Genomic DNA, 63,316 nt, shown 5'->3' on the forward strand with positions numbered 1-63,316 from the left:
AAAGAGAGGAAAACATCATACCACACAGCTCCTCTGGAGTTTTAAGGAGAAATGGCAGTAGAAGCCAGGATGATGCACGGTAGCAACTTGCCACCAACTCCTCCAGAACAAGTGTGCTTACTTGACGAGGCGAAGATGAACATTCTGGAAGCTGAGTCGCTGGCTTTGCTGATGCAGTCTTTGAAGCAGGCAGTGCTGGTGAAGACATTCGTGTAGGCAACACATCTGTGGTCCAGTCCCCACGTTTCTAGTCTGACAAGGGTCCAGCACTTGCTTGTGGTAGATGAGTACCCTCACCACCAATGGCCCTAAGGAAATTGCTAGTATATGATCAGAAATTCTGGGTGCCTGATTCAGGGTCCCCACACAGCTGGCTCATATCTCAAGACTAGGGTAGTGAGATTGAGTAGTAAGAAGGCCCTGAGCTCAATTCCCAGATGAGGGGGTTATGCTAGTCTATGAAGACATGTCCTCCTCCCTTGTGTGGTCTTGACTGATATCTTCAAGGCGCAACTTGAACCCTTGAACTCTTGAACACGGACCCTTGAACAAGTTGGGCCAGTTGACATCTATGGAAACCCTAGCTGAAACCTCTAAACTTCAGCAAGACACCCCTTCAATCTCCTGCCTTTTGGTCCTGTGGGTAACAAATATTTTCTCAAACAACAGATTAGGCGTCTTTAGAAAACAGCCATTGGCAGATACGAAGGATCAGACATATATCTCCCTGCATCTAGCTGGGGTTCTCAGAACACTGCTGACAGTGGAGTGGGGAAACACAGTCACGCAGATCACCCAAGGGGGGAACCAGTTCAAGGTAGAGACTATGCCAGCCCATTAACCTGAACCCTAAAGAGGTAACAATGGTACTACAGGCAAAACACAAGGGCATTAGTTGTGCCACACTTATTCTGGATAACCGTTTTCTTGTTCTGGGCCTCAGCTCCCACCTAAGACACACACAGTCCATATGTACTACAGTGAACTTTATATGTCATATCAAGAGCTCTCATAAAAAGCATGAAAAAGAAATAAAACCTGCAGAGATACTTTAAAGAAGATAGCTGATGATAAAGAACAAACTCAAGAGCAAGAAGTACAGTGAGGGGACCATCTTGAGTGAAAGTAGTAAAGGGGGTATTCATGTAAAAACCTTTATCAAACCACACACACACACACACACACACACACAAAAGTGCATTCACAAACAGTGGTCAAAGTGAGAAAAGATAGAATGTGCTAATCGGTGGTGACTATCACACCTTTCATCTGGTGCATTAGGATCGACAACTTCATTGATGAAGAGAAACACTTCCACTATAATTACTAATGCAAAGAAACTCCACACATCCTAGAGACTTATAAGCAGAGAATAAGAGCAGAGCAAATACCAAGACAGAGACAACTTCTGGATATAGGCAAACTCCAAGCATGCTATTCATCACCTGATATCTCACGGAACATCTGGAGAAATCTAGAATTCCAAGACAAAGATCCCACAGTCCACCTACTCCCTTGTCTGCTTACACCTCTACATATTCACCACTAACATTTAGAACAAAAGAAGGCGATAATTACAAGGAGTGAATTTTTAAAGGATATTAAAGGTTAACAGAATTCTTGGCAAAAAAACAAAAACAAAAAAACAAAGAGAAACACACACACACACACACACACACACACACACACACAAGCACACAAACATCCTACCAAAACCTCTCTCAAAAGACCATGAAAAGAGAGGGAAGCAACGTTGCAGAGAAATACCATAGAAGGCTCCAAACGCAGCAGGAAGACGGCAGAATAAGTCCATGTGGGAAGGTTCTTCATGCTGCACACACCCACCAAAATATCTAAAATGAGAAGTGATGGAGTCTGACAAATGTAGGTGAGGCTCGTATCTCTGATCCAGTGTGTGAGGGTGTACCTCTGCTACTGTACCGGAGAGAGAGAGAGAGAGAGAGAGAGAGAGAGAGAGAGAGAAGAGAGAGGAGATGGAGAGAGACATACTGAATGTCTCTCAGCAGCTGTACCCCTGAGCTTCTATGATGCAGAACATGAAAAACAAGCTGTTCATTGGTGCTTCAGAGACCAATCAAAGTCTTTGCTAAGCGAAGCTTCTCACACATCCCCAACTAGGAAACCACTCAAATACCCACCAGGTAAGCCACTGATGTTCTAGTTCATACCAACCAACACTGATGTAAGTTAATGCACACCACAGGGTGGAAAAATCCAAACAAAGATGCAGTCTAGAAAGATGGGTCAGAACGTACAATCATGAGTTCCTGAATTCAGAGCCCTCGTAGCCACTTAGAAAGCTACTCATGGTGGCTTGAATCTTTATCCCTAGGATAAACCATAAATAGGTTTCTTCAGGTTGAATTGGGACGAATAATACCTTGGAATGGGCCAAAAATTTTTTTGGAGAAAATGGTTAAGCAAGGCAGGGAATGTCTTTGTGGTCCAGTTTCTAAATGTTGAGAGATTCCAGGTTTAGTAGGAGATTGAAATGGTGGTTCAAATTGGACCAGAAGTTTTCTATAATGTTGTCTGGGAAGCTGTCCAAATCTGATGGGTAACAGACCAGAAAGCCAAAGATGATGCTCCAACATTATAGAGAGTGTTTGGTGACTGTTCAGGCAGTAAACTAAGTCAATGTGTACATCCTGGAAGCTGCTAACCTGCACTGCTGGTTCACTCAGGAATTTAAGTTTTATTCCTTCTCAAGTCTCTAAGGGGCTTAGACCAAGTAGTATAGTTTTAGAATCAACTTTAGTTGATTAGGGGATAAGATGGTTTTAGATCAAGATAAAGAAGTTAAGTTATTAGAGTTGAGATAGGATAGATATTAAATTTCATTCAGAAATTTAGACCCAACAAGACAGGAAAGACATTTACTTCAAGCTGGACAAATACAAATAGCCAAACCACTATGAATGTAACATTTATAGAACTCATCGTTCTCATAACTGTCACATGGTTCTCCCTGCTGTATGTAGCTTGTTTTACACATGTGTAATAAAACAAATGTATTTTTAAAAATGGAAAGAAAGACCATAAATACATTCTGCCAGCCCGTATATCTAAAAGGATATGTTCCAGGTCCCTGTGATGGTTTGAATGAAAACTGTACCTACAGGCTCATAGGCTGTGGCATTATTAGGATTTGTGGCCTTGCTGGAGGAAGTGTGTCACTAGGGGTAGGATTTGAGGTTTCAGATGCTCAAGCTAGGCCCAGTGTCACACACACTTCCTGCTGCCTGAAAATCCAGATGTGAAACACTCTACCTCTCATGGTCCTTCTCCATGCTCCTTCTCCAGCACCATGTCTGCCTGCACGCCGCCACGCTTCCCACTGTGAAGATAATGGACTGAGCCTCTGAACTGTAAGCCAGCCCCAATGAAATGCTTTCCCTTATAAGAGTTGCTCTGGTCATAGTTTCTCTTCACAGCAATAGAACTTGACTAACCCTAAGACAGTCTCTCTCTCAAAAGTTAGTTGAAAACTGGTGGAGGAGGATCCAGGGCTTGTGGCTGGGGGAGGGAAAACCATTATCAGAATGTATTGTATGAAAAAAACTATTTTCAGTAAATAAAAAAGTGTTCCAGGTTCACGCACAATCATGATGTGTTACATTGCATCACAATACTACATTTGAGACAATTATTTGTCTCTGATCTTATAGTTTTAAAGAAAGATGAAATAAGTTTGGGAGAATCCTTGTTAAATGATTAGCTTGTTTATCATAGGGTGAACAAGTAGCTCACAAAGATTAAAGTCAATAACCAACACATGATTCTTCTCTGGAGAACTATTAAACCCTAAGGAGGAATAAACATCTAAAAAGTAAACAATTTCAAAGTATCTCTATTTTTTGAGCTTATGATATAATTACATAATTTCCCCCCTCCACACCTCCCAACATACCCGTTCTTGCTCTATCAGAAATTGATGGTCATCTATGATTAATGGTACATACATACATACATCATACATACACATATGTGTGTATCCTTCTTTGTCCCCCCAAGACATGGTTTCTTTGTATAGCTGTGGCTGACCTGGAGCTCTCTCTGTAGACCAGGCTGGACTCAAACACAGAGATCGGTTCTCCAGGCATGCCCTGGTGCTAGGAGTATCTGAAGAAGCAGCTGCTCTTGGGGACACTTATGGGAGATGAGACCCAGGAGAACACAAAGAGGAAAGAAAACAGAATCTGTTCAGCTCACCACATAGAAGTAGAAGCCAACACAGACAACCCTGTAGAAGCTGAGGCTGAGAGAGTGTGCAAGGGACGAGCACACGGCAGACTTATTGGAAGGTGGGCTTTACTGTGGAGAAACTCTCCCACTTGAAAAAGTCTGCATGCATACGGTCCCTACCTCCACCAGGTCCTGAAGGCATTACAGAGCATGTTCTCATAGGGACACAACTGGCCTGGGAAGGGTGGTAAGAGTTACGACTGTGTAAAGAAGGAGTAGGTTGGTGGTGGGCACTGTGGCTTAACTAAGGAAGCCCAGGCTGCTGAGCTGACCCCCACTACAGCACACTCTGCTTCACTGTCCTCCCCACCCTCCCTTGCCTCTCTTGTTCCCTCCTCCCTCCCTCCCTCCCTGTCTGCCTTATCCCTCCATCAATCCTTCCTTTGCCCCTCCTTTACTTCTATCAGCCCTGTGCTTCTCATCCGCCTTTCCCTAGCCCCATGTCCAGTTGCTCACCAAATCCCCACAGTGCTCGTCCTCTGGGTCTGTGCTAGGTATCCTGTAGACAGCAATGACAGAAGGGAAGTCTTCAGAGGGAGACCTAGAGTAAATAGCTTCCTGGTGACACGCCACGTTCAGCAACCCAAACCACAACGTAAGGCGCTCTGCTCTAGAAATAACAGCTCTCCATTACGCCTTTTTACACTTGTATTTCCTGAACAATTGGTATTAGGATGTCCAAAGGTTATGTAATGTTTGCATCAAGTTTCTTCAGCTTGCATCATTTCTAACGTTGGGTCATCTTATGACACTTAGCACATTTCTCTTCTACTTTATATTTCTATTTGAATCTTCATTACATACCTCAGTAAATTTGTGAAAAATAGCCAAGCTGCAGCCCGATTGTTCGAGATTTGCTCTACCAAAGGATTAAGTTCACCAAGTGACTTTAGTTCATTACTTTTGAATTCAGTCCAGTTAAAATGTCAGGACATGAACCGAAAGAACTCAGATTTTTTTTTCTAATAATATATTATGAATGGTCCAAGAAAATCTTTATTCCCCTTTGAAGCCTCCATATACAGGATTCTACTGTCTACAGCTCTGTCATAATAACCCATTATATTCTGTCCACGTCAATCAAGTACTTCTCTACTCACAGGTCAAACTGTCACACACCAATTACCCATAACCCAGGTCGTCAAAGGAAGTCATGACTTCTCAGTACCAAGTTCTGTATTTTGTACTTTCCTTCTTGGTGTGGCCAATTATCTGACTAAACCAACCAAAGGCAAGACATCTTTATTTTGGCTCATGAATTGAGTGGGCTGTGGTGGGGAAGCATGGTGGCATGACTGTGAGATGAGTGGTTGTCAAAGTAACTTTTCTATTGCTATAAAGAGACACTGTGAGCGAAGAAAATTATAAAAGAAAGCATTTAACTGGTGGTTTGCTTACAAATTCTAAAGGTAAGCCTGTGACTATCGTGGTAGAGAGCACCGTGGCAGACAGGCAGGCATGCCACTGAAGCAATGGCTGAGAGCTTATATCTGATCCACAAGTTGGAGACAGCAAGAGAGAGACTTGGCCTGGTATGGGCTTTTTAAACATCAAAACCCACTCCCAGTGACACACCTTCTAAGCAGGGCCATGCCTACTAACACTTTCCAAAACAGTTCAATTAACTGGGAACCAAGCAATGAGGTAAATGAGCTCTTGGAACTCACTCTCATTCAAATCACCACACTGGTCACAGAGTATCTTTGATGAGGAAGCAGAAAGAAGATTCTGTTGCACACCCGGCTCTTCCTCCTTTTCTATTTTATTCAGCCTGGCTCCCCATTTCTTATGATTGCACCACCCACTTCAGGATGGGTCTTCTCTAATTCATTCCATTGGAAAATGTACTCACAGAGATATCTAGATGAATATCTCTCAGACCTTTTTAAACTTAGACAATTTGACAATGAATGTTGACCATCACAACACCCAATGACATGAACAAATAAAGCAGTTCAAAACGTTAGTTTAGCTGCTGCCTTTACTGACATTCTTGTTCTTTGATTTCTTCTCCTGGCCGGTATGGCCCAGGAAAGCCAATGTTATACAAAATCTTACCTAAGATGAAATTTATTTACTTGTACTGGTACACAGAAAATGAAGGAAAAACATGAAAATAAAATTTTTTTCTCAGACAAAGTCTCATGTAGGCCAGGGTGTACTCAAAGTCCCTATATACTCATGGCCTTGAATTTCTGGTCTCTGGCTGTAGCTTCCCAAGTTGGGTCCATGAAAGCAAGTGCCCTCTTATTTTATATGTATGAATGTTTTGTCTGAATGCACGTGTATGCACTACATGCTTGCCTGTTAGGTCCCCTGAAACTGGGGTTATGAAAAGCCATAAGATACCATGCAGATACTGGCTCTTGAACCTGAGTTCTCTCCAAGAGCAACAAGCACTCTTTTCCACTCAGCCATCTCTTCTTCACAAGAACAATTTCTGATGCTCTTAAAGCTCCTCCCATCTGAAATGGCCTCCCTCTCCGTGCCTTTGGGCTCTCAATAGTTTGTCTTTTCAACTCACTTCATTCCTCACAACAAGTTTTGGTAAATTATGCATGTTTCAAAAGAAAAGATTATATATGTTTTAAAACTCAGCAATAGACTGCCAGGTAAGATGGGAGTTTAGAAGCTGTGTCCATAGGTGAAAAGCATACCTGAGAGCTGTAGAACAAAGAGAAAACAATCACACCCAATGGAGTAGTCAGGAAGAAACAAACTATGGAATTGAATCCATTAAAAAACAAAACAAACAGGGGCTGAAAAGATGACTCAGTGGTTAAGATCACTATCTGCTCTTCCAGAGGTCCTGAGTTCAATTCCCAGCACCCACATGGTGGCTCACCATCACCTATAATGTGATCTGATGCCCTCTGCTGGCATGCAGGTGCACATGCAGATTCAACACCCATATACAAATTAACTAACTAAAAGACAAACAAAACAGTACAAAGAATCAAAAAATAAAGCTGGTTCTTTGAGAAATTTAGAAAGATTGACAAACCCTTATCAAATTAGCTAAAAGGCAGAGAGAGAGAATATCCAAATTAATAAAATTAGAAATGGAAATGGGAGGGGGACTGTCCAGCCTTTCCCCTGCCTGCCAGGGGCCATAGCCAGCAGAGGAACAGCCAGGTTAGAGCCTGTCCAAGTTTTCTCCTGCCTGCCTATGGAAACAGCCAGCAGAGCTCCATAACCTTCCCTCTGGTGGAGGCCTGATGGCCCCAGGATCATCCAGGCCTCCAGGTGCCCGGAACACCCACCATGTAAAAGTAACAAGCCTGCTATCCCCTGAGATCCACTACCAGTCTCAAGGCTTTGTCTGCCTCCCTGAGGAATCCTATCAGCATCAGGAACACCCAGCCAACACCAGGGACAACCAGATGGCTAAAGGTCAGCAGAAAAACAGAATCAACAAGACCGAGGTCAATATGGCATCACCAGACTGAATCTCAGGATAAAGGGAGGAGTTGGACATAAAAATCCATCCTTAGCTGAGGGGCTATTGGTAACTAATAGTTTCCTGACTGGAGGGAATTTGTTTTCTTTTATGATGTGTACCCTGGTCATTTTGCTATGATTCAGTGGATGCCCATGTATGCCAAAGAGTACACAGGCAGCACAAATCAGACACAACGGGACACAAATCTGCATGGTTTTGGAGTGGGCAGTGGATCAAGGAGGAGTTGGAGGAGGAGATAAATATGATCAAAAATATGTGGTGCTGTCCTCAAAGAATTTTTTGTCATTGTTTTTGTTTCATTTTCTTACAAAGAAGGTAATTTGACAATCTGATCATTTAGTGAAATACCAGTATGGCCTATGGTCTTCCTGGTCCTGGACATTTAACCAGATTTATGATACCAGACATGAAATTCATCCTGTGGGGTGGCCCTAAAATATAATCACAAAGCAGCTGGTTATCTTCCAAGCCATCATGCCATGATTTCACAGTGAGCATAACTTGCCTGACAGGTTGCTATTGTAGCATACATAGTCTAGTGCCAGGTAAGGCCGTTGGTGTTTTTCTCCCCCAGAAGCCTCCATCGCATCTTCCAAGCACTGTGAAACCTAGCCAGAAAGGAGTTTTCTGGTCAGTTTTAGAATGACTTCTTGGTGTTCTCCATCCAATGCTGGTAATGTCTTCAGCAATAAGGTCTTACCACGCAGTTATGGTGGGCAAACAAGAACAAGTCTGGATTATTTTGTTTGCTCTTGCACTTTGAGGGAGAATGCCCCACCCTCCATAGATTCATGTATTTGAATACTCAGCTGTTGTAACTATTTGAGAAGTATTAGGAAGTGTGGCTTTGTTGGAAAAGGTGTATTACTCGGGCTGGGCTTTGGAGTTTCAAAAGACTTGTGCCGTTCCCCATGTATGGCTCTCTTCCTCTACCTCTACTTTGTGGATCAAGATGTGAACTCTCAACTGTTCCTGGTGCTGTACTTTTCCATTCCACTGTAAAACTGAGGAAAAATTTTTTCTGAAGGATCAGAGAAGCAAGAAAGTAGGAATAGAGTCACTTGTGCTGTCTACTGGGAATGAGGATTGAGAAGAGGTAATGATTTTCCAACCTCAGAGTACCTTAAAGGAGAAAACTGGATTTTGAATGCTTCAAGGAACCTCTGATAACTTTACATTTCGTAAGGTCATGCCACATGGCTTCCAGAACCCACGATCTAAAACAACTAAACGCCCGCCTTAGCCCATGTGTAACTTGAGATACTCCATGGCTATAATTGGGTGATAGTTCAATTGCTTGAAGGCCTACACCTGAAAGTTGACAACCTGAAACACCTGATGAGTGAATGCCCTCTCACCTACAAAAAGGCAGCACCGGAATCAATACTCCCCACTCGTGGCTACTGTTCCATCCTCTAGTTCACATTTAGGCCAGGCTTAACTGAAGGAAAACATCAAGAATTTTCTTTTTAAGGTCTAGGTCAGTCTAAGGGTGCCCTGTTACCACTTTATAAGATGACAACAACAACAACAACAATCTATGGAATATCTTCCATCTCTTCTTTGCTTTCCTCTGTAGGGAGTCCCCTGGGATTTTTCCCTTATCTTGCCTTCATCCCAGTGGGAGCAACTATGAGGAGAGGGAAGGCCGGTTGGACTCTCTGACAGAACCCTTGAATCCCTGTAGCCTGTCCCCTCACTAGTGAGCACAAGGGAGAGCCCCTATCAGACACTAGTCACTCTTACCTGCCCACACTATCACCTTGATGAATTCTTTCCATCTGCCTTCTCCTTTGTATACAGCCATGGACTCCAATCCATGGAACGCCGACACCCACATTTACTGTGGATCTCCCTGGCTCAGCTAGTCTAATCTAGACATATCTCTCACAGCCATGCCTAGAGGCTTGTCTCCTAGATGATTCTAGACCCTTTGAAATCGACAATATTAACAATAGCAAGAAGCATCTCAGCCAATAAATTCATTTTTATTTTTATTTATTTGGGGGGGGGTTCGAGACAGGGTTTCTCTGTGTAGCCTTGGCCATCCTGGACTCACTTTGTAGACCAGGCTGGCTTCGAACTCACAGCGATCCGCCTGCCTCTGCCTCCCGAGTGCTGGGATTAAAGGCGTGCGCCACCACGCCCGGCCCAATAAATTCATTTTTATAAGTACACAGTCTATGAAAAATGCCAGCATTTTTCAACCCATGATAAATTAATGGATCCGGTATTGATTCTCAATTCATAAAGCAACACATTTCTGAACATCTTACAGAATGAAGTCACATATAAATTATCTGTTTCACATAGACCACACACACACACACACACACACACACACACACACACACAAAATTAAAAATCTCTTACAAATTAGGAAACAGCACTCAGGGAAGCAGAGGCAGGCGGATCGCTGTGAGTTCGAGGCCAGCCTGTTCTACAAAGCAAGTCCAGGACAGCTAAGGCTACACAGAGAAACCCTGTCTCATAAAACAAAACAAACAAACATCCCCGGCCCCCTCAAAAAAAAAAAAAAATTAGGAAACAAGGTGATAAACTGAACATGTGGGTTCAAAGGCAATGCCAGAAGATTCAGTGTGCTTTGGGCTCAGGCCAGAGGACCTGCGCACAGGGAACTTCCTCCGGGACGCCAAGGAGGAAGCGGAAGTGCCGCTCCGCGTAGCCTTGGAGACGCGGGGGAGGCGTAGCCGCCCCTTACACGGCCTTTGACCCGCGACGTCAGAGGCACAGCTGCTGGAACTCCTGAAGAGGTGGCTGTGGCCGTGGGTCGCAGCCGCGATGGAGGTAATGGTGGGCCTCCCGCCGCCCTGCTGCCCTTCGGTGCCACTCGAGGAGTGGGAGGGCATGGCCAGCACCCTGTCCCCGCCTCCGCGGCCGGACCCCTGCCGCCGCGCTGGGCGTAGAGCCCGGGGCTGGCGCTTGCCACGGCCATGGCCCCCACCCCCTCTCCCCCGGCCCCTACTCCTGAGGGGCTCTAACTCACTGCAAGGTTTTCGGCCCCGCGTCGCACTTCGAATTGGGATGAGCTCTTGTGACGATTTTGTTTTGCAGGATCCTGTTCAAGATGGGGTGGCTGCAGCACCCCCCGGAACCGGGAAATCCAAGGTGAGGGGACCACTGCCGCCAAGTTCCCCGTAGCGCGGAAGGGAATGAATTGGAAAACTTTGACATGGGGGAGCAAGACTTCTTATTTTAAAGAAATAACCTATCCTCGGGGAGTTTTACCGTAATTTACAACCACTTAATTGATTTCCTGTTCTTTTTTTAATGTCCTGGTGTGCAAGCAGTTTACTTCCTGCTCCTTGTTAGCACTATGCTGAGCTCCTGCCATATTTCAAACATTTAACTAGTGTATTTTATGAAAGTTTACACACACAGTGACACAATGAAGACGGGATTAGGTAAGGGGAAGAATCAAGGAGCTATATCCTGTTGGCTCCAGATCCATAGTCAAACGATGGAGGGTTGAACAACGCCGTTCTTACAGCTCTGACAATGTTTAATGCTCAATGATTCGGGAAGGTAGTGGTTTATTACCGAAGTATATTGCTTGCATACTGAGTTCCAGGCATTTGCCTAAGTACCCGATTCCTTCATTTTAGCTTCACGAGATAAGTACCTTCTTTATTCTCATTCTGCAGATGAGAAAACCGAGAGCACAAAGATGAAATCCTTTTCAGTTGGTAAACCCTAGCATTTCAGTCAAAGCCTAAATGGTACCTGATGTTCACGTGTGTCTGTAGTTATGCTTATGTTTTCATGTGCACGTGACTTTTCAGCTTACAACAGAATGAATTTTAGAGCTCTCAACATCTTTAGTTCTAACCCTCACTTGTTGTACGGTGTAAGAGAACTTAATGGTATCAGTAGGAGTTTTATTTTGCGGGTTTTGTTTAATATTTTGATTCATCCAATTATATTTGTTGAAGTTATATTTGTTAATTTAAGAAATGTGATTGGCTTGACTGTTTAGAATGATTGTGTTTTTAGGCAGGCGTCGTATTTCTTTAGGGGGACTTACTAGAAACATGGGCTATAAAACTCAATAATATGATTATATCTTTCAGCTGGAAACATTGCCCAGAGAAGATCTCATCAAGTTTGCCAAGAAGCAAATGATGTTGCTACAGAAAGCTAAAGCAAGATGCACAGGTACTGGGTTTGAAATTACAGGGCATATTTTTTCATCACACCGCCATGCCCAATATTTTTTATGTGTATTGGTGGTTTTGCCTGCATGTATGTCAGTGTTAGGACATTGGATCCCCCTGGAACTAGAGTTACAGACAGTTGTGAGCTGCCTATGTCGGTGCTGGGAATTGAACCCGGGTCCTCTGGAAGAGCAGCCAGCGCTTTTAACCACTGAGCCATCTTTTCAGCCCAGAGGAATGTTTTCATGTGGGGTGGTAATGGCTCATATCTTTAATTCCAGTACTCCGGAAGGCTAGCCTAGTGTACAGAGTTCCAGGACAGCCAAGGCTACACAGAGAAACCTTGTCTGGCAAACAAACAAACAAACCTAAAGCCAAAAAGGAATATTTTCTTTCTTTCTTTTTTCTTGAGTGGGGTAAGGGGCTCTGGATAGGGTTTCTCTGTGTAGCCTTGACTGTCCTAGACTCACTTTGTAGACCAGGCTGGCCTCCAACTCACAGAAGTCCGCCTACCTCTTCCTCCCTAAATGCTGAGATTACAGGCATGCACTACTGCACCCAGCGAGGAATATTTTCTTAATGTTACACCCCTTTGCATGTCACGTGAATTGTTAAATTCTAAATTAGCTTATGTCTTTTAGAGAAGTCAGTTGAAATATTAAAGGCACAAAGTGTAACCCCAAAGTCATTCTCGGAACTTTGAAGTATATGTGCATGCTGAAGTTGGTTGATTCCCTATTTGATGTCTTTTCTTATTCCAAAAGAAAGAATTATATTGGCATCCTTTGTATGGTTGGGGGAACTCTTGAATTCCTGATAACTTAAGATTTTTCATTGCCAAGGTTTATTTTTCAACCAGAACAGATCAAATTTATTTTTAGAAATTGGACCAGTTTGTAATCAAGAAAGAAATGACCTAAGCTCTGGAACTAGATGTGCATTGACGAAATATTCAGATTGATATATATGTTTGATATGGCTTTAGCTATTGCTTTAAGAGTCTATAGTAAATATTTACAATAAAAATAATAGAATGTGTGGGACATGTTTCCAAATTATCAGGGTAATTAGTCACAGTGCTACATACCCCTAGTCTCTGTGACTCTAGAGGCTAGGGCAGAAGCATCAGGTGAGCCCAGCATTTCAAGACCAGCTTGGGCAACATAGCAAGCCCTCTACATCTATGTGGATGAATAAAAAAAGACAGGAAGGGAAGAAGTGAATACAGTTTCAGATGAAACACAGTTGTTCATGTGCACTAAAGCAGAGTGGTGGATATTTAGACCACTATTCCAAATGAAAATTTTCATATTAAGATGGGGGAAAAAGACTGCTATTATTTGGATGGAGTTAGTGATTCTCCAAGTACTGACTTCTTAAATTCATTCTAATTTATAGGCTTGGGATTCTTAGAATGTACTTTTCAGTTTATTAGTAATTGTTTTCTTAATTTTAAACTAGAATCTTTTTAATTATTTAGAATTAGACAAAGAAATTGAAGAACTCAAATCAAAACCTGTTGATGGAGGAAATGATGATATTATTAAGGTAATAAAATAGTTTCTGTTTACTTATAGCAAATGTCTAGTAATAGATAAGTTTTCCTTGAGGACCGTCTGCCTGCTAGAGACAATCTTGCTTGTTTTTCAATCACTTCATTACGGGCCTTGGTTTAGCTTTTTAGTTCTTTAAGTCATGGCTATGGGGAGATGGCAGAGAGGGATGTTGTCTCATTTCAGACAAAAAAAAATAAAATAAATAAAATAAATAGCCTCCCTCATGGTTATTTCTTCCATATCTTTCCTGCTCTGGTCTCAAAACTTGGCCATGTGTAGCACTTCAGTGATGTGCAGATAGACCCAGATTTGATAGCTGCCTCGGGGCGTGGGGGATCTCAACACATTTCCCTTGTAATCTCAATTTGCCAGATCCCTGTCACTTGGTGTGTTAGTCACATGTTTTCTTTTTGTTGAATGGCGAGATCTATCTTCCTTCTTTCTTTCTTTTGATAAACAAGGCTTCTCTGTGTAGGCTTGGCTGTCTTAGAACTCTCTAGTAGACCAGGCTGTCCTCTAACTCAGAGATCCACTTGCCTGCTCCTCCCATGTGCTGGGATTAAAGGTGTATGCCACCACACTAGGTGTCAAAATTCTGCTTAATTTCGCATAAGAAGTACAGAACTAGGAAGTCTTAAAGAGCCTTTGTTCTCCCAGTGATATCAAGACAAACTGTCTCTGTTTCTTTCTCCTCGTTTTGCCAACCTGGGATGTCAGGAGATTAATTTTAGCTTTTCAATATCAAAAAAAGGGTGAAAAAGAATGGTTGATTATAAAGATTAGAAGAGATAGTATACAGAGTGCCACAAAACAATTTTGGAATACTCATCAATAATTTTATTTTGGGACTGGAGATGGTTCCACAGTTAAGAGTACTTGCTGTTTTTTCTTGCAGAGGACCCAAGGTGGGTTCTCAAGGCCCACATGCTGGCCTACAATCCTTGTAACTCCAGTTCCAGAGGACCCAGTGCCTGGCCTCCGTAGGCACCAGCCACACACATGGTGCATGTACATGCATTCAGGCAAACGCTCATACACTTGAAATAAAAATAATAATTTTTTGTTGCACTTTGTAAACTTTTTAAAAATGCTTCACTCAATATATTTTGATCACATTCTTTCCCCTGTCCCAACATCTTGGGGGTTTGTTGTTGGTTGATTGGTTCTGTCAAGGAAAAAAGCAAAATCATAACAAAACATACAAATGAAAAAACTGCATTTTCATGTTGGTCAGCTACTCCTGAATACGAGGCTGCCTGTGGCTGATACACATCATGTCACTCTATTAGATAAAGCTGATTACCCCACTACCAGCAGGCACCATTTACAAGTATTTTATTGAGAATTTTTGCATCTATGTTCATAAAGACTATTGGTCTGTTTTTGTTTTTTGGATCTTTCTGTGGTTTATGTATATTTATAGCAATCTCAAAAACAAACATCCCTTTGGTTTACATTTTGTGGAATAATTTGAACATCATTGGCATTAATTCTCTGAAGGTCTGCTTAAAGTTTGCTTTCACTCTGGCTCTGGGCTTTTTTGATTGGGAGACTTAATTACTGCTTCTATCTCATTTCACTAGGGGTTAAGGGTTTATTTAAATTGGTCATTTGAACTTAGTTTAACTTTGGTAAGTCATGTGCATTCTAATGGGCCTCCCTTTATAAGTGACTTGGTCTTTTTCCCTTGTGGGACTTAATACTCTTTCTTTGTTCAGTACAGTTAGTGGTTTGATTATTATGTGTCTTGGGGAATTTCTTTTCTGGTCCTGTCTATTTGGTGTGCATGATAGTCACCTCTTTCTTTAGATTAGAGATATTTTCCTCTATGGTTTTGTTAAAAATATTCCCATGCCTTTGACCTGGGTTTCTTCTCCTTCTATCCTTATTATTTGTAGATTTGGTCTTTTCTGTATGCTTGGTTTGTTCCAGATTTCACATTTTCTTTAACTGAGGTATCCATTTCTTCTACATTTTCTTTAGTGCCTGAGATTCTCTCTTCTATGTCTTATACTCTCTCTGTGAGGTTTACCTCTGAGGTTTTTTGTTTGACATCCTAAACTTTTCATTTCTAATTTTATTTCAGTTTGCATTTTCTTTAGTAAATCTACTTTCATGTCTTGAATCATTTTCATTATTTCACCCACCTGTTTCTTCATTAAGAGGTTTATTTGTAGGGTGGGAGAGATGGCTCAGTGGTTAAAGAACACTGACTGTTCTTCTAGAGGTGCTGAGTTCAACTCCTAGCACCTACATGGCTGGCAGCTCACTACAGTCTGTAACAATAGGCCCGCGGAATCTGCCCTCTTCTGGTATGCAAGTGTACATGCAGAAAAAAACCACACACACATATATACACACATGTATATACATACATACATACATACATACATACATACATATATATATATATATAATCTTTTTAAAACGAGAGGCTTATTCAAATCTTCTTTGAGATCCTTGTATATGTTCATAATTGCTATTTTGGAGACTGATTTATGTTTCAGCTGTATTGCATTTCTCAGGGCCCACTGTAGTAGCGTTACTGGGTTCTGTTTGAGGCATATTGTCTTATCTGTTTTGTGTTGATGATTCTGTGCTGTGGTCTAGGCATCTGGAGTTACTAAGTTTGAGATATGTGTTGATGTTAGTATCTGGTCTTGTCTTTGTCAGTGTGTGTTCTGCTCTTTGGTTGCCATGGCCCTCTCTGGATCCTAAGCCAATGTGGTGGCTGTGGGGTCTCTGCAGATCCTATAGCAGCAGAAAGGAATGGAGATGGGCTAAGAGGAAAGGCTTAGGGGGCCTTCGGGAAAGAGCTAGGGGAATTGGGTTTACATCAAGAGGTGGAGTCTCCAAAGAGTGGATGGGTGGGGGAGGAAGGGTTCTTGCTAGTAGGCAGCAGTAGGACAAAGAAAAAGTCCAGAGAAACAAAGATAAAAGGGTCTGCAAGCAGGCTGCTACTGGACAGAGGGCAATGGAAGACAGGAAGGATGAGAAACCACCTACCCGAGGCCCAGTGGTCACTGCAGTCCCTAATAGAAAGTGTGTTTGAGGGTTGGCAGCTGACAACGGAATGGAGATGGCTTACAAGGGAGGGCTGAGAAGGATCCATGGGAGAGCGATAAGCTGTGTCTGCTGGATTGTGTTTTTCAATTGCTTGCTCCTGGTATCCAAAACAGAACTGCTTTACATGTCAATCTTATATGTAGCTACTTCTGTGACATTCTTAGCAGTTCCTAAGTACCTATAGGTCCTGTTTGTTTCTTTCTTTATTTCTGTAAGTGCTCATAAACTCTGTAAACAAGTTTTTCTTTTATGCCTTTCATAAGCTATCGTTCAACTTATCCAGCAATAACTTTGCCTTTTATTTTTCCATTATTATATTAAAATTTCTGTTTGGCTCACTGTATGCATTGTCCTTGATTGGTGCAGTAGTTTGTGCAGGCACCCCTGGGTCCAGATCCCCTGGCCTTGATGGTCAGATCTAGCCAATGGACAGCTCATTCTCCACAGTTGTGGGGGGAGTGGGGACTGCCTGTGACATGAACTCTGGTGCCCACCGATAAGATCACTTCCCCTTGAAGGTGAGGCCCTGTGGGCACACAGAGGAAGGGGACACAGGCTATCCAGATGAGACCTAATAGGCTGTGCCTGTATGGTAGAGAAGGAGGGCCCCTTCTCTCAGAGGTCCAGAGGAGGGAAATAGGGCAGAAGAGGCAGGGAGCGTGGGTCAGAACAGGAAGATACAAGCGAGAGGATAACAATTGGGATGTAATATGAATAAATTATAATAAATTTAATTTTTTCTGTTTGGCAGTTACAGTTTTTTATATACATATATGGAATGAAGGGGACTGGGAACTCACCATTTTGCCCAGGCCAGCCTTGAATTCCTGGCTCAAGAATTATTCCTGTCACAGTGACCAAACTAGATGTAATCCTGATTAGAAACATCTAGACTTGCGGAAAATGGACGTTTGATTTTCACTTTTTATAACTTACTTCAGTTGTTTTTTGCATTTTGCTGATTTTATAAAATATCTTGCAAATTATTCTTTGCTTTTTTTTTTTCTGGACAAGTTCATATGACACTGAGATAATTCTCTGTTCCTTGAAATCTTATCTTGCGTTCATTTCCTTTACCCCACAGTTTTCATTAGTAAGCAGTAGTATGTATGCTTCATAATGTTTCTTGAGTAAGTAAAGTTTCAATATTATTGGTAGTGTAATATCTCTAACTCTTTAGGCTCTGATTTATATAGAGATATTCTTTTTATAGTTACATTGTGACCTCTGTGTTCTCTCCGTTTGCCTGGTTAGATCTGTCTTAATTTTTTTTTTTTTCTTTTTTTTAAATAGAACTGACTTGGCTGGTTGATCTAGTTTTCACTTCATTGACTTGCCTTCCCACACATTTTCTAAAAAGGATAAGTCTGTCTAAAGATGTTTTAGTAAAAATACAGGGTTTCTCTGTGTTGCCTTGGCATTCCTGGCACTCACTCTGTACATCAGGCTGGCCTCAAACTCAGAAATCTACCTACCTATGCTTACCAAGTACTGGCATTAAACATACCCGCCATCATCGGTGCCGTCAATCTGCTTTCTAAGAGGAGAAACAATGCTATTCCCTGCCTGTTCTTTTAACTATGCCCTGTTCACATTGTCAGCCAGGTTCCTATTTGTTTGTTTGTTACAGGGTGTTTCTTTGTAACCAGTTCTCAACCTGTTGGTCACAAGGCCTTTGGGGTTGAATGACCCGTTGACAGAGGTCACCTACCAGATATCCTACATATCAGATGTTTGCATTACGATTCATAATAGCAGCAAAATTACAGTTATGAGGTAGCAACAAAAATAATTTCATGATTGGGCTCACCATAGCATGAGGAACTGTATTAAGGGGTCACAGCAGTAGGAAGGTTGAGAATTACTGCTCTCTAAAAATTTGTGTGTGTGTGTGTGTGTGTGTGTGTGTGTGTGTGTGTGTGTGTGTGTGTGTGTGAGAGAGAGAGAGAGAGAGAGAGAGAGAGAGAGAGAGAGAGAGAGAGAGAGAGAGAGAGAGAATATGTAGGTGCCCAGAGAGGCCAACAGAGTGTGTTAGATCCCCTGGAGCTGGAGTTATGGATGGTTGTGAGCCTTTCAACATGGGTGCTGGGGAGCCTAGCTGGGGTTGTCTGCAAGAGCAGTATGTGCTCTTAATCTCTGAGCCTACACAGACACCAATCCTCAATCTTTAAAACCCACGCATTACACTTCCATTGACAATACCTGTTATTTCTAATTGGTTGGGTGTTTAGTTTGTTTGTTGTTTGTTTCCATAATGCTGGAAATTGAGTCCAGGCCTCACTCATGCTAAGCAAGGACTCTACGACGGATCTATCTCTTAGGCCCTGGAATAGCCAGTCTGGAGATTGCATTTCTCTCGACTCTTTGCCAGCTTCTAACACGGACCTCCCTCCACAGGCCCTTCTTGTAGAGCACTCTCTTTCTGATTTAGCTTATCTTCTTTCACATTGTTTTCCAAAAGCATGTTGAAAATTTCTATGTCCTTAACATTGTTTTTTTTTTCTATTATTTTTGTTTTGGTTTGTTCTTTTTGTTTTGTTTTGTTTTGATTTGATTTTTTCCAAGACAAGGTTTCTCTGTGTAACAGCTGTGGCTGTCCTGGAACTCGCTTTGTAGACCAGGCTTAGCCTCAAAACCACAGAGATCCACCTGCCTCTGCCTCCCAAGTGCCGGGATTAAAAGCATGGGACACTACCACCCAGCTTTTTCCTTTGTTCCTAGTAGTTTTAGCTTTCTTAATCTTTCGTTTTCACTTTAGCATAGCTTGGAAAAGGTAGAAAGATAATTAAACAAGTAGTCAAGACACTATTTTGTTGTTGTTGATAAACCATAGATTTATTCTTCACAGTTGTGAGAACTGAGGCTTGTTTCTTTGGTTGTTTTGTTTTGAGTTTTCTTTTATTGAAATAAATTATTTTCTCATACAATATATACTGATTATAGTTTCCCCTTTCTCCACTCCTCCCAGCTCCTACCCACCTCTTCTCCCCTCTGGATCCACTTCCTTTCTGTCTCTCACTAGAAAAGAACAGGCTTCTAAGAGGTAAAGGCCAAACATGACAAAATAAAATATGATAAGATAAAACAAAAATTATTATATGAAAGTTGGATACAGCAGCCTAACAGGAGGAAAAGAGTCCCAAGAACAGGTACAAGAGTCAGACCCACTTATTCTCACAGTCAAGAGTCCCATAAAAATCTAAGCTAATAGCTACACTATATGCCCAAAGAACCTGGTACAGACCCACGTAGGCTCTCTGCTTGCTGCTTCAGTCTCTGTGAGCTCATATGTACCTTGTTTAGTTGATTCAGAGGTCTGTATTCTCCTGGTGCCCTCCATCCCCTCTGCCTCTTACAATCTTTCTGCCTCTTTGTGGGATTCCCTGAGCTTTCAGGGGAGGGATTTGAGGGAAACCTCTCTACATAATGTCTGACTGTGGGTTGCTGCATCTTTGATGATGACTGGATAAGGTACTGATCTGTGGAATAACCAGAATATCATTATGAGTTATTTTATCAATATTTTAAAAACCAGTAGTGTTTGGTTTCCCTGAGGTATCCAGTCTCTGGTTCTTGGTTACCCAAGAAGTGTTGGGTATAGTTTCCTTCTTGTGGAGTGGACCTTAAGTCACATCAGGCATTGGCTGGCTAATCCCACAAGTTCTGTGCCACCATTGCCCTAGCATTTGTAGGAATCAAAGGTTTTGAGGCTCAGTTGGTGTCCACATCTCTCTTTAGTACCTTGTGGAGTACCTTTCTGCATCATAGGGATGAAGGCTTTTTGTAGGCATCAGCTTGACCTTTCCATGTTCAGTGAATCGTGTGGGTGTTGTCCTCAGCAATGGGCCCCCACTGTCAGTTTGTTGAAAAGCACCCCTTTGTCTTGGCAACAGCCTGGACTCTTTGCAGATTCCCAAGGGACCGCTTGCCAACAACTCAATTGAATGCAACCAAGTCCCACTACCAGAAGCCTTGCCTGGCTACTAGAGATGGCCAGCGATGTTCTGTATCCCCCATTGCTAGGATAACTCATTAGGATCACCTTCATAGATTCCAGGGAGTTTCCACTGCACTAGGTTTCCACACCAACCCCGAAATGCTCCCAAATTCCAATTGTCTCCCCTACATATTCTTCCTCCACCCCAACTCCCCCTCCCAACCTGATCCCTCTCCCCAACATCTACTCCTATCTCCAGCTGCCCCCAGTTCCTGTAAAATCTGTGTTGTTACCCGGTTCCAGGGAGATCCAAGCATTCCCTCTTACACTACCTCCTCTTTAACCTCCCTGGGTCTACAACTTGTAGCTTGATTATCATTTACTTCATGGCTAATATCTACTTATAAATTAATACATACCAAATTTGTCTTTCTGGGTCTGGGTTACCTCAGTCAGGATAATTTTTTCTAGTTACATGCATTTGCCTACAAATTTCATTATGTCATTTCTTCTTAACTGCAGAGTAATACTCCATTGTGTAAATGTATCATTTTTTTCATCCATTCTTCAGTTGAGAGGCATCTGGGTTGCTTCCAGTTTCTAGTTATTATGAATAAAGCTAACATGAAAATAGTTGAGCAAGTGTCCTATGGTAGAGCATCCTTTGGGTATGTGCCAAGGAGTGGTATAGCTGGATCTTGAGATAGATTGAGTTCCAATTTTCTGAGAAACTGCTATACTGATTTACAAAGCGGCTGTATAAGTGTGCAGTCCCACAAGCAATGGACAAAAGTTCCCCTTGTTCCACATCCTCACCAGCATGAGCTGTCATGTGTGTTATTGATCTTAGCCATTCTGACAGGTGTGAGATAGAATCTCAAAGTTGTTTTGATTTGCATCCTGATGGCTAAGGATGTTGAACAGTTCTTTAAGTATTTCTTAACCATTTGACTTCTACTGAAAATTCTTTGTTTAGATCTGTGCCACAATTTTAGTTGGATTATTTGTCTTCTTGGTGTCTGGTTTCTTGAGTTCTTTATGCACTTTGGATACTAGCCCTCTGTTGGATATAGGGCTGATAAAGAAATCTTTTCCCATTTTGTAGGCTGCCATTTTGTCCTATTGATGGTGTCCTCTGCCTTACAAAAGCTTTTCAGTTTTGTGAGGTCCCATTTATTTATTTTGATCTTAGTGTCTGAGTCGTTGGTGTCCTGTTGAAGAAGGTGTCTCCTGTGCCAGTGGGTTTAAAGTTATTCCTCAATTTCTCTTCTGTCAGGTTCAGTGTGTCTGGTTTTTATGTTGAAGTCTTTGATTCACTTAGACTTGAATTTTATGCAGAGTGATAGATATGGATTAATTGCATTATTTTACATGCTGACATTCAGTTAGGCCAGCACCATTTGTTGAATATGCTTTCTTTTTTCCATTGTGTATTTATGGCTTCTTTATCAAAACTCAGGTGTCCATAAATGTGTGGACTTACATCTGGGTCTTCAATTCAATTCCATCGATCAACATGTCTGTTTTTAGCCAGTACCTTACAGCTGTTTTGATTACTATAGTTCTGTCATACAACTTAAAAATCAGGGATGGTAGTACGTCCAGAAGTTCTTTTATTGTTCAGGATTGCTTTAACTATCCTGGGTTTTTGTTTCTTCATATGAAGTTGAGAATTGTCCTTTTTTTCAAGGTCTGTAAAGAATTGTCTTGTAATTCTGATTGGGATTCCGTTGAATCTGTAGGTTACTTTTGGTAGAATGGCCGTTTTTACTGTGTTAATCCTCCTGATCTATGAGCATGGGAGATCTTTCCATCTGATATCTTCTTCAAGTCTTTCTCAAAAATTTGAAGTTCTTGTCATACTTCTTGTCTCATTTGTTTGGTGAGAGTTGCCTCAAGATATTTTATAATATTTGAGCTATTGTGAAAAATGTTGTTTCCCTGATTTCTTTCTAAGTCCCTTTGTCATTTGACATAGGAGGGTTACTGATGTTTTTAAAGTTAATCTTGTATCCAGATATTTTTCTGAAAGTATTTATCATCCATTGGAGTTCCCTAGTAGAATTTTTAGGGTGGCTTATATATACTACTTCCTCCTTTCTAATTTGTATACCCTTGATCTCATTCAGTTGTCTTATTGTTCTAACAAAAACATCTAAGTACTATATTGAAAAACACATGGAGAGAGTGGACAACCTTTTCTTATTCCTGATTTTAGTAGAATTCCTGTAAAAATAATTTTTGTTGGTCTGTTTCAGTTGTTGTCTGGGAGGCTTACTACCTCTCTCTGCTAACCTAGGCCTACTGCTGGAAGCTTCTAGGCTCCATACAATCTAACCTAGGTCTAGAATGTTTTCAGCTTCTGAGACCTACTGCTTAATAAGCTCACCCTTTCTTGTTCTTTCTGAGCTCTGGGATGGCTGGTTTGATGGTTTGACTCTGCTATTCTGGCTCAAACTCCCTTCCCAGCTGACTTACTCAATCTGGCTTCTCTCTCAGCCCAGCATTACTCTGCTTGGCCTCAAACTAACTCCTGCAATCTTTTCTAATCTTCTGGCTCCTCATTCTCTCTCTGGCTTATTCTGTCATCACCTGTGTCTAGCCTGTTCTCTCCTTCAACCTCTCTCTCTAAAACTCTCTTGGTAAAACTGCCTCCTGCGTTGCTCCTTAAGTACTTTCCCTTTCCTTTCTGTTCTCCTGAGAGTTGGTATATCCTATTCTGTCCGATCTTTCTCTGATTTGACACTTTTTTTCTGACAGTCAATTAAACATCACTTTCAAACATGAGTGTTTTTTTCTACCAACTGATTTTACCTTCATTGTTTGGGATTAAAGGCACATACCACCATGCCGAGACCTAAGCTTTTCTTTACCTGAAACTTGTTCTATACCAGGCTGGCCTTGAACTCAGATCTATTTGCCTCTGTCCCTTGGATTAAAGGCATGCTTGTATTCCAGCCAGATCACACAGATCACACAGACCTAGAAGGTCTTTGGATGTGATCTTTATTATGTTTGTGTATGCCTCTTGTATCCCAGATCTCTCCAGAACATGAAGGGGTGTTGGATTTTGTCAAAGGCCTTTACTGAATCTAATGAGATGATCATGTGGCTTTTTTCTTTCAGTTTGTTTATTTGATGAATTACATTTACTGGTTTTCATGTGCTGAGCCGTCCCTGTATTTCTGGAATGACTCCTACTTTATCATGGTGGATGATCTTTTTGATGTGTTCTTAGATTCAGTTTGCAAATATTTTATTGAGTATTTTTGCGTCTATGTTTATGAGAGAGGTTAGTCCATTATTTTGTTTGTCTATCTTGTTGATTTTCTCAACCAACTCTTTATTGTTTTTCTATTAAGTTGCTAGTATGACATCATTCCAAATTTTTTTTGTATGCACTTAGAGCTATGAACTTTTTTCTTAGCTCTTCTTTCATTGTGTCCCATAAGTTTGGGTGTGTTGTGTATTCATTTTCATTGAATTCCAAACACTCTTTAATTTTCAGATTTCTGTCTGGACCGAGTATTCATTCAGTAGAGAGTTGTTTAGTTTCCTTGAATTTGTAAGCTTTCTGTTGTTTCTGTTGTTGTTGGTATCTAGCTTTAATAGCATCTCCTTCTTTAGGTTAGACATTTTTTCTGCTATGATTTTGTTGAAAACCTTTCTGGTCCTTTGAGCTGGGTTTCTTTTCCTTCCTCTATACCTAATTATTCTTAGGTTTGATCTTTTATTATTTTTTTAACTTAATATATCCATTTCTTCTATCATATCTTCAATGTCTGAGAATCTATCTTCCATTTCTTGTATTCTGTTAGTTAAGCTTGTGTCTGTAGTTCTTTTTTGAATTCCTAATTTTTTTTATTTCCAGAATTCTGTCAGTTTGGGATTTCTTTATTGATTCTATTTCCAATTTCAAGTCTTGAGCAGTTTATTCATTTCTTCCCCTGTTTGATTGTGTTTTGAAGGATATCTTTAAGAGATTTATTCATTTCCACTTTAAGACCCTCTATCATTTCTATAAAGGCTGTTTTAAGGTCTTTTTCTTGTGCTTCAGCTATGCTTCAGAGCTTGTTGTGGTAGGATAGCTGGGCTTTAGTGGAGACATATTGCCCTGGCTGTTAGAGATTGTGTTCTTATGCTGGCATCTAGGCATCTGGTCTTGGGATAATTATATGTCTGAGTGTTGAGTTCTGGATCTATTTTTGTTGGTTGGGTGCTATGTTCCTTGGTTTCTGCTTCCTTTCTGGATTTTCAGAGAGTGTGGTGGCTGTGTATTGTCTGTTTTCCTGATCTGCTCAGCTGCTGTGTTCACAGGGAATGCCTGCTGGTGTTGGAGGCTGGAATACTGGGATGAATTAGGGGAAGGAAGGTTGGAGGAGAATGGGGTCAGAGAAGAGAGACCACAGCACGTTGTCTGCGATGGAGCTTGGGATAAGACTAGGCATTGGATCCCAGAAGGAGTTGGAAAGGTGTGATCTGCCTTTTGCCCTGGGAGGAGCAGCCCTTCGGTTAGCAGAGGTGCCTGCTGGAGCTAGAATCTGAGACAGAGCAACAGGTGGAGGGAAAAGGTTATAAGGAAGAGATCTTTGGGATTCATGGAGAAGAAGGGCCAGGGAAGGCTACCATGGGTGCTCAGCTTTAGAGCTGGGGATGAGACTGGGAGATTGGATCTGGGGAAACAGAGAGCAAGACACTTTTTTTGTTTTAACCTGTCAGACAAATCATGTCATTCCAAAACAGGTACTAACTGAACGGTTGGATGCTCTTCTTCTGGAAAAAGCAGAAACTGAACAACAGTGTCTATGTCTGAAAAAGGAAAATATTAAAGTGAAGCAAGAAGTTGAGGTAAGTCAGCATTAATGTTCTTGTGTTTATTTTCTTTCTTTCTTTTTTTTTCTTTTCAGTTTTTCAAGACAGAGTTTCTCTGTGTAGCCTTAGCTGTCCTGGAGTCGTTTTATAGGCTGGTTTCAAACTCACAGACATCCTCATATAGTTATGCAGAGATAGACTAACATTTTATTTTTGCATAGTTTAATGTTTTTATAGCAATATCATTCTTTAATAAACGTCTTAAGATTTGGAGTTTTCACAACTCTAAATACTATAATCTGTTCAGCTTTAGGACATTTAGTAGCACATTGTTACTTTTTTGTCTGTGAAATTTTACCTTATTTTTTTCTAAATTGTCTTTCTAATCTGTTCAGGAGATACAAATTGACGCTTTTAAACTTACATGATTTATTACTTTTAAAGGATAGTTAAATACAGAAGTTTCCTAGTTGTTAGTTACTTTACATAATAGATTTTTGTATTGATGATAATAGTTGTACTTAGTGAGGCAAAACTTAAACAAAACTGTTGAAATCTAGATGTTATAATTCTCTAGGTATGTTTTGTTCATCTCTTTTTCCATTTAGTTAACCCTTTAGTGAACATAGAGATTTCCTTCATCTTCAATCATTGATTTGTGCTTCTATTTTTATAATAGGATTCTGTAACTAAGCTGGAAGATATGAAGAAAGAGTTTGAGCAATCACACAGAAACTATGAAAAAGGACTTGAAAGCTTTAAAAATGAATTGATGGCAGTGCAGTCAGAGCACAGTAAAGAAAAAGCCATCTTACAACGAGAGCTGGAAGATGCAGGAAATAAACAATTAGAGCTGTTAGAACAGCTTAAATCTCAGAGTGACTCTGAAGACAATGTTAAAAAACTACAAGAAGAGATTCAGAACATTACGGCGGTATTTGAAGAACAAATGTTATATCTAAAAAAGCAGGTAGAAGCTACCAACAAGGAAAAAAATGAAGAGATTATTCATCTCCAAAAAGTCATTGAGGACAATGCTGAGCACTACCAAAAAGATATTAATACTCTTCAAGAAGAGATTTTGCAGCTGCACGCTACACACAAAGACAAAGTTAATGAACTGATGTCTCAAATGGAAATATCAGCTAAAGAACATGAGGCAGAAATAAATAAGCTAAAAGAGAATAAAGTGCTACAGGGTGGGGCAAGTGAGACCATTCAGGAGAAACTTCAATGTGAGTCGGAAACCTTAAATGAATGCAGCTCAGAGGCAAGCCAGGAAAGTCAGAATTGCTCTGTGCCCTTACAGGAAGACCCTTGTGCAGAACAAACAGTATATGATAAGGTCAGACAACTGGAAGATTCCTTAAAAGAACTGGAATCTCAACACAGTATCTTAAAAGATGAGGTGACTTACATGAATAATCTCAAGTTAAAACTTGAAATGGATGCCCAACATATAAAGGATGAGTTTTTCCATGAGCGAGAAGACTTGGAGTTTAAAATTAATGAGCTTCTGCTGGCTAAAGAAGAACAGGGCTATGTAGTAGAAAAATTAAAATACGAGCGAGAAGACTTAAACAGACAGCTTTGCTGTGCTGTGGAACAACATAACAAGGAAATACAGTGTCTTCAGGAGAACCATCAGAAAGAAATGTCTGAACTAAGTGAGACACTTATGTCAGACTCAGAAAAAGAGAAGTTAGCATTAATGTTTGAAATACAGGGTCTTAAGGAACAGTGCGAAAATCTGCAACATGAAAAGCAGGAAGCTGTCCTAAATTATGAGAGTTTACGAGAGATGATGGAAATTTTGCAAACAGAACTGGGAGAATCTGCTGGAAAAATAAGTCAAGAGTTTGAAACAATGAAGCAACAGCAAGCATCTGACGTTCATGAGCTTCAGCAGAAGCTGAGGACTGCTTTCAATGAAAAAGACGCTCTCCTTGAAACTGTGAATCGCCTCCGAGGAGAAAATGAAACGTTATTATCTCAGCAAGAATTAGTACCAGAGCTTGAAGGCGCCATAAAGAAGCTTCAGGCAGACAATAGCATGCACTTAGCCAGTCTTGGCCAAAAAGATACAATGTTACGGGAGTTAGAGGCAAAGATACATTCTCTTGCCGAAGAAAAAGATGATTTTGTAAGTAAAATAAAAATTTCCCATGAAGAGATAAATGGTCTCCATCAGAAATGGGAACAGGAGCAGAGATTGACTCTAGAACTCAGGGAAGCAGCAGCGCAAACTGCCCAGCACAACAGTGAACTGAGACAAAGAGTAACTGAGTTAACAGGGAAACTAGATGAAATAGTAAGAGAAAAGAGTCAAAATGATCAAAGCATTATGGTTCAAATGAAAACTATGACTGAAGACCAAGAAGCATTGTCATCTAAAATCAGGTCTCTTTCTGAGGAAAATGATAGACTACATTCTGAAAAGGTACAGTTGAGCAGAGATTTGGAAGCTCTTCAGTCCCAAAAAGATTTTGCCCTGAAAGAGCATGTTAGTGAGTTAGAAAAGAAATTCCAGTTGGTGGCTGAAGAGCGAGATGATTTACGTAAACTGTTTGAGAATGAGCAAGCTCAGAAGTCCTTTGTCAGAGCTCAGTTGTGTGAGTATCTTAAAGAAATGAGGCCAAGCATTTTAGAAGAAAAGGAAGAGGAAGATGTTGTAAACGTTCTACAAGCTGTGGGTGAATCTTTAGCAAAAATAAAAGAAGAGAAGCATAACTTGGTCTTTGAATATGATGAGAGGATGTTAGAGTTAGAAAGGAAGATGGAGTGCCTTCGAGAGGAGAGTGTAGTTCAGTGTGAAGAACTCAGGGCTTTACTGAGCAACTCTGAGCAAGAGAAAATTCTCATAAAGAAAGAATTAGAAGAAGCTATGTCAACAAAAGAGGCCCTGCAACTTGATCTTCTAGAAACGAAGAATGCCAATGAAAAAACAAGCCTGGAACGTCAGACTCTTTCAGCTCAAGTTGAAGACTTCTCTCAGCCGCCACACAGCAAAAATGAAGTCCACAATGCAAAGGTTCTTGTAATGGAGCATGATAACCTGAGGTCATTGCTGGAACAAAGAGAGTCTGAACTACAAGACGTGAGAACAGAGTTGGCACTGCTGAAGGTACTGCTTTGTGAGTTTTAGTGTTTGAATAAGTCCTTAGCTCTGGTCCTCGGCTGTAGAAAATACATGCATTAACATTTTTACACTCTGAAATGAGAAGGTTTTAGCGTTTAGGCTCAAGCAACCAGTTTCTGGCAAATGAATTAAGAGCTTTGATATTGTGCGGCTAGTCATCAACAGAAACCAATCAAGGAAACTCAGAACTGCCCTCAGGACACAGGCAGTGCTTTTCTTTTTAAAGAACACTTGATCAAGAAAATGAGCTATAGTGGTGTTCTGTTTTAGTTAAAAATGTAAAGTCCACTTAGAAATTGTGTTGTGAAGTTATGATAATCTATGACCATGTAGTCATTCCCATATTACATGGGTGTTTGGAGGGTGTCAGATTATTCATCTTGCCCTTTGGTACTATTTTAGTAAAGGCCATATATATAGTAGATTTATTATTGCTTGCTCTATCAATAGAAAACAAAAATAACCAAATTGCTATTTATATGGTTTTTCTTGGTAAAAATTTTCTCATGATTAAAATGACAATTTTATTGTGTGGAATGAAATGAATTCTGGTTCAGGGATCCTTTTGCTTTTTTCTCTGTAAAATCTAGGATTCCTTAGAGAAATCACCTTCCATAAAAAATGATCAGCTCTCATTGGTAAAAGAACTGGAAGAAAAAATAGGTAACTATGGTTTTATATGTGTTGTCACCATTAATTAGAGAAATATCTTATTATTACTTAAGATAAATTATTAGATGCACAGTAGTTGGCTGCCTGCCTTTTCCTCATTCCCCCATTGTCCTTCTGCCATCTTTTTGCCTTCTCTTCAAATGCCACTTTCTACCATTTAATCCAAACAAAAATGCTGTTGTAATTCCATTCATAATTGATTCTGTGCTCAGTAACAAAAAGACATTGAGTTCAGTAGTTAGGTTTGGACAGGAGGTAATGCTGACCTGTTTTAAGAAAAATATTACTTCCATTAGGTCCTGAAAAATACTGTAGGTGAAGCAGCAGCCAGTGCTTGTCTCTTGATTTTTTTTTTTTTTTTTTTTTTTTAATAACATCAGGGAGCCCAGAAGGTTCCCAAGGAGTAGCTGACTATAAATGCACTGGTGAAGTGCACAAAGAGTTAATTAAGCCTTCACACGCTTCCCTCTGTGCCTTTCAGTGGCTCTATGGACTAGCTCTTCATTATTCCTGCTGAAAGATGAAGAAATAAAGACTTAGTGTCGCATGATGTGTCCGTTGTTCCTCAGTTTAGTACCCAGTTAGACTGGGGAAAAGAGAACGGAAAAGAGTTCAGAATGACTCCCAGTTTTATGTAAGCGATGGTTGGAGTGAAGTAGGACGCTCAGTTTTGGACTAAATACATGCAGCATCACGTTGGACACTACATATCACTGGAAGTGAGATAGTTAGCATAAAGGTAGAACATGCATAGTCAAATTTTGGGAATAAGGAGCCAAAGGTTGAGATTGGGGCAGGGGATTGAGAAAAAGCAGCTAGTAGGTAGGGAATTACTGAACAAAAGTTGTTATGTGCGAGTGACAGGCTTGGGAAAACCTTTAGCCAAGGCAGTGCTGAGAGGTATCCATTAAGTTAAACAACACAGCGGACAGTTTCCTGGTGTGCTTGGGCCAAGGCTTGGTTGTAGTAGCCTTCTAGAAAAAGATGGGGAAGAGAAATTTGAGATTATATATGCAGGCAATTCTTTTAAGGATTTTGCTCTATAAAAGGAGCACTGTGGGTTTTGTTTTGTTTTTAATAGGAAAACAAGCATGTTTGCAAAAGCTTACCTCCTATTATGGTCTCTCCTTTCCCCTTTTAGATTCTTCTATTTATCCTTCATATACTGATATGTTTCATTTTATTACTACTGTATCTATATGATGTATTTGGCTGTACCTGCTCTAACATGTGTGGAAATCAGAGGTCAACGTTCAGGGGTCAGTTCTTTCCTTTCATTGTGGGTACCAGGGATAAAACCCAGGTCCTCAGGCTTGCATAGCAAGCATTTTTACCTGCTAAAGTATTTCAGTGATCTAGACAATATATCCTTGTTGCGTGTTTATAAACTGTTGGGAAATACAAATCTACCAGAAAGGAGGAATTAGCCATTCTGATGCTTGAACAAGAGCAGAGATGTGTTGGATGTATGAACAGGGAAGAGTGACAGTGACCTTTGCTGCACAGGTCTGTGCCCACACTAATAAGTATGAGCAGAACTCTTAACTGTACTTAAGATAGCAAAAGTAAGGTCCTAAACTCAAGTTTAACTAGCAGAGGTAGTGAAATAGGGTGAGGAAAGAGATGTTTACAGTTGTAGTCTAGAGGATGACTGTGCATGGCCACGTACATGTGCCTTACATCTTTCCTACTTATTCTGACTTACAAACCATCCCTAAAGTCTTCTTCTACTCAGCATTAAGAGTCTTAAGAACTCCAGCTCCTAGGTACTTAGAAAATGACCATGTAGCCAGATGTGATGGCACACACCTGGAATCCCAGCACTTAGAGGGGCAGAGGCAGGAGGAATCTCTGAGTTTGAGGCCAGTCTGACCTAAAGTGAGTCTAGGACAGGCAGAGCTACACAGAGAAGCCCCATCTTGTGGAGGAAAAAAGAAAGAATGAAAGAAAGAGAAAAGAAAGAAAGAAAACTATTAACAGAGACAAAGTTTTACATAATTTACCCCACCCGCTTGGCTAATGAATACTTAAGGTTTCTGTTTACAAAAATAAAGTCTGTCTGCTTAACTTTAATTTCAAGCTGCAAATTTTGTGTTCAAGATTAAATTTCTGGGGTTAAGATAAGTAATTTCATTATTTTTCATTTTGGCTTTATATATAGTCCTTCCATTTTCTATTTTAGAAAGTCTGGAAAAAGGATCCAAAGACAAGGATGAGAAAATAAATAAGATAAAACTAGTTGCTGTGAAAGCAAAGAAAGAACTAGATTCTAACAGGAAAGAGGTAAGCCAACAGATAGCCATAAGATTTTAGAATCCCTATGTTGTGGAAAATCAAGTGTTTCTGTATTTGCTGTATTTGAAACAGGCCCAGACACTAAAGGAAGAGCTTGAATCTGTCCGGTCAGAAAAGGACCGTTTGGCTGCTTCTATGAGGGAGTTCATTCAAGGAGCAGAAAATTATAAGGTAAAACAGTTACTTTAATAACAGGCTTTATTCATAAATAATAGTATACCAGAATTATAAAACAGGTACATAAAATACGTTGTTTTGGCTAGTGAAATTTAAAGTTCTCTGTTTTTGTTTTTTGTATAGTATACATAAAAGGTTAGTCTTTGTTGTATCTGGTTTTTGTTTGTTTGTTTGTTTGTTTTTTCACAGGGTTTCACTGTGTAGCCCTGGCTGGCCTGGAAACAGAAATCCACCTAGCTCCCAAGTGCTGGAATGAAAAGCATGTGCCACCACACCTGGCAAACTTAGCCTTTAAGTAGTGCTTTTAAATTATTGAGTTTTTTGTTTTTTAAATATTTATTTTTTTATTAGGTATATAAGAGTTCTGCCTGCATGTACACCTGAACACCAGAAGAGGACACCAGATCTCATAGATGGTTGTGAGCCACCACGTGGTTGCTGGGAATTGAACTCAGGACCTTTGGAAAAGCAGCCAGTGCTCTTAATCTCTGAGCCATCTCTCCAGCCCTAAATTATTGTTTCTTAAAAGAAAATCAATTTGGCGATTTCCTCATATAAACTGTAAAAAAATATGGCTATTGTGATTTAGTATTTTCACAGTGAAGTGAATGTACCTGAGACTTCAGCTCTAGAAGAAAAATAGGAACACAATTACTTAGAAGCAATATACTTGTTTACTTAATAACACCAGACTCAAATTTTTTTTTCAAATCTAACAAAACACTAAACAGAAAGTAAATATTACACTTTTTCATGCGTTTGGTTTATGCACCCGTGTTTGTTTACGTGGGCTGGATTCCTGGTTCTGGGCAGAGGAGTCAAGCAGCAGACTTTCCTCAACTCCTGTCCCCTTTAATTCTAGTAGCACAACAGGCACACAAAAGGGCAAGATGGATGCTGTATAGAAAGGTGACTAGAGAAAAGAGGACGGACAGGAGTCTCTGTCAAACTCAGATTAACAGAGACCCAGAGACTCCAACACGTATGAGAGGCTGTCTTCCCAACACGTTTCCTGTCTTATATATGTCGTTTTGAGGAGAACTAGTAGAAGTATCTTGTCATCATCACCAGTTTAAAAGCCTCTGAAGCACAGAGACTCATAGCTTCAAAGTCTGAAGAGACTAGTAACATTCCAGGATTGGAATCTTAGCAATTGTCCCCGTTCTGTTCATTTACCAAATTAGTTATACCACACAAATTTGCAAACAGAAATAAGGGAAGAAGGAATTTGAAATAGAATTGAAGAAAATATAATCCAGTCTTCATTACACTATGTACACCAAAATAAATTCTGTATGTATGAATCATGTTTTTTTAATATCTAAAATAGTATTCTCAACCCTTTACTAACTTCTGGTACCAAATACTTTTTCTGAACTTTAAAGCAATTTTTGAATTTACAAAGTAAAGTAATTGAAGATTAAAGTTATACCTGGCTTAATTCTGGAGAAAATTAGTAGATTATGGCATTATAAAGTATAAAAAACAAAATTCTGATGTTACTGACCCATGAAAGAGGAATAAGCTCATATTTAAATGTAAATGTGTTTTAATCGATTTATAAGATTGTATATATTAAGGCTACTACCCTTTTGTCTTATTGCCAAATGGATATAAGTATTTTAAGAATCTCAAATGTATTCTTAAGGCTCCAAGATGGCTTGATTAATATGCTCTTGCCTAGTGACTGCCTCAAAACTTAGAGTTAAATCTTGTCTTTTATTGAAGAATCTTTTGTTAGAATATGATAAGCAGTCAGAACAGCTGGACGTGGAAAAAGAACGTGCTAATAATTTTGAACATCATATAGAAGACCTTACCAAACAGTTAAGAAATTCAACTTGCCAGGTAATTTCAAATTTGATAAATTTAGATAAGCAAATTATAGTAAATACATTTTAATCTCATTTTCTCTGACATAAAGTCAAACTGTAGTCAGACGTAGAAATTCTTTCATTTTCACTTTTCTACATTAGGAGAAGAATTTGACTTAATAGTTAACAGTAGCCTGCTTTTCTGAAACCTTTCTTACCTTTGGGTTATGGGGTTGTTATAGTTGTTAATTTTAGGAGGACACCATTGGTATCCGTGAGCTTGAAGGCTTCAGCTAACCCTAGGCCATGTGGACTTCGGTTTGGGTTTTTTATTTTTGCTTTTTATTCTATGGAAGGGTTAGAATCCTGCTGGCTTGTAAGGTTTGCCAGGTCAATGTCAGCAGTAGTGAGTTTTGGGTTTCTTTTAACTTACTCTTCTGTGTGGGTGATTGTGAAGTCACTTTTCATTCTGAGCCAATGTTCTTATTAAGCATTTCACCTTCTGTGCATGTTTGCTGTGTGGTCATACTAATGCATCATTTGTACTCTAGTGTGAAAAACTAAATTCAGACAACGAAGATCTCCTGGCTCGTATTGAGACACTGCAGTCTAATGCCAGGTTATTAGAAGCACAGATCTTAGAAGTCCAAAGAGCCAAAGGAGTAGTAGAAAAAGAACTGGAAGTTGAAAAACTTCAGAAAGAACAGAAAATAAAGGTAAGAACAACCCAGAGATTGGTTTCCATACCTACAGTGGTGTTTTAATCACATATTGCTTGAATGAACAGTCTTACTGAGCCCATTTATGAGTACACTCATTTTAATTCCTTAGTGTATGCCAATTCTATATCAGAGAATCTATTCTAGTTTTGTGTCCTAGGCATTTAGTTTTTAAAGTTTTGAAACATCACCAAACATCTTATGATTTCTGTATGGTATGTATTTTATACCTAACAAATGTCTTCCCTAATGTTGGTTATATTGTGGGTTGTTTAATTTTAGGAACATGTTAGTACTGTACATGAGCTTGAAGAACTCCAACTCCAGTTTCAAAAGGAAAAGAAGCAGCTTCAGAAAACAATGCAAGAATTGGAGCTTGTTAAAAAGGTACAAAAATAGTCTCCAAAGTCAGAACTCAGTGACAGAGTACCTACCTAGCATGCCTAAAGCCCTGGCTTTGATTCCTAGCAACTCAGAAACAAAGAAGTGTTCATAGAACAACATTGCAGTTCTATACACATGAAAAATATTTTAAGTATTCCCTACAATACTGAAGTAATATTTTATAAATTAATTTTGTTTGTTTGTTTTGTTTTTCAAGACAGGGTCTCTCTGTGTTAGCCTTGACTGTCCTGGACTCACTTTGTAGACCAGGCTGGCCTCAAACTCACAGCGATCCGCCTGCCTCTGCCTCCCGAGGGCTGGGATTAAAGGCGTGCGCCACCACTGTCCGGCTTATAAATTGTTAGCAAATTAAAACTTGAACTTTATTTCTCTAAGTACTTATCTGTTCAGAAGGCTCAGGAATTTATTTCATTTTCTATGTGTGGTTGGTGTATTGTATGACACATGAAGATTTAGTATCAAAGCTTAAAATTTAAATAATTTCACTCTTTTTCAAAGAATATTTCATAAAAGATGATATAAGAGTTACCTAAAATATTACAATTTAATAAAATAAGAACTCTGTGAGGCTAGAACTGCTCCTGATTATGACTAATTGAAGTGAGTCAAGGACAAGTGAGTTCAAAAGGTTCTGTCCTGTTCTGTTTTGTTTTAAGTTTTTCAAGACAGGGTTTCTCTGTGTAACAGCCCTGGATGTCCTGAAACTCACTTTGTAGACCAGGCTAGCCTTGAACTCAAATCCATCCACCTGCCTCTGCCTCCCACCTGCTGGGATCAAAGGCATGTGCCACTACGCCTGGCTGAGTTTTGAACTGTTAGAGAACACTTGACGAAATTAGAATTACAAACTGTTGCGTTTCTCATTTCCTCATTACATTTTATCTATGCTACAGAAAAATAGAACGAAAGCTACTTATTTTTGTAGCATGATTATAGCAATTCATAGGTTAGCTGCCCTAGTAATATGTAAATCTTTTATTAAACATGCAGGATGCCCAACAGACCACATTGATGAATATGGAAATAGCAGATTATGAACGTTTGATGAAAGAACTAAATCAAAAGTTAACAAATAAAAACAGTAAGATAGAAGATTTGGAACAAGAAATAAAAATTCAAAAACAGAAACAAGAAACCCTACAAGAAGAAATGAGTGAGTAAAACAATTCACTTTACAACTCCCTCATAACATGATAGTCATTCTCACACAGCCCAGCCTGCCCTCCCCTCCCCTCCCTTCCTCCCTCTTCCCCCCTCCCCCCCACACCCCTCCGCCTTTTCTTTCTTTTTTATAGCTGAGTTTCCCTGTGTAGTCCTGCCTGGCCCAGAACTAAATTACAGTGATCTCCCTGCCTTTGGTTCCTAAGTGTTGGAATTAAAGGGATGTACCACCAGTCCCAATTCCCAGCCATTCATACAAGTCTTTAATCACCAGCAGATGTAACTCACAGTGTTGAGGGCCAGAGGCAAGTCAAACCATTTGCCATTAAGAGGTTAATTATCCGCATAGTGCTTGGTGCAAGGTACCTGTCATATTTGTTCAAAGTGTATTGGTTGTCAGCAGATTAGGAAAATTTAAGTAGCAATGAAACATTCCTCTTTAAGGTGATTGTGTTCATTTTACCCATAAAAATGTGTTCTAACCTTGTCATTAAACACTATAAATTTCCCTTTAAGTACTCCCGAATGGCTTATTTTCTTAGTTTTAAGTTTTTTCAAAAGATTTCTCTAGTGGTAGCTTTCACTCAAGTCACGTAGAAATGTGTTATTTACTTTTTAAATATTGAGAGGATTCTTTTCAAATATCCTTAGTGAGTTCCAATTTAACTCCTTTGCAGTCCTAGTACGTTGTGGTTTCTGGTCGTTTTCAATGTGTTTTGGGTCTGTGTGATGTCTGAGTGAGTTTTCTTTGTGTACTTGGTGACAGTGTTATGTAATAGTTGGTGGACATCAGTTAGTGCATGGGTTCAGCTCACCTGATTTTCAAGTCATAATGATTTTTCTCCCTTCTATTCCTACCATGTACTGAGGGAGCTGTGTTGAAATCTCAAACCATAATTTTGAATCTCTTTCTCTTTTCAGTCCTGCCATCTTTTTTGTTGTTGTTGTTTTGTTTTGTTTGTTTGTTTGTTTCATTTATTTAGAAAGTCTAGTATTGGGTGCAAGAATGTACCCAATTACATTAGAATTGTTACATATTCCTAATGATTTGCTTGCTCTTACCAGTATTTACTAATGGCTATACTGCTCCAGCCTTTTGATTGTTGTTTACATTGGCTTTTAACCTAAGTGAATGGTATGTTATCTGCTGCAGTCCCTGGAGACGAGGATTGAACTCAGAAACTGAGCTAAATCCCTAACCCTTATGTATTCTTTTATATTTTTATACAAATGTTTTGTTTTCAGTTTTCTGTCTGTCTGTCTGTCTGTAGGTATAAGCATATGAGTGCAGGCAGCTGGAGGAGTCGGATCCCCGGCAGTTGTGAATCTAACTCCAGTCCTCTGAACGAGTAGTGCTCCCCTTAAGCACTGAGCAGTGCTCCAGCTTCCACTGTCTCTTAAGTAGCATTACAAGCGGGTCTTGCTTTTCCCTCCAAACTAAGTCTTTGCTGTTGAAATGTTGAGCCACTTTTAGAGTGATTGCCTATAAAGTCTGTGCTTTTGTAATGGTACCTGTCTTGTCCTGTTTGTGTTTTCCTCCTTTTTAAAAATTATTTTTGCAATCACTTTATCTCTTTTGCTAATTTGCTATGCTTTGATTTTGGTAATTTAGAGTTTTAGTTTACATCTTGAGTTTATCATTGATTACTTTCAAGTTTCAAATTCCCATCATGGAATGGAATTTCTGGAAGCTCCTGTAACTGTCTTCATATTCACTAATCTATATTATCTAATCTGGTTTTGATTTGTTTTTGTGTTTTGTTTTTTGTTGTTTTGTCTTTCGAGACAGGGTTTCTCTGCCTTGGCACTCCTGCAGAGCATGCTGGCCTTGAATTCAGAGATCTGCCTACCTCAGCCTCCCAAGTGCTGGCATTAAAGGCGTGAGGCGCCATCATATCCCATTAATCCCAGGGAGTGGACATTTCACTTCAGATATTGAATGCCATTTTTATCTCTAGAAGTTGTCTGCTTCATTTTTTAAATTTTTCTATAATATTTTTCTCTTTAAATCTTTGTGCATATTTGATACCTATTTAGTATCTGTGCTTGCTAGTTCATCATTTCTGTAAAATACAGTCCTGTCTCTGCGCATCTCTTTCCTCCTAGTTGTACATCGTGTTCTCTTTCTGCATCCCTGTGCAGAGTGCAGGCTTCCTCACCCTGGCGGCAGCTAGTGCTCACAGCCCTACGTGAACTCTAAAGTGGTCACATTACAGCACGGCCCGCCGTCCTTTCCCTTAGGAAAGTCAGCAAGGCCACTAGCTGTTTCAGATTGCCACTCTTGCTCCATATTCTCCATGTTGCTCCCATGCACAAAGCCAGGACAGGAAGCACAGCTCACCCTCTCTGTTTACCATCTTTTAGGGATCATAGTCCTCCACTATTTATTGTTCAAGTGTCGGGGGAAAGGTATTGTTTTTATTCAGTTACTTAATTGTGTCTGACAGGAAAGTTGAAGTCTAGACCCTATTACTTTCAGAACCAGAAGCAGAATTTCCACAAAGCCCTGTGAAGCTGCTGTCATGCCATGACTTCAGATATGTAAGTAGTATAAAGGAGACACTAAGGTGGCGCCACACAGAAAATGAGATAAGAGGTCAGCACTGAGGAGCTTCCTGCATCACTTTGTTAAGTGTCTCAGAAAGCTCCACGAAGCCAGAAGAAAGACAGAAACATGGTCAGAAGCTAGGAATAATTGCCATGGCATAAGATCCTGGGGAGCCTGTGTTAAGGGGTCATGGAAAAGAAGGACGCCTCAGAAGTGGAGCTAGCAGTGCAACTACATGGGTGGCTTTCTCAGCACTCTCACATGTGAAGAGCATTTTTCTTGCATGTGATTTTCCCACAAGTCTCTATCTTGCTCCTGTGCTTCTCCCTTTCCTCTTGAACGCCCACGGGAGCCTTCTGATCCTAAGTGCTTCTTGTCCTGTGAAACTTCCCTCGTTGGTGTTCAGTTTGCGTGTCCTTTGAACATGTGGCACCATGTAGCCCTTTGTGTCTTGTTTCTAGCATGTAAATATGGGTTTGCATCATCTTGTAAAATGTCATCTCATCTCATTCTGTGTTCTGTGCCCTCAGGAACTTCATGTATCCAATATATCATAATTCCTGGAGCATTTGCAAGGCCTCCTGTGTAATCTGTGCTTTATTGAATACTTTCAGACTTGAGCAAATAGTTGTCAGGAGGCATCTGAGCAGGGTTTACTGTAGTAGGAAACAACTCCTGTCTCTGTTTACCAACTAATGAGCTGTGTTTGTCCGTGTGAGAGGGCCAACTAGTAGGTAACTGTGGCTTCAGACCACAGGCTTTGTGTCATCTCTCCCTAGCTTGGCTCCTAGTAGGCTGGAGCCTGATTTTTCCTGCTCATTCTACACAGCAAGTCCACTTACCCATACTCGACGTCTGGTTTTGTTCCTGACCTCTGTTACTTTGATTTGTTACTGAGTGAACACTCTTTCATTAGCAGTCCTCCCACAAAAAAGTTATCGCCTCTTACTTGTTATCACAAAAGCAAATCCCAGGTATATGCCTTCTGTAGTTCAAAACTGTAAATGCATAGTACCCTTTTGACGTACTTCTTATTTTGTTTTGGTTGTTTTGTTGAGACAGGGTCTCATATAGATTAGGTTGGCAGGCTGACCTTTAAACTCATGATCTTGCCTCTACCTCCTAACTGCTGGAGTTATAGGCATGCACTCCCACACCTAGCTTTTTTAATTACTCTTTTTTTTTAAAAAGTACTTTTTTTCAGATATACACTAAATATAAGTATGCCATTATTTAAGTGGAATATACTTAAATATTTACAAATGAACAAATTTGCTTTAAAATAATGCAGTAGAGTTTTGGAGTAGAGCAGAGGTTTGCACGTTTTCTATAATGAGCCAAGTAGTAAATATTTTGCCTGTATAGGCTGCACAGTCCCTGTGGTGGTTCCTCGGGACACCAGGGCAGCGTGCTAATGCAGCCATAGATTGCATGTGAATGAAGAGCCTTGCTGTGTTCTGTGTTAACTGTATCGAGAAAAACTAGCTTGTGATCTGCATTTTGATGAGCCTGTTAGGGTGCGGTAAGGTCGGCTATGGGTTGGTAAGTGTTTGAGGAGGCTGATTGGCACAGGGTAACGCATTATCAGATATGTTTGAAAAACCCTACATGAAAAGCTAATGTGAATTTCTGATAAGTTAATATGAAGAAAAAATTGCCATTTGTGTGTTGTGTTCACTAATAAAAATATTTTATCTTTTTCTTCATGGGCTAGCCTCACTACAGTCTTCACTACAGCAGTATGAAGAAAAAAACACCAAAATCAAACAGTTGCTTGTGAAAACCAAAAAGGACCTTGCAGATGCAAAGCAAGCAGTATGTTCATTTCTCAGCAGCATATTTTAGTGTTTATTCATAGTTACCGCTTTCTTTATTGTTTAATTTAATCATGGTTCTCATTCTGTAGGAAACAGATCACTTACTACTCCAGGCATCTTTAAAGGGGGAGCTGGAAGCAAGCCAGCAGCAAGTAGAAGTCTATAAAGTAAGATTTTAAATTTTTTGAAAAGCTTCTTCTGTGTAGAAGTAAGTTGGCTAGAGAGCTGGCTCAGCAGTAAGGGCACTGGCTTCCCTTGTAGGGGACCCTGGTTCAATTCCCAGAACCCACATGATGGCTCACGGCCATCCATAAACCACCCTACCACCATCCCTGGATCCCTGAGAATATGACGCCTTGTCCTGACCTCTACGGGTACCAAGCACACATGTGGTATGGAGACATACACAGAAGGTCCATACACATAAAAACTAATAGTAGTTTTTTGTTTTAAAGAAAGAAAAATGACCTTTTAGAAGCTTTCCGATGAGGTAAGCTGTTACGTTTAGGGTTGCTTAGGAAGATTGCTGAGCTCTGCAGAAACACAAGCAGTAAAGTCTAGTAATACTACACAGTTCAGGCTAAGCCTGTCGCGCATTTGAGGATTGAATAGTCTAGAATAGTGCAAATAAAATAAACATGGCCCAGAATTTCAGCTCTATCGTCTGACTGAAAAAAACAGTTGCAAGAAGCAGTATATGAGCTGGTTTTATGTTTCCTGCACTTTTTATGTATGATGTCTGGTGGTGTTTAATTAAACATTAAATATCTAGTCTTAAACTGTGTAGATGCTGGTTTAAGGGGGGAAAATTGGCCTAATAATAAGTAACTGTTCTACTCACACCTGAAAATAATACACTATTCATTGTGTTGCACCGTTTAATTTGTCTCTCCCCAGATTCAGCTGGCTGAGGTAACGTCTGAGAAACACAAAACCCATGAGCATCTGAAGACTTCTGCGGAACAGCACCAGCGCACACTGAGTGCGTACCAGCAGAGGGTGGCAGCACTGCAGGAGGAGAGCCGTGCTGCCAAGGTGTGTCCTTGAGTGCTCTTACCACTCCAGGCCACATTCCCCCAGCGGTGTTCTGCAGTTAAGAGCACTTAACAGATGCACACTCAGTTCAGCTCATCTGCTCTAAATCCAACCGCATGCCACTCTGACATCACTGGGATAGTAGTTCTTTATGTATTTGTTTATTATGTCTGTGTGCGTTGTGAGCACACATGTACCACCATGTACGCATGGAGGTCAGAGGTCAGTTTTCAGGAGATGGTTCTCCCTGTACATTGTTGAGACAGTGTCTCTTATTTGTGCTGCTGCGCTGTGTGCTTCAGGCCCACTGGCCCCATGCAGTGCTCCTGCCTCTGCCTCCTGACTTGCTGCAGAGTACAGGGATAGTCATTGCTTACCATCAGATCTGGCTTTAAAAAACAAACCAAACAAACAAAAACCATGGGTTTCAGGGCTCAAACACAGGTTTTTCAGGCCCGCACAGCAGGTACTTTTAGCCATGGAGCATCTCCCCAGCTCTCGGCAGGATTTTTTTCTAAAAGGAAAGACATGAGCACACTTACCTTACATTTATGTTTAACAGTTTGCATGTGTAAAAGTGTCACATATTTATTTTTTAAGAAACCAACTTTGGGAAAGCACTACAGTCTTTTCTGAGGTTTAAATAGTTGTGACATTCTAATAGAATGACCGTCAGCCTGCTTCCCTGGCTGCATTTAGTTAGTTACTGTGGCTTTGTTAGAAGTACCTCCCTTACCTAAGTGATTGTGACAGTAGTCGGGGAGTCTGCAGGTCACCTCAGAAACAGAACTTAGCTTTACCCCTGTGTGTTGGGTAGTGAAGTTCAAATATGTCTTTGAGAGTCAGTGTTCCCGTTTATAAGAAGAGAACATGTCATAAATGTAAAGTCACGGGATTCAACAGTGTCATAGGGTTTATGAGTTAGTCCACCGTGGTGGAAACATGAAGTCAAGGGTTTTAAAAGACATCAGGCAACAGGACCAGGTTTCTGTTTGTTAAGTCTGTGGTATTTTGGGGTTTGGTTTGTTGTTAGTTTTATGAGACAGGGACTCACTCTATATTTCATCCTGACCTGGAATTCATAGTAGAGCCTAGGCTGGCCTCGAACTCTTAGCAATCCTCCCACCTCAGCCTCCTGCCTCCTGAGATTGCAGGGATGAGCTGCCATGCCCAGCCCCAGAACTCACTTTTTTGTTTGTTGTTTGTTTGTTTTTGTTTTTGTTTTTCAAGATCAGAAAAGGTTTCTCTGTGTAATAGCCCTGGCAGCCTCCCTCTGCCTCCCTGATTGCTGAGATTAAAGGCATGCTCTACCACACCCGACTTTCACAAATTTTTTTCTTTATTTCATTAGCCTTTGAAAGGACATAGGAGGTTCGTGTCACAGTGACAGTTTTCTCTCTTTTAAATGTTATAGGCAGAACAAGCTGCTGTCACCTCTGAATTTGAGAGCTACAAAGTCCGAGTGCATAATGTTCTAAAACAACAGAAAAACAAATCTGTGTCACAGGCTGAAGCTGAGGGGGCTAAACAAGCAAGGTAAAGTCTGAGGTTTCCCCATGCAAGTACAGGTTCTTCCCAAAGTGGCTTAAAGGTCCATTTTGATTGCTTTTAACTAAAATTTTAGGTACAATTACCAGTAAGCTGAGAATTCCCTGGTGTCACCATATTTCTAGACAATTAGGGAAGTACACTGCAGGGCACTGTTGCAAACTAAAGGGTGTTAAAGCCAGGATGTTGTCTCTAAGCTATAAACTCTTGTCTTAATAAGATCTGGACATAGTAGAAATTTAGGCATTAAAATTAAATTTACATTTAACTTGTGTGTTACATATTTATGGCCACCTCCGTTTGATTGGAATAGTTAATGCTAATGTAAAATTAGCATCCAGATCCATTTTGTAAATTGTTCAAAAATATACCAGGAACAAGAGATATGCTGAGTGTGGTGATACACACCATTTAATTCATCACCTAGCAGGCAGAGGCAGGCAGCTCTCTGTGAGTTGAAGGCCAGCCTGCACTACAGAGCAAGCTCCAGGACAGCCAGGGCTACCCAGAGAGATTCTGTCTCAGAAAGAGATGGGGGACAGGAAGAGGGCTCAGACATCCTGTGGCATATACGTTTTGATTTTGTAGTAGGTTGGTTATTTATAGGTTTCTCCCTGCTTTTAGCGTTCGGAACAGGACTAATGGTCCTGTATGTAATGTTTGCATGCTTATGTTCATACTTCTGTTACTCTTTGTTTAGGACTCTATTAAGTACAGGACTATAGTCTTTTGTATGATGAGATATTTTCTCTACCTGTAGCTATCATAAAATATTGACTACTTAGTAAGTATCTCCTCAAAACTGTCATCGTTTGTTAAGAGCCGTTCTGAGCATACCTGAACATTGAGTTCAAAGCACTTGAATGCAGTGTTTTAAGTTCCTTTCAGTGTTTCATATTTTTAAAGCTATTTCTGTGAATTTTTTATTAGAGCTTCTTGCGAATGGGAATTGTCGCCTGAGAGAATGTCCATTCCTTATACATCTTCTCAGGAACTAATAGTGTGTGCATTATGGAGGAATTGTGGGTTTTAATTATTTCTACCAAGAGTTTATTCTAATTCTAAACAGTTCCCTCCCTTTTATTCAGGCATTGCCTTTCACTGTATTTTAGCTTCACATCCGTCCTCATAACAGCTACCTTAGAACTGGCTTGCCTCCTAACTAGTGATAATCCTGTAACTTACAACTTGATACCATGTGATGTCCTATTCCATTTTAGTATGGAATCCTAAACTCAGACAAACCCATCTTTGTGATCACAGCACTCAGGACAAGACAGGAGCATTACGTCAAGTTCAGAGCCAGTTTGTGGCCTGTAGCAGGTTTCAGGCCAACTAGGGCTCCATAGCAAGACTCTCCAAAACCAAATTAATAGTTAAATGACTAAACTCAAGAAGCAGTTTTTTGTAAATTGTAGTACCTGATATTTATAATCTCACCGTAACATCCTTTTAAAAATTATTTTAATTCTTGTGATTCTATTTCCTTTAGAATTGTCCACAGTAACAAACAGTTTGACACTGAAACAACAAACATATTTGAAGTCACAAAATGAGTTTACCTCTTTCATAATTGTTATTAAACTATTTCTGTTCTAGGGAACACCTGGAGATGCTGATTGACCAACTGAAAATCAAGTTACAAGATAGCCAGAATAGCTTACAATTCAGTGTGTCAGAGTTCCAGACACTGCAGTCCGAGCATGACACTCTGCTGGAGAGGCACAACCGGATGCTGCAGGAAACCGTGAGCAAGGAGGCAGAGCTTCGGGAAAAGTAAGGCTAGCAGCACTGCACATGCCACTGGGGCCAGGCAAGCAGCCTCCACTCTCCTGTGCTCCACCCTGGTATTGTAATGAGGAGTAGGAGCTTTGCCTTACCTACCACCACGCTTCCCTTCAGACTGTCTTTATCTTTAGATTTTTTTTTTTTTTTTTAGAACATCTACCATTCATGTGCTCCTGATACCTCGCCTCCCTTGCAGCCTTTATAATCAGGAAGCTTTCCAACCCAAGTGTCAAATTTTAAAAATAAAAAATAAAAGCATGTTTTTATCTCTACAAGAAAGCACTAAAGTAACTATTCACTAATTAAGCCAACCAGTTAGTGTCTGTATAACTTACAGGGCCCACCTAATGTCAACCTCCACGTCACAGCTGGGACGGAATGATAAGTGTCTGTTAGGGTGGATATTCCAATTCTGTGTGTGCAGCTTACAAGCACCTAGCTACCTAGTAAGTCCAGAAGTGTTACTGATCACACATGAAGGCTACTAAAATGTCCGTGTGGTGTGTGTGAGATACTAGGGATAGAACACAAGCAAGTACTGTGCCACTTACTGAGCTGTATCCCCAGCCCTCAGACAGTTGTTGTAACTACAAATGGTTCTCCTTTATATTCTTGTAACTATTACAGACAAAATGTTTGCAAAACACTATATATAGTGTCTTATTAGTCACTATGAACTTGGTAACTAAGATACCTTTTCTAAATCCAGGCATGGTGGCATGCACTGTAATCCTCAGCATTCAAGTTCAGGAGCTGGGCTACATAACAAGGTTAAGTCCATCCTGAACTATATGGAAAGACCCTGTCTTTAAAAAAAAAAAAGGAATCAGGATTATTTTTCTCATCACCTTTCCTTCTTTAGCCACTAAATCTGTTTTAACCTGATATGGTGTATGTGTTTATGACAGGTACTAAAAAGCATCTTACCTAATTACTCTCAGAGGTAAGACTGTTCATTCAGCCCTGGAGTCTGTCCAGAGATGGCCGGCATGAGCGTCAGGAGAGGGCAGTGTTCACTCTGTTTTTTAATTGCTTCTAATTTTCATGAGCAAATATTTCTGGAAATTTTATTAATGTTTTCTGCTTAAGCTTTGCTAAATCCAAACATAAAATAACGAAATGTTTAAAAAAAAATTGGTGCTCAGGCTGCTGAGATGGCTCAATAGCCTGGTGAACTCATGTAAAAGTGGAAGGAAAGAACTGACTACAGAAATGTCTTCTGACTACTGTCATGTGTGTGCTCCCAATAAACCCTTCATTCACTCACACACAAATACAAAGAATAAACTTAAATTAATAAAAGTAGTTGCTCCCAAATTGTAGGTCTGCTAACTGATGTCAGCCTGACTGTGTCACTCAAGTGGGGAGGTGCTGATAGATAGAATCCCCAGGCCCACTGCTACAGTGTCAGCAGCTGTAGTATGCAAACCAGCTGTTAGTGTTTTAAGAGGAAATCCAGCAAATCTGGTGTGCTATAAGAGTTGCAAGCAGCTATAAGAAGCCAGGTCTTTGTGCCTGAGTGTTTCATGCTAATTCACTCAAAATTTGATATTTTCCTTAAGACTTTATGAAAACTATTCCTTCTTACATGTTCAAGGTAATATGGAATAGGTAGATTAATCATATATGAGCAGCTCAAATAAAATGACATGAAGAAGTAAAAAAAATTTGTGTGTGTGTGTGTGTAAGTGTGTAACAGGGTTTTCCTATATGCCAGGCTAGTCTCATCTACCGATTATGTAGATGGGGGTGACTTTGAACTTCTGATCCTCCTGCCTCCACCTTCCATGTGCTGAGATTACACGCTTGCACCAGTGTACCCAGTTTATATGGTGCTGGGAACTGAACCCAGAGAGCCCAGATGGCATAGGCTGCATCTGCACGTGCAACTCAAGGTGCCCCTATGAACTAAGCTGCTTTCCCTGCAGGTTGTGTTCAGTTCAATCCGAGAATGCCCTGATGAAGTCTGAGCACACGCAGACAGTGTGCCAGCTAACATCCCAAAATGAAGCCCTCCGCAACAGCTTCCGAGACCAAGTTCGACATCTGCAGGATGAGCACAGAAAGACAGTGGAGACTCTGCAGCACCAGCTCTCCAAGGTGGAAGCTCAGCTCTTCCAGCTCAAGAGTGAGCCATCCACAAGAAGTAGGTGTATCTTTGTGGGAGGGTTGGCTTTTCCTGTTTTGGCATATTTGTATCACTTAAAAACATCATTCACGCACTCGGGAGGCAGAGGCACGTGGATTGCTGTGAGTTTGAGGCCAGCCTGGTCTACAAAGTGAGTCCAGGATGGTCAAGGCTACACAGAGAAACCCTGTCTTGAAAAACCAAAAAAAAATCATTCACACATTCACAAGTAAAATATTGGATGGATAAATGGTTAAGAGCACTGGCTGCTTTTCCAGAGGACCTGGGTTCGATCCCCAGCACCCACATGGTGATTCACATCCATCTGTAACTCCAGTCCCAGGGAATCCAATGCCCTCTGCCAGCCTCTGACTGCACTGTCTGCACACAGTACACAGACATACATGCAAACACCCCGAGACACAAGATAAAAATAATAATAGCTAAAAAATACCTAAAACTTTAAAAGAAAAATTTACTGAGTAGCAACCTGTGTCAATTTTGTGATTAATGAATTATGCATTTGCTTATTGGAAATAAATCTGAATCACTTGAACCCTTGATTATACTTAGAGTAGCCTCTGCAACTTAAAGCTACTGATTTTCATAATTGTGTTACCTTCTGTATAATGTATTTATATTTGTTTGGCTTATACATATTTATATCAGTCTCATGGCATGAGTTCTATTTCTTTTTTTTTTTACATATACATTTATATTATTACACATATATACAATAGATTACTTATAGCAAGAAGAACCGTGACATAATCAGGAATTATATAAATCTTATATTCTTAGTGTTTTGGCTATTTGTGTTTGACAGCCTTGAAGAAGACATCTTTCCTATCTTGATGTGTCTAAATTTCTGAATGTAAATCAATCTCTATCACACATTGTCATTATCAACTTAGAACACCTATCTAGACCTAAAAACATCTTAACCCCTGAACAATTAAGCTTCATTGTAAAACTAAGCTACCTGGTCTTCAACTCCCTCAGAGACTTGAGAAGGAATAAATTTGTTTATCTGAGTATGCAGGGAGTGAAGGTTAGTAGCTTTCCAAATGAAAAGATGACAGAGACAGTTTTCTACCTGAATAGTCACCCAAAACTCTCTATAACATTGGAGCATCTTCTTTAGCCTTCTGGCCCAATTTTTCTGACACATATTTTTGAGGCAGGAACTATTGAGCACTTGCTTACCCTGTCTTGGCAGAGTTTGGCCGTTGACTCTGCCTGCATCCAAGCTTGCCCTTTTTTAGGCAGAATTCTGTCTGTGGTAGAAATGAAGACCTTTTGCCCAGTGGCTAGTTTGCCACATTTGAAGCCATCTCCATTAGGACGTTCTTTGATGCTCATCATATACTCTTTGATGGTTGGGTGTGGCCAGGAGTTAACCTGTCTCATTGTCAATGAATCTTTAAAGTAGTGAAAAACATTTTAAATGCCGTATTCCGCATGTCTCTGGGGTTTTTGAAGACCTTATCTTTCTACAGAGTTATATCTATCTGCTACACCTAAGATGTATATTCTTGTGATAAAAGACTAGCAATTGACATGACCATGATTTAATCTACTAACATTTAATTTGTATAACTTACTTCTCCCAAACAGCTTGCTATAGCACTTTCAAAGCATTGGAAGTAAACCTTGTATTATAATTGAGTTACATGGGTTCAATATATATTTCTAACATCTATCACTGGCACCCAGTATTTGCCCTCAAATGCATGTGTTCTTGTTTACAAGCTTTGGGGCCAAGCGAGGGACTTACAAACTGTACTTGTCCAATCTTTGACCAGTACAGCTTCTTCCTTCAGATTTTAGCGAGGTGGAGTTGTCTGTCGTTCAGCTTCTTGTATTCAGTCTTCTATTCTGTTTCCAGAAAGAGACAAGAGAATGTCAGTTATGACAATCATGTTTTAGGCCTGTGTTCACGGTGCTTTGTTTCCCATGGAACATGATGTCATTGCAGCATTGGCAGGCATGGATCACATAACAGTGTCAAAGCTAACTTTAGGAGAATTTAACTTACCCGAAGAGTTTAAAAGGAAATTACCAGCCAAAGCAAAACAGGTTGCACAAAGAAGTTGCAATGTGGCAGTCAGCAGTGTAATAAGCAGTTGGTAAAACTATCAGAAACCTAGAGAAGTGCTCCAGAAAGGCTGCCAGAGGCCAGCTGAGCTTCAGAAGGACCGGGAGACAGTCCATAGTACTGAAAATAAATGAACTTTGAACCTTAAAAAAATCTGGATTATGCTGGGCATGGTGGTACACACCTTTAATCCCAGCACTCAGGAGGCAGAGGCAGGGGGATCTCCGTGAGTTTGAGGCCAGCCTGGTCTACAAAGTGAGTCCAGGACAGTCAAGGCTACACAGAGAAACTTTGTCTCAAAAAACAAAAACAAACAAACAAAAAATATGGATTAAGCTATGAGACTTTACATAGAGTTAATTCCTCATCAATGAAATAAAGCATTTGGAAATGTCTTATGAGCTTCATGAAAAGCAAGCAAGAAATCTTATCTTCCTTTTTTGAGAGAAAACCATACTATGAAGCCTTGGCTGGCTGGAACTCACTATGTAAACCAAATGTTAGTATTAAAGGCGTGTGCCCAAGAATTCCGTGAACTGTAATTGATTGGTTCTCTACTGTGAACTCTGGACCCTGTAATCTGAGCACTGGAGATGTAAGCAGGCAACACTAAATACCAACCAAGATGACAGTATAAGGGCAGCAATGGAGACTGTCAACACAGCGCAGCATGTAGGAAGTAGAGAGTGTTTTGTAAAATAAATATTATCTAGCTGTTCATCGGAGGCAGCAAGCACCACTCTATAGAGTTTCTATTGAATGATGGTATAGCTTGATGTAAAGTGACTAAATGTTTGTAACCACTTAGCATCTTTTCTTCAGACATTTGTTTACCTGATGTTTATTTTCTTTTTCATTTGACACTCAACGCTGTCTTTAACTTTATCGGTTATCCTTGTTAGGGTCAAATCCATTGGGTTTTAACAATTTCACTTATCCTTTAAAATATTTAATAGGCCCTGCTTCTTCCCACCAACCTTTGAAAACCCCCCGAGAGAGAAGACACACAGAGCTCCCACTTCTGGACATGCACACTGTGGCCCGAGAGGAGGGGGAAGGGATGGAGACAACTGACAGCGAGTCTGTGTCTTCGGCTGGCACACACGCTCAGTCCTTAGAGCAGCTCCTTAGTTCTCCTGACAGCAAGTTCGGTAGGTTGCTTTGTGTGAATGGTTTTTAGTTTTGGTTTTACTTACTCTGGCTGTCTTGTTTGATAAATACTACTGATTTTTTTTAAATTTTTTTATTAATTTATTCATATTATATCTCAATTACTACTCTGATTTTTATAGGGCTTTTTGGGAGGAGGTGTTTTCTTTTGTTTTGTTTTGTTTTTTGAGCAGTTCCAGGAAAAGATATTACAGTATCAAACAGATCTCTTTAAAAACTAAAAACATAGCCAGGTGGTGGTGGAACACTCCTTTAATCACAGCACTTGGGAGATAGAGGTAGGTGGCTCTCTGAGTTCGAGACCAGTCTGAGTTCTAAGACAGCCAGAGGGCTACACAGAGAAATCCTGTCTCAAAAAACAATTTTAAAAACATAAAAAACATAAGCATTGGCCTGAGCCAGAAGTGGATGATGGGAAGTCCTTTAATGTTATTAAAAAGTAAATGAAGCTCTCCCTTACCTTCCAAGAAACTAACAGTTTCAGTGTATTCCTTACAGTGAAGTGTCGATAAATTTATACCTATACGTCAATACTATAATTTTGGTATGCTCTTTGTTCTTTTTTTATATATATTTTATTAATTTAGTCATAATACATCTCAATGGTTATCCCATCCCTTGTATCCTCCCATTCCTCCCTCCCTCCCATTTTCCCCTTACTACCTTCCCCTATGACTGTTCCTGAGGGGGATTACCTCCCCCTGTATATGCTCATAGGGTATCAAGTCTCTTCTTGGCAACCTGCTATCCTTCCTCTGAGTGCCACCAGGTCTCCCCATGCATGGGACGTGGTCAAATATGAGGCATCAGAGTTCGTGTGAAAGTCATACCCCACTCTCCACCCAAGTGTGGAGAATGTCCTGTCCATTGGCTAGATCTGGGTAGGGGTTCGAAGTTTACTGCCTGTATTGTCCTTGGCTGGTGCCGTAGTTTGAGTGGGACCCCTGGGCTCTTTGTTCTTATGTGTAACAAAATGATTGTTCATAATTCAAGAGGATTCTCATCTTTCTTTTTTTGTTTGTTTGTTTGGGTTTGTTGTTTGTTTGTTTTTTTTTTTCCGAGACAGGGTTTCTCTGTGTAGCCTTGGCTGTCCTTCACTTACTTTGTAGTCCAGGCTGGCCTCGAACTCATGGAGATCCACCTGCTTCTGCCTCCCAAGTGCTGGGACTAAAGGCATGCGCCACCACCGCCTGACTGACTTTCATCTTTCTAGTACCCTAGTACCACATTCAGATACTGTGACAAAAATCCTTAAGAAAGGTTAGCCATAGCTTACAGTTCAGCCTGGGGTCACTTGGCTCTAGAATTTTGACACTGACAAGGCAGTGGTGGAGCACCTTACGGCAGCCAAGAGGTGGACAGCAGTGCACCAGGGTTCCAGCTCCCCTCAGAGGGCCCCCCCCTCCCAGTACTGCCTCACACTGGGAACCCAGTGCTCCACTGCAAAGCTGTGAGGGGCTTAGAGAGCCTATGCTTATTTGTGCTGCCTTCAACTAGAAACTTCTGAGCTGAAATATAGCCTGCAGATGAGGAACAAATGACAAACTTACATGTTGCAAAGTAAGACATTTCGTTTTTTTATTTAAAGCCCATGATCTCTAATTCTGAAAATTAATTTTTAGAACAGCATCTTACAGAGCCCTCTTTATGGCATACCGAATTTACCAAAGAAGAGTTGGCTGAGAAGCTCAGTTCCACCACCAAGAGCGCAGATCATTTAAACGGCCTGCTTCGGGAGACGGAGGCCACCAACGCCATCCTTATGGAGCAAATCAAGGTGCGCTGGAACCTGACGACCATGAGACGCTCTATCCCGGGGGCTGTTCTGACCTTTGTGTACATGTGCCTCACTTTTCAAGTTCACGGGTCATTGCTCCTCATGTACTTCAACATGAGTGTATGTCCTGCACTATTAAGGACGTGGAGCACCGATAATGCAAGGAATGCCCTCCCCCTCTCCCCTTCTTCCTCCCTCTTTTCCCTGTTCTCCTTCCCCTTCCTTCTTTCTCTGTCTCCCCTTCCTGGCTTTCTTCCTCTCCTTCTCTGCTATTTCTTGGGACAGCCCTAGGCTGGCCTTGAACTTGTTCTGTAGCCAAGGATGGCCTTGAATATGTGATCATCCTTCCTCTACCTCCCAGGTGCTAGAACTAGGAATATAGCTAGCTAGGAGTACTCAAATGAGAGATGTTCTCCCTCTAAGAATAGTGATCCTTGGGAGGCAGAGGCAGGTGGAACTCTGAAAATTTGAAGCTAGCCTGGTCTACAAAATGAGTCCAGGATAGCCAAGACTTCACAGGGAAACCGTATCTCAAACCACCACCACCCTTGCCCCAAAAATTAACCTTAATAATGACTAGAGAACCTTTAAAAAAAAAAAACTGAAATTAAGCCAGATGTAGAAACTGGAGAGATGGCTCAGAGGTTAAGAGCATTGGTTGCTCTTCCAGAGGTCCTGAGTTCAGTTCCCAGCAACCACATGGTGGCTCATAACCATCTATAATGTGACCTGATGCCCTCTTTTGGCATGCAAGCATGTGTGCAGATAGAGACATTAAATAAATAATAAATAATAAGTCTTCAAAAATCAAATAAAGAAGCACACAAACACACACCTTTAATCCCAGCACTTGGGAATCAGAGCAGGCAGATCTGATTTCTAAGGCCAGCTTGGTCTATATAACAAATTCCAAAGGTCCAGGTCAGCTGCAGCTACATAGTAAGACCTCGTCCCAAAATATAAATGAATGAATGAATAAGTTTTGGGAAGGTAGCAGAGACAGGCAGGAGGCAGCAGTAGCAGCTTATAAAAATGGTGGTGCAGAATTGAAACTTTGCAAGCAGCAAACACATGCTTCTGCTTCTGCCTCTGTTTTTTTGTGCCCTGCCTCTGTGGAGAGCTATAAGCTGTCCCTGTCAGATTGGTTTACACTGAATTATACTTATGATGACATCTAAATACTTTAACATACATCTCTATAAAACTTGTTCGCACTTTTCAAAGCACCATCAAGGCTAGCATCACTGACTAATCAGTAAGCCAAGAAGCGTATTTAAATGATACATTTCTATGGACCGTACATGTATTGCACTTATGTGATTTCTTAGACTTCTGTCACTTTTTTGAGTGATCCTGAAGTAGGCTAGGCTAACTTTTCTGTACCACAAAAATAATACTTTACTTAAAACTTGGAAATTATCCTCAAAAGTGTTAACTTTAGGGGCTGGAAAGATGGCCCAGTGGTTAAGACTATGAACTGATCCTGCAGTGACAGTTCCCAGCACCCATGTAGCTCCTATTCCGTGTAGATCTGATGCCTCCAGCCTAAGTGAGAACCTGTGCTCAGGAGCATACCCTTTCTACCCCCGACACAAACAAATATAAAAATTAATGGGTTTGGGGGTATTTTAGTTCTTAACTTTTACTACTTTTAAAATTATCTTTCTCCATTTTTCTGGTGATGTTTTATAATGTCTAGAGCTCCGTAGTATTCCTGAACTGAACTAGTTTTGGTGAAGTATTGTTTGATCTTGACATCCAGTAGCCTGCCTCTGCTAACAGGCCAGGGGACGAGGTCAGTGGAGGCAGACATGTGTACCTCCACACCTTGCTTCCAGACTCCCCCTGTGCGCCTGCATGTCCCCTGAGGAGGAGGAAGTGCACCTGTGGTGCCAGCTTATGGTTCTAGCTGCTCACTTAGTGCTCTCTGGTTTGCAGCATTTCTGTGACACCTGTGCTTCTTGGGCAGGAACATCTCTGTAGTCACAGTGGGTGCATCTGCTCTCTCCCTGGTGGTATTTGGAAAACTGTCAGACTAAAGCAGTTCATTTGTTCCTCTGTTCGCTCTCTTTTTGGAGTTAGTTAATAGCTCTCACTCTTTTCTCCCCTCTCACTCCGCTGTTATTTTCATGGGGTGGGGATTGCTCAGGGAGAAGATGAGGATGGGTGTGTTCAGTTCACTGTGTACAGCAAGCAGCCCCACACCCTCTGATAACTGACCTCTCATGGCAGCTTCTCAAAAGTGAAATCCGAAGACTGGAAAGAAACCAAGAGCGCGAGAAGTCTGTGGCTAACCTGGAGTACTTGAAGAATGTCTTGCTGCGGTTCATTTTCCTGAAGCCTGGTAGCGAAAGAGAGAGGCTTCTTCCTGTGATTGACACAATGCTGCAGCTCAGCCCCGAAGAAAAGGGAAAGCTCGCCACGGTTGCTCAAGGTGTGTGACAGGCGGGAAGCACTCACTGGGTGGGATCGTTTGCGCTGTTGTTCTTGCATAAGCATTGATGTGTGCGTGTAACCTTTTCCTATTTAAATTTTGCTCTTAGACTCATTTTGTCATACATGTAACTAGGGTTGAAAAGCTTCCTTTTTAACATGTGGGACAGTTGCAATGCCTCAATGGGTTCAATCAATACTCAGTAAAAATACAGTGTAATGCTCAGTTTGACCTTCCATCTCTGAAAATTGGATCTATATCCTGGTGTTTTAGTTTTAGTGTGTGTTCACATGTTTTCCTCCTCCCTCGTTTCATCTTACCCTACTCCCACTCCCAGACAGTAGAGGGACAATGGTCACGTGGCCCAATTCTTGGTCCCTGGGTACCAGTCCACTTTTTAGGTGTGTGCAGAGTTAAAGCTGTCCCATGGTAGATGTATCATTTAGGTTAGCACTGTTCCCATAGACTCCTTTAAAATGCCGGGGTAGATAGACATGACTTCAAACTGCAGCTTAAGAATCAGGGTTTATTTTTTAACAAGTCTAGAGTATTTTCATTCTCCAGCATGCAGAGAAAATATAGTAATGTCCCTTGTAGCTGTCATCAGTCTCTTGAGTTTTCAACTCATGGCCAGTTTTTCTAGCAGAAGTAGAAGTAAAGACTTGTACACTCCGTACCGTACGCGCCGTCTCTATGATCCCTCTGTAGCCTCGGCTCTGTGTACTGCCACTGTGTCCTCACAGCAGCCTCTTCTCCGCATTTTGTTGATGGTCTCCTTCAAGCTTTGTTTTGTTGCAGTTTCTCAGTTTAGTTAAATGAAGGGTTGTGAGGTCTTATTTCTTTGGATTTGTTTGTTTCTTTTGATCCCTCCTCCCCTAGTTACAATAGGTCATTTTTAACTTAATATACCATTTATGAATTGAAGAAACTGATCATTTGTTTCATAGCAGTCCAGAATTTTGAATTTGGCATTTATAGGAGCATAATTCTTATTCTGCACATACACAGGAATCCAGTTTTCTGGTTGCATGCAGGTGCATCTGAGCAAACTGAGCACCAAGAATACCTCACAAGAGTACTGTGTGCTTACTATGGCATTGCAATACTAGGCCCAGAGTGTACAGACACCAACTTGTGGCGGATGTTCTCATTGTCATGCTCTTTAACATGGTCCTCTATCCCCATACATCTTAAATAAGCTCATAGATTTAGGATGGCCCTTGAAATTCAGTTGCTTGGTGTGCTTAGTAACACTTGCCTGCAAGAGTTTACATTTTATCAAGCTGATACTTGGGGTCTGGGGCTGTACCTCAAGTCCTCTGGATTTTTTTTTTTTTTTTTTGGTAGTTCCCATGGATCTGTTTTTTTCAACCTGTTTTCCTAGTGAAGAATTTTCTCAGTACTTAAATACTCTCATTTGTGCTTACTGTAGTGCCTATCCCCACAGCCACTGTTAGCAATTACCAAATGAAGCTAAGCATGCTAGTATATGCCTATAACCCCATCATTCGAAGGGCTGAGGCAGGAGGATACCAAGAGTTCAAGTTTATTCTGGGCTACAGAGTGAATACCAGACCACAAGGGCTATACTCTATCTCAGACAACAACAAAAAAACTCAATATAGCAATATACCGTTTGTTTATGTATGTGTGTATGTGTTTGTTTGTTGTGTGTATCTGTTGCGTGTGTTCTGTGCATGCCTGCCATGGCACACATGTGGAGGTCTAAGGACAGTTTATAGAAGCTGGCTCTGTCTTTCCACCATGTGGATTTCTGTTGTCCAACTCAGATCATAGGCTGGCAGCAGGCAGGCACCTTTATCTACTGAGCTGTGTTGCTAGCCGTACTGTATATATTTTTAATAAATAATTATCCCTAATTGCTTTTATGTGCTGTTTTAATTTTTTCTCTCAAACTGAGCCTACTTTTTCATTGTAAAATGTTGGGGGAGGGGGTTATTGTTGCTGTTTTGTTTTGTTTTGTTTTGTTTTGTTGAGACAGGGTTTTTCTGCAGCCCTCACTGTTCTGAAACTCACTCTGTAGACCAGGCTGGCCTCGAACTCAGAGATCTGCCTACCTCTGCCGCCCAGGTGCTGGGATTAAAGGTGTGTCATTGTGCTTCATTATAAAATTTATCAACACTTCAAGAATGAAATGCGTTTTCTTCCACTGAAGTGAAGCTTTTAATAAAACAATAATACATTGTCAATTATTATCCAGTATGCTTAATATAAAATATTACAAATACTTAGTGTCTCCTATTTTTAAGTTTAGGATCCCTTGATTTGTAGAGGTCCCTGCAAGCTCCACTGCTGGTAGAGAAAGGAGCCAGGAGAGGCAAGAAGGGAGCTCAGTTCAGTGTGACTTAGCTGGTATTAGTTCAAACTTCTGGAATTTAGCAGCAGGCATTTTATTTTAAATGTATTTAAGTACAGTACAGTTTTGGAAAAAAAGTTTTCTGGTAAAAATTACTTCAAGTCCATGTGTACAATAAAATTTAGGGTGGGACTATATCAAAACCCCTTTGCAAAGTACATGTGACCTCTACCTGGGAGATGGATTCTGTGGCTTAAGAGTCTAGGATCTGATGTAATGTAAATAAATTATAATAAAAATATGTATGAAAGAGCCTAGGATCTGGCTGGATGTGGTGTCTCATGCCTTTAATCTCAGCACTTGGGAGGAAGAAGCAGGTGGATCGCTGTGAGTTTGAGGCCAGCCTGGTCTACAAAGCGAGTCCAGGACAGCCAAGGCTACACAGAGAGACCCTGTCTCGGAGTGGGGGGGGGGGGGGAGAGTCTAGGACCTGCTGTAGTCTCTGACAGAGTTAGCATAGGGTTCATCAGACCACAAAGTACTTATGACTTCTCCTGTAATGATAGGTTCTATTGAATGAGAAACAAAACTCAAAATAAAGCTTACCAGGTGGGCCAGGTGACAGGTGGATCTCTGTGAGTCCAGGACAGCTAGGGACAGAGAAACTTCGTCTCAGAAAAAAAGAGAAAAAGAAAAGAAATGGATGAAAAACCCAGAAATGTGAGAGAAAGAAAGCACTGGACAAATGTTTAGTTGAAGTCCTGTCCTTCTGTGTGGAATGTCCTTTCCCTCTGGTTTGCCTCAGAATCTTAAGACAAGGTGGTGGACACGTAGCTCAGTAGAGTGTTTGCTTAGCATGCAGGAGGCCCTGGGTTCCATCCCCATCCCTGCCTAAAATATGTGGAACATATCTAATCCCAGCACTCAGGAGGTAGTAAAGGGGGCTTAGGAATTCAAGATCACCTCAGCTGGCTAGTCTACGATACCTGAGGCCCTGTGTTTGGAAGGGGAAGGGCAGCTGTTTTGTTTGTTGTTACTATAAAGTGAACTTTATTATGAGAAAACTGCTTTCAAATGAGTTGGGGAAGTTTTAAGACCCCTAGAGAAACATACCTAATGACCGTATAGGAAAAGTGCTTTGCCCTGGACTCTTGGGCTTGTGACAAGCCTTCAAGATTAGAAAGGGAAATTCAAGAGAAACAACTGGTGGGAAGAGAATCAAAGAGGAGCCTGTGGTACCTGAGCCAGTCTGAAATTGTGTATGTATTTTAGCATAAACATGTTTCATAAATGGCATCATTTAACAACAATAAAGTTCTAGGGGCTTGAGAAATGGGTCAGTAGTTAAGAGCACTGGCTGTTCCTCCAGAGGAGCTGAGTTCAATTCCCAGCATCCACAACAGCGGCAACTGTAGTACCAGGGGACCTAATGTCCTCCTCTGGCCTCCACAGATGTTGCACAGGCATATATGCAAATGAAATACTCAGACACATAAAATAATGATGATAAAAATTTAAAACACCTAAAAGGAGAAAAAAAGAGTAGGATAGAGATAGTAAATAAAGAGATTTTTCTAAGACTGATTAAAGATTCAAACCCCAATGATTTCAGATAGGATAAAAACAAAGTCTACCTCTGTTCATATAAGCTAAGAAAAAAGCCAGCCAGGCATGATGGCGCACGCCTTTAATCCCAGCACTCAGGAGGCAGAGGCAGGTGGATCACTGAGTTCGAGGCCAGCCTGGTGTGTTCAGGACAGCCAAGGCTAACACAGAGAGACCCTGTCTCGAAAAACCAAAAAAGAAAGAAAGAAAGAAAGAAAAAAGCCATGCTAAATTCAACAGTAATGCTGTTCAGGTGCCTGTCATCACATTGGGCTCCATTCAATACCGTGCTCTTAAATTCAGAATAAGGTCATGCGTGGTGGGGGTACACAGAAAAAGACTTGTCTCAAAAAGCAAAAGAAGAAGAAGAAGAAGAAGAAGAAGGAGGAGGAGGAGGAGGAGGAGGAAGAAGAAGAAGGAGGAAGAAGAAGAAGAAATTCAGAATAAAAATTAATGTGTATTTCATAGTGCCTGTAATCAATGAAATAGATATTATTTGCTTATACTGTATAGTGATTTCATATTGATATTTCACATTGATAAGATTTAATACTTTCTTTCTTTAATTTTCCAAAGGTGAGGAAGAAAGTGCTTCCCGTTCCTCTGGATGGGCATCCTATCTGCATAGTTGGTCTGGACTTCGATAGATTGATGGAAAGAAAATCCGTCATTGACTCAACAGAATTCATTTGGAAAAAAAATGGTTGCTATTATTTGATCAGGAAGTATCTGTTCACATCCTCTGACGACTGTATATATGTATAGCAGAGGTATTTAGAATCTCAACTTGTAGTAAAAGGACAAGAGCTTGAAGTAAGGATACCAATCGGCCACCACCAATCGGCCACCGCCCTCCACTCAGCACCATGGCCACACAGTCTCTGTGATCTCCCATGCACAGAGCAAACAGCTCATTCCTGCACTCTGAAACCCAGAAGTCACTCGTGTCTGAGGAGTACTGTGAATTTTGAAATTGAACTAAATTTTGGTACTATACTAAATGGAGAATTTAAGCTTTTAAAATAATGTTTCAAGATTAAGGAAATGCCTTACATGTTTATTAAGGGATTATGAAGTAAATACGCTATGGTTAATTATGAGCCTACCTTAAATTGCATAGTCAGTTGCTTTAAAATAACCCCACCCACTTTTGTTGTTTTCAAAATGCACCCTCGTACTGGTGATATGCCCCCAACTGAATAGGTGGGCCCCGCCTGCCTGTGTTCCTATGGTGTCTCCAGGCTCTTAATGTGCTGCCACTACTCATAAACCATGAGTCTGTTTTGAGAATTCCAGGCATCTCAGAACAATGCCTGTCTTACTCAGCATTACATCACATGTGAACCTGGTGCTTCCAGTGCTGTTCAGGTAGTCTTGTTCCTCAGCATGACCCCAGGGGGCTCTGCTCCCTGTGGGTGAGTAAGCCTAGCTGCGGGTGGGCTGGCTACTCACCTTTATGTCACTGGAAATACTCTATTGACAAGATTAAAATTGTGCTCTTAAATTTGGGGATTATATTTAATATATAATTTATTGATAAATAACCACATAAATAACAACTCGAGTTGTTAACTTACAGTTTATTCTCCAGTTTTCAGTCTCAGCTAGAAACCTGACTCTGTATTTCAGGTACTATAAATACTGGTTTTCAACCTGGGTTGACTGAAATTTGCTGCTGACATGTTAAGTTTGCTCTCTTAAAGTTGTCCATCTCTCAGTTTTGGCTCCACCTGTGTTAAAACAGACCTAACTAGTTAGTGTGCTGACTAAAATGCATAGATCTCAAAGCTGACTCTAGAAGTTGAGTTTTCTTAACTTCATAAACTGTGAATATGAGTGTGCCCAGCGACATCAGATGTAATTTTAGTAATATTTAAATAAACTCCATGTTGTCTTTGGGCCTACTATGCCTTTTGAAGTCTGTATAAACTTGTTTGGAAATGTAGTCTGTTCATATGAATATAATAAAAATACCTTTTGCATGGTAAATTTTACTTTGATTACAAAAGATATATATGCTTTTTGTGGCCAGCAATAAGGAACTGTAATGAACAATATTTCTATTAAATGCATTTAACTATATATTATATTTTCATGTTGTTGTTTTTCTGTTAAACACTCTCCTTGGGGTTTTAAATTACTTTGTGAGGTGGAGATGCAAACTCCTTTCCTACTGTCCTCTGTGGCTGGGACCTGTTGCTCCTGACTAATGTCTTACAGCCTGAGCTACTCAGCAGGCTAGGGCAGAAAAGTTTCCTTCAGCTCAGGATTTGAGGCCAGCCAAGTGAGACCACCCACCTCCAGCCTCTTAAGAGAATAGAAACTACCAGACATGGTAGCACATGCCTTTAATCCTAGGATGCTGAGGAAGGTGGATCTCTATAAATTTGAGGCCAGACTGGTCTGCTTAGGGAGCTCCAGTCCAGCCAAGGGCTACGTAGTGAGACAGTGTTGAGAGGGAGAGACACCGACACTCACCAGCTGGACCTAGAGACCACACGTGCCTTTGTTTGGGCAGTGTAGACATGGATTCAGCCTCAAGATGACTTTGGAGGGGAAAGGTTCTGCAATTCTTGCAAATTCCCTTGGACTAGGCTATAGGGGGAGGCAGAGCAGAGAGAAACACAAGTCCTCTGAAAAATAGGGACCAACTGAACCCTGGCAGGGAGTGAGCATGGCCCTTAGGCCTAGTAGTTACTGGGTCTGAGGCACTCAACCCGTTCAGTCAATGCTCACTGTACTGTGCCCCTAACAACTCGTTCCGACACTTTGTGCATACCCAGAGCTGGAGCGGAAATCCCGCCTGAGACTAGGTACAGTGCTGTGACTGACCCTGGACTTGGTCTGCAGCTAGTACTGAGATGCCTTTTGTTGTGGCAGTGCATACAAATACTTCCTTTTGTACTTTGTCCTTACCCTGGTCCTCTACTGCGCTCCCTTCCCATCATTCCTCTTACAGATCTCCTTTCTTTCCTCAGATCATCCTGTCTTCTACTGTCATGTCTTCTACTGTCCTGTCTCATTAATCCTACTATGTTTTCTCCTTCCTCTCTCATAGCGCTTTTCACTCCCTCTCATGGTCCCTTTCTACTTTCATAACCTTCACATATTTATGCATGCATATTTATGGTCATATATTTATATGCATATAAATTTATATTCTGCATATAAGAATAAGGTATTATTCTGGCTTTTTTTGGCTCTAGCATGTTCTCTAATGGCATTTAATTTTCCTGTGACTGCTATGATTTTGGTTTTTTTCTTTTCTTTTTTTTTCTTTTTTTTTATGATTTATGTATACAGTGCTTTACCTGTATGTACAGCTGCATGCCAGAAGAGGGCACCAGATCTCATTATATGGTTTGGAGCCACCATGTGGTTGCTGGGAATTGAATTCAAAGATTTCTGGAAGAGTAGCCAGTGTTCTTAATCTCTGAGCCATCTCTCCAGCCCCTTCGTTGTTTTCTTTACATAAAATTCTTTTGTGTTTATGGACCTATTAGCAAACTCTGGTTGTCCTTGAAGCTTCTAGCCTCTGTACAATCTAACTTAGGCCTAGAATGTTTTCAGCCTCTGAGACTTACGGCTTAATTAGCTCACCCTTACTTGTTCCTTTTGAGCTCTGGGCTGGCTGGTTCAACTCAGCTGTTCTGGCTCAAACTCCTCTCCAAGCTGATCTATTTAATCTGGCTTCTCTCTTGGCCCAGAATTGCTCTGCTTGGCCTCAAACTAACTCAGCAATCTGCTCTAATCTTCTGGCTTCTTTTCATTTTCTGTCTCAGTCCGTCTTCACCTGAGTTCTCTCTCTGCAACCCATCTCTATTACTGTCCTGGTAAAACTACCTCCTCTCTCTGTAAAACTACCCCTTAAAGCTGGGCGTGGTGGCACATGCCTTTAATCCCAGCATTTGGGAGGCAGAGGCAGGTGGAGTTTGAGGCCAGCGTGTTCTACAAAGCAAGTCTAGAACAGCCAGGGTTTCGAGAAACCCTGTCTTGAAAAACCAAAACCAAACTGTCCCTTAAGTAGCTTCCCTTTGCTTTCTTCACCTGAGAGTTGGGTATATCTTATTCTGTCAATTTTTTTCTGATACATGACCTTTTTTTTTTTTTTTTTTTTTTTTTTAGTTTTTCAAGACAGGGTCTTTGTAGATCAGGCTGGCCTCGAACTCACAGCGATCCACCTGCCTCTGCCTCCTGAGTGCTGGGATTGGATTCATCACCTTTTTTGCCACTCAATTAAACATCACTTTCAAACATGGGTGCTTCCTTCTATAAACTAACTTTACCTTCATTTGGCATTAAAGGCACGTACCACCGAGCCTGGACCCAAGTTTTGCTTTACCTTATACTCGCTCTATACCAGGCTGGTCTTGAATTCAGATCTGTTTGCCTCTGTCTGCTGGATTAAAGTTGTGTTTTTATTCTAGCCAGATCACACAGACCTAGAAGGGTTTTGTTATTGTGGTGGTTGTTTGTTTTTTGGTTTTGGTTTTGGTTTTTTTGAGACAGGGTTTGTCTGTGTAAGCTTGACTATCCTGGACTTGCTTTGTAGACTAGGCTGGCCTCGAGCTCACATCAATCTACCTGCCTCTGCCTCCCATGTGCTGCGATTAAAGGCAGGCACCACCACTACCCAGCTTCGAAGATCTTTAGATGTGATCTCTTGCCAGAGCAGCCATGTTCTGAATTAACATTCCTCTACACTGAAGTCCAACTGAGGACTCTATAAATGTATTTTTTTGTTTGTTTGGTTGGTTGGTTGGCTTTTTGTTTTGTTTTTTAGATTGACTTGTTTTTATTTTATGAGTATTTGCCTGCATGTATATATGTGTGTGATGTGCATGCAGTGTCCTTGGAGGCCAAAGAGGGCATCAGATCCCATGGAACGCAAATTACAGGTGTTGTGAGCAGCCATGGAGGTATTGGGAACTGAACCTAGGACCTCTGCAAGGGAATCTAGTGCTCTTACCCTGTGAGCCATCTCATGCGTGTGTGCCTACATGACACATATATGTGGAGGTCTGTGAGAGGCCGCACTCACATTCGCCATTACAAGATGGCGCTGACATCCTGTGTCCCAAACTGGTAAACAAGTAATCTGCGCATGTGCGAAGGAACTTTCCACTTGTTGTGCTCTGCCTCTCCCGTGGCGTCATATCGCCTGATGAGTAACAGCCAATCAGGGACTGACACATCCTAAGCGGAGAACAGTTTCCTATATAAGGGATGGGTTTCTGCTGTTTGGGGTCTCCATTTTACTTGTCGTAAGCTTATGCTCTCCCTCTTAAGACGCATTAAAGCTTTACTGCAGAAGGATCCTGTGTGTGCAGCGTCGTTCTTGCTGGCGAGACGGTAACGCGAGTCACATCTGGTGCCGAAACCCGGGAAATTGAC

General features: G+C 40.8%; 1 protein-coding gene across 1 annotated transcript; it reads left to right on the plus strand.

Moving 5' to 3' along the window:
• The first annotated feature begins 10,402 nt into the window (after positions 1-10,402).
• Positions 10,403-59,044, plus strand: Gcc2 (GRIP and coiled-coil domain containing 2). The gene is made up of 23 exons (XM_051153066.1): positions 10,403-10,537; positions 10,805-10,858; positions 11,821-11,905; positions 13,385-13,452; positions 25,207-25,311; positions 25,955-28,399; positions 29,005-29,077; positions 31,269-31,369; positions 31,454-31,552; positions 33,287-33,406; positions 33,924-34,088; positions 34,374-34,478; positions 35,487-35,649; positions 39,920-40,020; positions 40,112-40,189; positions 40,920-41,057; positions 42,472-42,593; positions 44,205-44,381; positions 46,322-46,539; positions 49,576-49,770; positions 51,412-51,566; positions 53,799-54,000; positions 58,499-59,044. The coding sequence occupies exons 1-23, from the start codon at positions 10,532-10,534 to the stop codon at positions 58,567-58,569; spliced, it is 5,046 nt and encodes a 1,681-aa protein (XP_051009023.1). The 5' UTR covers positions 10,403-10,531; the 3' UTR covers positions 58,570-59,044.
• The last annotated feature ends 4,272 nt before the right edge of the window (positions 59,045-63,316 follow it).

Source organism: Acomys russatus, chromosome 11 (genome assembly GCF_903995435.1).
Source record: "Acomys russatus chromosome 11, mAcoRus1.1, whole genome shotgun sequence".
In the NCBI taxonomy this organism is placed as follows: Eukaryota; Metazoa; Chordata; class Mammalia; order Rodentia; family Muridae; genus Acomys; species Acomys russatus.

Bases quoted from the DNA above. Each gene is read 5' to 3' on its own strand.
- Gcc2 (XM_051153066.1), top strand. The intron at 31,370-31,453 runs GTAAGCCAACAG...TATTTGAAACAG, and splicing joins TAGATTCTAACAGGAAAGAG to GCCCAGACACTAAAGGAAGA. The intron at 54,001-58,498 runs GTGTGTGACAGG...AATTTTCCAAAG, and splicing joins GCTCGCCACGGTTGCTCAAG to GTGAGGAAGAAAGTGCTTCC.